Source organism: Diadema antillarum, unplaced genomic scaffold (assembly GCF_040938485.1).
Source record: "Diadema antillarum isolate AM-2024a unplaced genomic scaffold, OU_Dant_1.0 seq00000893_RagTag, whole genome shotgun sequence".
Lineage (NCBI taxonomy): Eukaryota > Metazoa > Echinodermata > Echinoidea > Diadematoida > Diadematidae > Diadema > Diadema antillarum.
The window spans coordinates 814,673-873,882 of record NW_027271756.1 but is presented as its reverse complement, the minus strand read 5'-3'; the positions used below and the strand labels follow the sequence as shown (position 1 = coordinate 873,882).

At 38.9% G+C, this 59,210-nt stretch overlaps 3 protein-coding genes across 3 annotated transcripts; 2 read left to right on the top strand and 1 right to left on the bottom strand.

Annotated features, from left to right (window-relative positions):
- The first annotated feature begins 2,879 nt into the window (after positions 1-2,879).
- On the top strand, positions 2,880-9,720 carry LOC139740981 (uncharacterized). Its single transcript, XM_071651565.1, has 3 exons — positions 2,880-2,980; positions 6,873-7,135; positions 8,865-9,720. The coding sequence occupies exons 1-3, from the start codon at positions 2,893-2,895 to the stop codon at positions 8,952-8,954; spliced, it is 441 nt and encodes a 146-aa protein (XP_071507666.1). The 5' UTR covers positions 2,880-2,892; the 3' UTR covers positions 8,955-9,720.
- A 14,211-nt stretch (positions 9,721-23,931) lies between these two features.
- On the top strand, positions 23,932-48,946 carry LOC139740972 (gamma-aminobutyric acid type B receptor subunit 2-like). Its single transcript, XM_071651557.1, has 17 exons — positions 23,932-24,264; positions 24,982-25,119; positions 27,441-27,608; positions 29,184-29,291; positions 32,347-32,412; positions 33,140-33,337; positions 34,220-34,489; positions 38,734-38,797; positions 40,092-40,175; positions 41,187-41,337; positions 41,893-42,025; positions 43,243-43,356; positions 45,520-45,642; positions 46,459-46,636; positions 47,442-47,605; positions 48,132-48,305; positions 48,881-48,946. Exons 1-17 carry the CDS (start codon positions 23,932-23,934, stop codon positions 48,944-48,946), a joined length of 2,532 nt encoding a protein of 843 aa, XP_071507658.1.
- Positions 48,947-50,908: 1,962 nt separating this feature from the next.
- LOC139740971 (peroxiredoxin-like 2A) lies at positions 50,909-55,451 on the bottom strand. Its single transcript, XM_071651555.1, has 4 exons — positions 54,821-55,451; positions 54,004-54,138; positions 52,528-52,642; positions 50,909-51,066 (listed from the first exon to the last, which is right to left on the bottom strand). The coding sequence occupies exons 1-4, from the start codon at positions 55,082-55,084 to the stop codon at positions 50,909-50,911; spliced, it is 672 nt and encodes a 223-aa protein (XP_071507656.1). The 5' UTR covers positions 55,085-55,451.
- Positions 55,452-59,210: the final 3,759 nt, after the last annotated feature.

The following is a 59,210-nucleotide window of genomic DNA, read 5'->3' as shown; positions in this document are numbered from 1 at the left end:
ATGGGCATCAGCAGTCATCAGACGGCACAAGACACCCACCCACCCACCCCCCCCACACACACACACACACACACGGGGGGGGGGGGGGTTGAAGGCCACAGCTAAACTTTTAACATGAATTTGGTTTTCTCCAATTCTGATTCTGCAGCAATACCGCAATACTACGTGTCTCTCAAAATTATCAGAAGCGTTGCTTTCATTCACGTTTGTTTCGTTTTTTTTAACATCTCTTCCAATGCTACGTGTGACATGGCGAATCATCAAATTCGTGGAAACAAAGTGTGCCTTCAGTTTTTAAAGTGCAACAAATTATTAGGGCGCGTATTGATCACATAATAGGTCACCGTCAGGAAGATGGTATATCGATTAGCCAGCAGCCGCGGTTGGAGGCATGCAGTATACTCTCGACAGTTTTGTCGGGACTTGGTCGTGTCGTTGAACTTAGTTGAAAGATAGAAAAGAAAACCTACGAGTTTCCTGTAAGAGTGCAAGATTGGTCGTCCACTTTAAATGGGATTTTTGGCTGTCAAAACACCATAGCAAGTAGGAAGAAAAACATATATAAAAAAAGAACGAACATTTTGTAAAATGTGAACAGTAAAAGTAATCGTGTGAGTAATGAGGGAACAGTAATCGAACAACATTACTAGTCAGGCGTGGGGGTGGGGGAGGATTAGATTCATGTCCTAGTTCTACGGAAGCACATTATTGTCGTTTCTGAATCTGTCATTGTGGCGTCCTTCATGCATTTTTTTTTCTCTCTGATTTATTACTCCATTGTTATTCACTTTCAGGAAGAAGGTATATTTCTGATTTACTAGTTAATTATCTTCTCGAGATTCTAATCTTTGTAATGACACATGATCTGTCCCACTTTGCGTCAAACAACCTCCCGCAGAAGCGGGAAGATTTGTCCCCCAGCCACCGCCAGCTGTACGACGCAACTTTAAAACCGACGTCGAGGTCAAGCGTATCAAAAGAAAAAAAAAAGAACAATAGTAGACGAAAGCATTTAACCAGAGTGAGATGATTCAAGTCATGAGATATTTCATACAACCCGAGGTACAAGGTATTTCAACAACAACAACAACCAAAAAAAAAAAAATCCTAGACGTAAGATTCAGAAAGGAAAGGGTTAAGGTAATTGAAACTGTGTGTATCAGAGTTTGGTCGTACTAAAACGAGTTAACTCCATAAATGTGTCGTTTTGCGATATTTGCAATTAAAGCTGGTAAAGAAAACAATAAGAAAATGGAATATCTTACGTATGGGGTGGATCCAGGAATTCCATAAAGGGGAGGCGCCTTTACAAAATTAAAGGGGGGGGGGCGCACGCCCCACCCCCACTCCATTTGTTCTTTTTATTTCTGTCGTTTTAACAAAAAATAAAGAGGGAGCGCGTACCCGGTGCGCCACCCTCTGGATCCGCCACTGCAAGTGAGGTATCACTGGAAAGGTTTTATTTTGCTTTATTTAATGATGGACTTCAAAATGGCGCTTTACCCGTTCTATGATCAAAGCCTTTATAATAATGCATCAAATATATATATATATATATATATATATATATATATATATATATATATATATATATTATATATTTGTGTGTGTGTGTGTGTGGTTGTGAATGTGTGTATGTATGTATGTATGTATGTGTATGAATGTATGTATATATTGGTAGGATTTGATATTTAGGATAGATGTAGATTTGTTTTGGTCGGGAGGAGAAGGGTTGGTTGGTTTTTTTTTAATGAATGATATCATTCCAGATTTGTATACTAGTAATGTATTTGTTTGTTGTTGTTGTTGTTTTTTTTAAATGTATATGCCCTTGTGAATGAGAATGAGTTACATGATTCTATATATTCAAGGGATATGTTTTGGTATACATGTCAATACTTTCTTGTGAAGAAATTGTCAGTAGGGTTGAATTATAATCGAGTTATCTATGTTGAAGAGAGATTATTTGCAGTATAAATTGACAAGTGGATTTGTTTGTGTTTTGCGTTGCATTTGAACCGTTTTTGTTCACGTTACACCCAGAATGAGTTGATTTATTACTGATTTGACTGAAATCAATAGATATCAAGAAAAAAAAATGTATCGTGTTACATTATTGAAATTCTCTTAAAGTAAAATGAAAATCGGTCTATTTGTCTTAGTTTCACTCGATATATGTGACGCAAGTTTACAATTTCAGGCGGCTAGTGCCATCCTCAAGGATCGAGAGAGAAAGAGAGAGAAGAAGAAAATATCAAGTTTTTCTGAACTGGAAAAGATTTACACCTATAATGTGGTTAACGCATTTGGGTAGCAACCTATTGTTATCAAAACTGGATGTCCGGCTTTTTTATTTCCGTTCATTTCCCTTTACTCTTCCGTGTGGGAGGGAAATCTGGACATGCATGGGTATAAAGAGCATTCCACTCCCTAAACCCTCAGCCACACTAGACCATTCGTTCTCTCAATTCGGTTCTTCCACTTCGCGTTTGTTTCACCTTAAGAACTGTTAAGTTCAGTTTCCAGAAGTTTTGAAAGAGTTATCTCTCAGACTTCTATAGTACCTCCAAGAGAAAAGCTAACTGATTTCGGGATTAGTTCAATATCACTAAACCACGCCGTTTCCGGACATTAACTACCTCTATTTAATCGACTGCTATCGTAGAAAATCAGAGAATACTCTACACTGAGTAACGGACAAGACCGCTGACAGAGTGCGACCCCAAACATCATTTTCTTCCAACAAGCAGCGCTGGAATTGATTGTTACTGACAAATTTACCAACCATACAAGCTGAAGTCCAACAGAGATCAGACAGCCTTTGATATTCGATCGTGTATAGAGTTCTGCGTTTTGAAATAATATTCTCGTGGTTTCACAAACACAGTCGCCATGGATCTCGCGTCCTACCTGTGCTATTCGCTTGTCATTCTCCTCGGGTGTCTCTCGGCTGTTCAATCCTACGTCATGCCGATAGTGGGTACGTCAGTGATCGAAATATCAATTTCGTTCATCTCGATATTATTTTGTGAATCTAAGTTATTTTTCTCATTTTCCTTTATGACTTCATACCATTTTAACATCTTTTACGTACTCTAATTTCCTCCCACTTCTACCTGACAGTCGTATTGTTGACATGGAATGCATGAAGGCGAATTTTATCACGCAAATAACTTGTGTTTGACCTTGGAAACATAATCATCCATTATCCAAGTGTCAGAAGATTGATTCAGGTGCTTTTGAACGTATCTTTGCAATGATAACGGCTGGCAATGAATGTAATATTTTGGATGTTTGTAATGTGCGTCACTTGTTACCAAAATTCTTACAATCCACTACAGACCAGTAAAGAGTTCTGCTTGTGGAAAGAAGAAGAAGAAGAAGAAGAAGAAGAAGAAGAAGAAGAAGAAGAAGAAGAAGAAGAAGAAGAAGAAGTGAAAATTACTTCCCGAAGCTCAAAATCATCAAGAGAGTTGTTTTTAGATTTGAAATAAACAGAATCCAAAGTCCGTACGAATGACCGTGATAGGTTCAGTGCCATTCAATGCGTTTTATATTGTCTTTGCCGGTGAGTGTTATCTCCCTCTAGATAGTGAACAGGGAAGACGGATGCTCACGCGGAACAAGAGGTTACAGATAAACAACAATTCGGCCAATCACATTTCCCTGAACATTCAGTTTTCCTACTTTTTTTTTATTTAAAAATTTCCAAATATTCAACCCAAAGTGTGCACCAAATCGTTCAAATTCAGTTCTTGAAATGCAGATGGTCAACCCAAAAGAAGTGGTTGACATCTTTACCGACACAAATCCAAGAAAGATGACACTAAACTTGTATAGATATAATAAGATAAAACAATGCATTACATGGTTCAAAGACAAGAAAAATTGATTGATTTTTATGTTTAGAAGATACCCCTCCGTGTTCTTGAACCAACCACCCCCTAAACAATTCTAGTTAGGGGTCTGCACTAACTCGCCGTTTTAACGCAGTGATATTTCTTCCCAGACATAATTGTAAACTGTATTATCTTTTGGCACTGAGTCTACACCTATAAGATTCCATTGTTGAGAAGGAAACAACAACAACAACAACAACAAAACGCTTGATGCAATGCTTAGATCAATATTATGATAGCAACTCTTTCCCTCCTTTTTTTTTTAATTGCCTGTATAAAGAAAAAATGACGAGAACAAAGTTGTGTTCTCCATTCTCCATTGTATTGAGGGCACCTCAGTATCATAGTATCGACTTACTTCATCCTTACTATATCGACACCCCTTTAAGATCTCTACGCTTATCTAACTCTGGCTCTCTTGTAATTCCAAACATCGCTGCATCTTGGGACACACGAGCTATTTTCCTTCGCCTGTCCCACCCTATGGAATAACTTAGCTTCAGTTTATATAAAAAAATGTTCTTCATTAGATTCATATAGAACGGTTTTAAAGTCTATTTATTTAATGTCTGCTGTTGATTACTCTATTGTTTGTATTTGCAATTTTCCTAACTTCATATAACCTCTTCTCTTATTCTATTTGCGCCTAGAGCACTCCACGGAGTGGAACATTACAAATCATATGAATAATCATTATCATTATTATCATGCATAATGAAAAGTAGGCCTATATATATATATATATATACACTCAACAAAAAAAGTAAGTTCCCCCTGGCATTTTTGGATATATCTTAAAAAGTATTCAACCGATTTTCATAATTCAAACGGAAATGGAGAAGGAATTTTATTACTCATAACATGAGTGGCAAATCATTGCCACCAGATATCATTATTGGTGTGAAAAAATGCATTTTATGTGAAAATGCACGGAAACAAAAGTTGCATTTTAGTGATTTGCAATGACTTTTACACAAATAATCAAACAATCACTCATGATTCTGAACATTTAAGCATGGTTTATTGCAAATTTCTCTATCTCTCTCTTTTCATGAGCATACAGTGAAGTATTTGATAATTATGTCCACCATCCGCTTCAATGATCAGCCGGCGTCTCTTCCTCATACTGTTAACTAAAGTTTGTACTTGGCGCTGCTCAATGTTGGCCCATGCTCTCTGTAAGATGCGCTGAAATTCTTGCAGTGAAGTGTCATCTTTCACCTTCTTGCTCGCTTTCCGCTTAATGATATCCCAAAGATTCTCTACTGGAATTACAGTCGGGGGATCTTGCAGGCCACTCCATACGTTCGATGCCATTTCCCTCAACAAACCGATCTACAACTTGAGCGCATGATGCAAAATGGCCATAGGCACATTAATGTGATCAACCCAAATTGGAATTACAAATCACATGGCTTCTACCAACATTTTCGTATTGAAAAGGCCTATTGCTTAAAAAGTATGCATAACATCTGTTTAATAGGTAAGCACATTGTACCTGAAGAAATTCCTGAGAATTACACAATCTAAAAAGGTGATTTGCTAACTTACATAGGAAATGTATGCAATAGGCTTCATATAGCCTGAAGTGCAACTTTTTTTCCCATGCATTTTGACATAAAATGCTTTTTTTAACACCAATAATGATATCTGGTGGCAATGATATGCCATTCATGTTATGAGCAATGAAATTCCCTATCCATTCCCGTTTGAATTATGAAAATTCGTAAAATACTTTTTGAGATATATCCAAAAATGTTAGGGGGATGTTTCTTTTTTTGCTGAGTATATATATATATATATATATATATATATATATATGCATATATTCTTACGGGATAGGGATTGCCTTCCAGCTGCATTACCAAACGAGACGAAAGTAACCTACTATATATCTTCGATATTATCATTTCTAGTTTTAAGATAGCGAACACGTTTCTCGTTATTGTTCCGTGTTATCCGTTTACAAACGAATCTGTGGGTGTCGTTACGCAAAGAAAAGAACACATACACACACAATCACAAAGAAATACAACAAAAACCCTTTGTCGGTTGAAATCAGAACTTATTGGCTGTAGTCAGCAAAACGCTTATATGAGCCATCAGCACTTCCTTCATTTCAAGAATCGGCGATAACCCATCTAATAAGGACGATACCCTATCAAATAATATTATCTGTCATGGACCATCCTTCCCTGTAAAGTACGTTGGCATCGCTCTCGCATTTCTATCACACGTCCGGCTTCGGTCGTATCAGCAAGCTGCCAAACAAAACAGAACACAGCAATTTTAAAAGAATAGTAATAATATTACTAGGACCAATTTCTCTCTGCCTTGACTGTTTCCATGCCTTATCATTAGGCACTCTTGTATTTCTGGTTGACAATCAATTGACTATCTCGAGCAATTTCTGGACCCTGACTGAAAACATTATGTCTGTTGTGCCCCAGTTGTACATACATTCTTCACTTTACATTCAATGTATATCGCAATTTTGTACAATGCGTTGTAATTCATTATGTGCTCTAAAATGCATTTTACTAAGAGCACTCGATGAGACGAAGGATGGAACAACTGTTCACGGGACAATTGGTACAAATGAAAAAAAAAAAGATGAAGAAGGAGCTGCTGAGATCATGTCCAGGGAAAGTTTTGAATTCTGCATAATAGTTTTACATGTATTTGGAAAGTTTTGAATTCTGCATAGTTTTATTTGGAAAGTTTTGAATTCTGCATAGATTCATTTGGAAAGTTTTGAATTCTGCATAGATTTATTTGGAAAGTTTTGAATTCTGCATAGTTTTATTTGAAAAGTTTTGAATTCTGCATAGATTTATTTGGAAAGTTTTGAATTCTGCAAAGTTTTATTTGGAAAGTTTTGAATTCTGCATAGTTTTATTTGGAAAGTTTTGAATTCTGCATGGTTTTATTTGGTTTGTTACACTCTTTTCCCAAAAATCTGTCTATCCGCAGGCCGGACCCGTCCCCCTCACTCCTGTCCTACCAACAACGACCTGACATACCAGCGCCGCATGTCCCCCTGCCACTCGTTCGCCTGTGAGGACGTGAGGAACGAACCGCCATCCGGCTCGTGGCCCTGCGTGCGCATGTGGGTCAGCGGGTGGGCGTGTCCTCGCGGCCACGCCCTCCTCGATGGGTACTCCGACGTGTGCGTGGAGAGGAATGTGTGCGCGCTGAGAGAGACGAGTTGTGTCTACCAGAATGAGGTCATGCAGGTAAGTCGATGTGCTCATTATAGTCATGATGCAGAAAATTGTCACCATGGCGATAGAGATTGAGGTGAAAATAATACTGATGAGGTGAGATTGGGGTGATACATGTAGATTGCGTCGTTTCATGGAAGGAAATACATCAAATATATAAACCGTATTCTATTAACTTGAACTTGCAAATTGAAGACTTCATTTAGAATTTGAAAAATATGAATGAGATGGATAGTTTCTAGCTATGTTTTTTTTTCTTATGGGACTTTGTCTCTCGCAAACTGTGTGCAAGCTATTAACCAGCATCTCCCAACAACAACAACAACAATAAAAAAGAAGATTTAGTCTAATGCATTAGGTTCGAGGCGTAAAAAACGACTTAATTAGTGCAGAACCTTGAAATTAGATAACCAACACAGTGCACTAACCATTGTTCTGTGACAATGAAGCCAAAAACTTTCTTTGACTATAATGAACTTTACTGGTCTGTCTGCCATATGGGAATTTCGTTGATATGAATGTTTCCGATATCATTGAGTCCTATATAAGGAAATACGCAATGTAAAACAATGGATGGGTAATATGTGTCGCGCACTTCTTGCGAGGAAATGATTAAAAAAGGCATAACCTAGTTGACATTTTTTTTTTCATATCAGTATTGACTTGGCAATGCCAATCTGTGATCCAACGACATGTTATTATACAACTTTCACAGTGCATAAAACCTCCGCAGAATAATGCCCTTTTTTGATCAACTTTACTTGTAGATAAGTTGGCATTATTGAAACAATAGATATAAATACACCAAGGCAAAATAAAAACAAACAAACAAACAAATGAATCAAGGCAACAAAGGAAAAACTACCCATGTGGATCGACAGAAATAATCCTTCACCCAAATTTGTAACGGAGTAGATAGGAGCGACGGCCCAGTTCCAACTAGGGACGTTATCATGATTTTGGCGTAAACAGCTGCGGGTCTGTTGATATGGAGATGCAGCTTCAATCCGTCCATTTCCGCCGCTAGTGGCAGTGCTAATCGATTACGAATCGGTTTCCATTTCCTTTGCAAGCCAGTAAATCAATTTCCTCCCCCCTGGTTACAAGGGTATGTTGGCCTTGCGTCTATAGTCTAGTTATCACTGATCTGTGTGGAGACTGGCTTATCGCTGGCAGGTTTACGTCATAGTTAAAAGAGATTCAACCAATCGCTGAACAGGTCCTTTACAGGAAAGTCAAACAAGCACACCTCTTTTTGTTATCATTGCTTTACACTTGATAACTCTGACCTTTACTGCTGTAACGGGACACACGTACATGTACTTACCATTAGGTTACTGGTTCAGTTCTCTACAAGACGGAAACTCGTCTTGTTTATAGTTGAAGATACTAATTGTACGTTATAAATTGCACAAGAAGTGTGAAAGCAACACACACACACACACACAAAACAAGATTATGTATTTTTTTCATACCTCCATTACAAACGATTATTGCACGTGTCCCGCAGTTTCAATCTCGAAATTATTCTGTTTAGACACTGAACGAAGTTATTTGGTTCTCTCAGAATATTCTCTTCTTTTTTTTTTTTTTGCCTCCTTACTGTGCATGCAACCACAACATTATACTCAGATGGGATAAATATACTCGTGTTCTCCTTATATTATACAATTATATATCTTTTCTACCTGGTCCTCTGAAGCATCATAATCTTTTTCAACATGTTTTACTATTTTCGTAGGTCAACACAAGCATTCTGGATGGTGACTTAACATGCCGGTGTTTCGCTGACGGAGTGGTACGGTGCCGAAATCCGTTCCCGACAGCTTGAAGGCAAGACACGGCTTCGATTTAATAGGCACGACCAACCACGACCAACTTTTGACCCACGTGCGATAGCGAATCGCTCACATGATGGCGTCACGTGATAGCATCACGTGATAGCAATAAGGACATTGTGATGATGGCGTCGTCGAGTCGCATATTGGCGCGCGGTGTGGACAGCACTGAAGCTAGTGTTTGCTTGCTTGTTCATGCCCCGAGAGAACCCGTTGTTCTGTAGGCAGTCTCGACGCATTATGCTGACTGAAGTATGATGCGGAAATCGACTGAACCTCGGAAGCTGAGCATGAGCTCTGTCCCGTTCAATACCACCACAGTACCTGCTGCTGCTGCTGCCCCCTTTGAAGAGAAGAGACAGTAAGAAAGGAAAAGAAAAAACTGTTGACGCTCAGACGTGACGAGTTCATGAATATCACCTGTCAGTGCGGTGCAACATCATTATGCTTTTTACTTGAAATTGCACAAAACCAATATCAGGGGGTAGAGATCTTGTTAAATTTCAGAAACTTTCTCCCGTATCCGTTTTATGTTGCTAATATTATCACGTTGTAACGTTTAAAAAACTTATTATATTCACTATAATGTAAATAAGATATATACATTTTTGCCTGTTTATAACTTACTTGCTCTTTTGAAACTGTGTGGGTGTGGGTGTGTGTGTAGGTGAGTATATTGAATATACTTGCATATATAAAATCCTTGTAGTTTGTGAGAAGAGAATTATCAAGCAAAGTATTTTGTTAAAATGGCAGCTGAAACTGTTTTTTTTTATTGTGTTCCAATACTTTTTCAATATTCAATATAAATATCTCATATCGAATGGATTTTTCATTTTGATAGAGAACAAAGTACGTGTGGAGACTTGAACAGTTACATTTGTAATTCGAACAAGTATAGATATATATTCAATTACTACAGTAACTTTTATTTTGTAAATTGCATAAAGTGCTGTAATAACATTTAAAATGATATGAGTTTTATCATTATCCAAGTCAATATTTTGTTCTCGTTTAATAAAGAACTAGATTCGAATTGTTGTGCACATTAGATATTCATTATTCGCCTTGAGACCATGGTTAAACACAAGCTAATGGCGAGAGTATATATATATATATATATATATATATATATATATACTCACTCACGTGCGTGTGTGCGTATTTGGGTGTCCTTTAATACATACTAGTAGTTTTACCTTGTCAGCCATATTGTAACGATACGAGCGACAAAGGTGTATACCGCAGATTAGTGTGTCAAGGGTGGGTGTGTGTGTACATTAATTTGTGTCATAGAAGATGCAGCTGCATGTAGCTGTACATGAAATTGTATGCTTATATAATATGTATATATAACATGTATATAATATATATATATATATATATATATATATATATATATATATACATACATATTTGAATTTTCCACGTGTTGAACTTCGAATGTTATTATATAAAAGAGAAGAAAGAGTCTCGAATGCGCCATTTGTAGTTCCAACAAGAAGGTTTTTGATTTTAAAAAAACCTTCTTGTGTGGAAATACACGCTAAAAGGCGCGTATATAAAAACTAAAACTCAAGTAATAACATGAACAGCAAATCGATGCAGGATGTTTAACATAATGCAATAATTTTGACACCTGCACTGTTTTAGTTAATTACGCCGAACACTCTCCTAAGCTAAGTCCGTGTTATCGTTTGCCAATTTATCACTCCAGATCTACGAAGGTTGCACACATAGCTTTAATCAAATGTTGCTGGAGAGGCACAAGAGTAGCGATGGGTGGAGCTCTCCGAATCGGCTCTTGATTGGTTCAGTTATGACACTTCAGAATTCATCAACGTGGGAGACAAAATCTCAATCCCTCCCCCCCCCCCCCTCTCTCTCTCTCTCTCTCCAACACACACACACACATGTACTCATGCACGTACACACGCACGCACGCACACACACATATAGAGGTCCTACACACACACTCACTCTCTCTCACACACACAATTGTTTAATATATAGTTGTATGTATGTACATATACATTGTATAAATATGATATATTTGACTGCAGTCTATCGTAATCTGGCAGGTGCCTGCGATGTCATGCCTCTATGGCAAGCCGGTTTACGTATGGCACATTATTCTCTGCAACGAGTTCTCATTTCGGCTCATCTCATTAATGAGTGTTTATCGACTGATAGGCATTTTCTAAAAGTCATTGTGATAAGAATCATCTCTCTGAGCGTTGCCCGAAGTGTAATCATCCGACGTACTGAACACGGCTCGTTTCAATAGCATCCCTTCAGTTGATTGGTAAGTAGAGCCGTTGGTGACAGTAATTTGACAATCTCCGTTTTTTGAGGAGGCATTTTTCCCCTCTTATTACTTTCCCTTCTTCTACATGAATTGTCGTTCTGATGCCAAGTTAATAAAAAAAAATATGAGTGAGATTTTCATGACTCGGCATCTCGGCGCGCGAATGTGCGCACGAGGGAGGGTGGGATGGGTTTTCTACCCCTCCCACGATAGGGAGCTTTTTTCAATTTTTAGCTCTTATGGTGCGATCAGGTGCATTCTTAAGTGACTATTTTTACTTATTTTGAAAGACAAAAGGAAAATATACCTTCAATCGCAACAATTACTTTAATCCTTTGGGCTATGCCCATTATTATAGGCCCAAGTTGCAGACTTTGTCCAATGCGTGAGAAAAATGGGTGCCATGCGTGAGATCGTGAGATGGCCCCTAAATGCTTGAGTCTCACTCAGAATGCGTGAGACTTGGTAGCTCTGTCATCATCATCACCAAATTATAATTACTTCTGTGAAGACACGATCGCCTTCATTATCTTTCCTGTTTGAAGCTACAGCACACAGTTGTCGTCTTATAGGGTGCATCAAGCTCAAGCATGCCATTGTCTGCGAGATACTGCAGTTCTCACGTGGTTATCACATGGTACACTTGGTTCCAGTAAGAAGTGGGTAAACGAATGGAAAAAAAATCTAAATAGACACTGTTATTTAACTACGGATTGTTCCCTATCGTTACAAATAAATTTCACATCACAGCAAGTTTGACGCACAATTTTTAACATATCCAATTAGCTGTTGTTAGTCATGGGATGATCAGATATGTTTCCAACTTAAAAAACAAGGGCTCCACATGCCAATGACAGATATGTAGGTTCAACTTACTGCAATATCTGCCAGCGCCGTTCTGACACAACTATCGATGAGGTTTCCAAATATGGAACCTAAAACTTCAGCAGCGAGTGATTTTCATAATTATATCATAAAGACTTGCCAGGGATTTCACGGTGGTGACAAAAAAAAAATGCACGTACTGTTCACCGACTGACATGACTGAATTCATAACAAACGTGTATAGCTGTGTGAGGCGGTATGACAGCCCAACTACGAAGTATGGAAATCAGCAATATGATATTATAGAAAAATGTTGGATTTCTCTGTGTTTAGGAAAGTATTTCTAATGAAATTGACTTTTGCCTTAAATAAGCTTTTAGCTGAAAATTCCAGTTGGTACTAAAATTTTCAAGCTCCGTTGCGGAAGTCGTAGAATAATGTTGACCACATAAATGGTAGGCCTACATGTTGATACATGTTGAATAACATGATATAATATCATTTATGATGAAATATTCTGTCATAAAATGGGACATGTGATTGATTAGAATATATATACGTTTTTATTCTTTCCTTGCTAAAAGTCTTATGGGATGACAAAATTGGAAACGAAATCGTTTAGATTATCATGTCCAACTTGATTTTTTCTTTCGTCTTCTCCTGAATATTTATTGAAACTCTCCTTGCTCTCGAATTGGTAATGATGATGATAACATGGGTATATTCTATCTAGGGTACTGTATATCCTCTTCAGTGTTAGCACTGCCATACTAAAGGGACCTGCTATCATTGTTATCATTAGTTCGGCATTGGTACCAAATTGGAAATGTAAATACAATTAGAACACAGTGTCAACTAATGCCACAGACATAATAACATCATGTACATATCATTGTGCACTATCCCGGAGAGGCAGCTACGGGTGAGCAACAAGCGATTACCGTGAACACACACAAAAAAGGGAAGAGACTCAAACTCACGTTTTCTCTTCATCTACGTCGAAGCTTTGCAAATTGGCAAATCATGAAATATTAAATTTCATTTGTGTGTGTGTGTGTGTGTGTGTGTGTGTGTGTGCGTGTGTGTGTGTGTGTGTATGTGTGTGCGGTACCACTTTGCAGCATGCATACATGTCGAATGCAAATTAAAGGGACTACGCAATGCAAATACATATTGACTTGTATTGATTTATAATACCCCGATCATCACTAATGTGGCTAAAAGAAAATCTAGATATGTGCAATAATATTTTTGTAATAATTTTCCTATTTTTCCAGATTAGGGAAACTTTAATAGGATTTTTAAAAGAGACATTGGAATGCATCTTAACCTAGACTAAGCACAACTGGAATGTTTCTCTTGCGTTGTCTTTCGTTAATCACACTAGGACATGGAAACTTGCAAATTATGCTCAGTCAAGTTGTTCAAGTTCAAGTTGATTTTATTTCATCTCTAACAAATTAGGGAAACAATGAAATGTTCGCGTATACAAATAATATCACGAAATCAGTACAACAATGTGATGAACATGATAACATGTAATAAAGACACAGGTAAAAGTAATAATTAACAGAGATACAAACAAATGCTATATCATTATGGTAAACTCAGAAACAAAATTGTTGGAAATGGAGTCTATCTCTATAATTGTCTATGGAACGGTGCATTCCCATGTCTTTTGCTACTCATATAAGTACTCAAGCAATGATTGACAAATGATGTCATTGACAGAATCTATGGTTTGGAAGGGTTTTTTACGGGCGTGTCCAAGTAATCTTCAACTTCTGTTAAAAACATAATATATGTTTCTGATGAAAGGGAAAATGAATGAATGAAATCTGAAGAAAAAGAATGGCAAAAATATGATAAAACTATAATATGACCAGTGTTTTGAGATATTTAGAGTATTATGAATCACCATAAGTCAACATGCGAGTGTATTGCAATATGTCCTCTCTATCTCTATTTTTTCCAGGAATTTGTAAATGCATCTCGTCTTGAAAAACTTTCCTTACTTTAAGATGCTCTCCATGTGTTGGATGCATGGCGGATGTGACAGAGGCAGGTTCGTTATAGCCTCAACTTGTCACCAGATAACATTGCATGCATGCATGGATGTGTGTGTGTGTGTGTGTGTGTGTGTGTGTTGGTGTGTGTTTTGGATGTGTGCGTATAATGTTCTGCGTATGTATAACATAAATGGTGAGACAGACTGACATAGATAGGGAGATAGATTCTGGAGTGCAAACGATCGTGACGAGATGAAATTATGTTATTCATAAGTCATTTATATTGGAGAGAATGGCCATGGGCCACTTTCCACTTACACTTTCATAATCATATGCAGCACAATTTTGTACATCCTTTGATCGATACCGCTGATAAATTATCCGTTAACCGTCGTATAACCCAACTGTGGTATAATTTAAAACTGCGAGGATTACTGGCATTTGGAAGCAGTGGATTAATTTTCACGACTGTCGAGAGTCTGTCGACAGTGATGACGAATACTTTGCCTTGTGAATTTGATTTTCGTGGTTGATGTTCATTTTTATATCATGATACCATCTTGTGACAGGCATGTGCTTTGCACGTCCGACATCCATTATAGGTCATTTTAACAAGCTTGGTTTAGAACTCACAAGCATTTGTAGATCAAGTATCCTGCACCGAAGGGAGGTATACAGTGTAGTTAATTGAATCAAATTCAGTCACTTTCGAGTTCACGATGTATGTATAAGCACCAAATCTATTTCCTTAAAGGGATCGTATAGTTTTGGTTGAGACCTAACTTCAGGTTTCTAACATTTTTGGAGAGATAATGAGAAACCTCTTATAAGATATGAAAGAGCATGTAATTCCAAGAGGAATTCAACGTTTATTTGATGAAAATTGGTTTTGAAATGGCCGAGATATCCAAACAGAGCAATCATAATAAAATGTGGGACCCACCTTCTATTCCGATCGCTTTGTTTTACTTTGTTTTTTTGATGTCTCTGCCATTCCAAAACCGATTTTCATCAAATAAACTTTAAATACCTCTTAGAATGGTATGCCCTGTACTAATATTTTACACGTGATTTCTTGGTATCTCGCAAAAAGTTAGAAGCCCAATCCCCATTTCCACCAATACTATACAATCCCTTTAACCTTTTGACACATCTGGTGTAAAAAAAAGCCACAATTTGATACCAATTGTTTTCAGACATTGATGTTTAATGCAGTGCGTCCTGCATTACATTGCGACTCCATAAGAAAGTCAGAAAGCTTTGTTACTTAGTCCCGTCTGTACAACTACATGTCGATTCGCACAACACACGAGCGAGAAATGATAATGGCCTGAGAGTCAGAATGTTACAGCCTTTCTCCTATTTCTTAAATATTTGCTAGAACATTCAGACTATGTAGAAATGACATCACGCTTATTGACGCAATGTACAGAGGATGGTGATGCTGATACCAGATGATGCTTTAGTGGCGACAGTGACAGACATCTCGATTTCATTCACTCTTCTATCAATACGTCGTGTTTTCAAAACGAGAACATTACATCAAAACCGTCTCAAGGAAGTCTGTTCAACACTTAGATCAGGAAACCATGCGTATGATTTAAAAGCCACAACGATTCTTCGTTTGTCATTTTGTGGAATTCGATAAGCGAGACACTTCGTTCGAAACCAACAGAGTAACCCGTGGGTTTATTCGTTCCCACTTCAATTAACCATTATCTTTTTCATGATAAGGGCTTTTTACACTTGTAAAATTTTGCTTAGCCCCGGACCAACGGTGGGGCTAAGGGGGGGCCTTAGCCCCACCGTTGGTACGGGACTATCCTTAGCCCACTTTCTGTTTACACTCGTTTTTGCCAAAGTGGGCTAGCCCCACCGATAGTACGGTACTATCTGGCCCTGCAAAATAGCAGGGGTTAGCACCGCAATTGCGGTGCCAAGCAAGTGAGTGTAAACAGAACGAAAAAATAATCCTGGGCTAAGCGACGGAGACGAAGTCCGACCCTCACTGACCAATCAGAAACGAGGTAATCAAGTGCTGCCGGTGCGTGCGTGTACGTGTACAGTACACAGCGTAATTATGAATATTCATGTGGTTTGGAAAGTCCGGGGCTAAGAAATACGAGTGTAAAAAGGTCAGTTTTCTCCTTAGCCCCGGACAAGAGATAGTACGGGACTAATTGGCGAGTGTAAAAAGCTGAAAAAATTGGTACGGGACTAACGATAGTCTGTCACGTGAGTGACTTTTTTTTTTTCTCTCTCTCTGCTACTCTGACACCAAAGTAATGAAAATTCAAACTGTTCGTATACAGTTATGTTCGAGTTTAATCTTTCAAATCTTTGCAGCTTTCTCGTTCATAACAATACATTGAGCATAAAATATAATATGAAACAAATCACAAATACATAACTTAGGTTATCTTGGATGACCTGAACTGGTGATCCCCTCAGCTTGGCTCAGTCGTCATCGATGTCCGATACCCTCGTCGTCGACCTCGGCACAGTCGCTTGGCTTGTCTCTTGGAAGCACCCCTTGACTTGGCCACTCAAGCTAGACGCTACCCTATCGGCGGTCCTCTCAGCTCCTCGGCCTTCACTAGTCCCTGCTACCATGCAGACTCATGCCTTGACCTGCGATGCCCGAGCTCAAACGACGGCGAGCAGGCAAATGGAGATTGAGCTCCGTTCCAAAGTTCGGATCATAATTGTCCGAGTTCAGTTTTATCGGCAGCTGGAGCTCGCATCTCACCGACGTGGAAAACCCCCAGAAGAACGACTGCTGCCTAAGCGGAGATCTATGCTGGATGTCTGATTAAAGTGTTTCTCCCCGATCCTCTACATTACTGAGCTTTTTATTAGCTTCCCTAACCATAGAGATTAACACTAAAGTCCCTTACACTCCCATACACTTGCTTTTTCATGCCTTTTCTACACAAAAAGGATCATCCAATCATCATGCTTAAATATAGCCCTATTGAAACTCTACACAATATGTCTAGCCATCGTCTAGACTGCTGTTACATAACATCTTTACTCATGAACTTGTGAACAATAAACTACAACCAACACCCTAGTGACACTGACATAGCTGAGTCTCGACTGAGCTAGAGAACATTCCTAGCCACCACCTGGATGGGAGCTATTACATAACACCTCTATTCACTCAATTTCTATAGTCTGAGTTAATACATAATATTGCAAACCGGGGATGCTGTTGCCATGCTATTTCTTTAACTTTTGCTTTGTCTCATTTCATATGAATTTCCAGACAGTCACTTTCTTGTAGCTTGACCTAGTGGCTTTCTAGGACAAGTTCAATTTCACTTCACTGACAAAATCAAAGATAAATTTCTCTCCTGACATAGTCCTGGGTCAGAGAAAGTCCGGGGTTAAGAAACACAAGTGTAAAAAGCCCTAAAGACACATTTCGTGCCATTCTCGCTCTGCATCCATTAGAATATTGAATACAGCGCTTTATAACAATAGGGACAGTACTCTGTCAGTTGTCCCTTCATAAAACGCTTCTATACATGCGATCTCAATACGACTTTCACATTGCATGTGGACTGGAACTTGAAGTCAAAGGCTTAAATTCATCACAGCACAAATTGATTGACAAGACTGTCGACTGTCTAAACATCTATATACCACGAGAAGAAAGGGAGACAAAAGGTTGAGGGGATATGCCGTGACAATAAATGGAGGTAATTTCGTAAAGAAAAGCTGCACAAAGAGATATATTTCTTCTCATTAACATTATTTTGTTCGTGTGTGGAAAGGCTTGCAGTCTTCCATCAATATATATTGTTTTCATGTATTTCTGCTTGACTGGGGCAGCTGACATGTGAATATAAGAGGGATCTCATATCATTGTAGCATATTGCCATATCGTTTACAGTATCCAACAAGATATCAAAACCTCAACTCCCATCGTTTGAGTGACATTTCCTATTTTGTTGTTGTTTCTAAAGATTATATTTGCTTCGAATCCATCACACCGTCCTTTGTTTAAAAAGTTTAAAATGATAATGATAATGATGACTATGAGAGTAATTACATGTATGATGATGAAATTTATCAACAATGCATAAAGGCAATGTGTATAACAGAGAGAGAGAGAGGGAGAGAGAGAGAGAGAGGGAGAGAGAGAGAGAGAGAGAGAACTAGATGTATTATAAGAGATGGAAAAAAAAAGACTGGTCCATGTCAACAAATTGCCTGTTAAATGGGACCTTGTCGGTATCAATTGTGCACAATAATTTGGGATTTCAGCATCACGCAGGGAACGGTCACGTACTCGGGTATGGGTGTTCTCCGAAGGACAGTATGTTATGGGTAATTGCACAACATTTGCCATCAACAGATAAGTGCACGATCTCATCTATTCATTTTCCAACCGCTTGTACAGTCAAATTTCAAGGTAAACCCAATAAGTAAATCTTGCAAATGGAAGTTATCACGCCAGTTGATTGTTCTTCATTTTAAAATAAAACCTTGAAGCTTGTGGCTATGTGGCTGTTATTCAGGGCTTCCGTTTCATAGTAAACCTAGGAAACGATTTCATTGAGCTATTTACTCCGGTTTTTAGGTTGACAACAAAGTGAACTATAAACAACAAAACATATAAAATGTATATTTCATTTTGGTTACTTGTTTTGTATTTCACAGTATTGTTAGCAGGGGCGGGTCCAGGAATTCCGTAAAGGGGAGGCGCCTTTGCAAAATTAAAGGGGGGGGGGCACACGCACCCCCTTCCCATTTTTTGTCTTTTTATTTCTTTTGTTTAAACCAAAAATAAAGAGGGGCGCGCGCCCGGTGCGCCCCCCTCTGGATCCTCCACTGCTTATTTTTTAGGTTTCCGGATAAACAAGAGCCATATCTTTGTTCAATTCAATTCGATTACTTTATTTCCATCGAACAAAAGACGATAAATAAGAAGTATTTAAATAAAGAAGCAAAGAAGTGCAAGTTGTAAAGTCTAGTATAGAATATATGTACGAATGAATGTTATATAGTCTGAGAAAAACAATGCATTCTTTGCAAGAATGACATTAGGAAGTAAATAAAGCGATTTGTTTTCTTCATGACAACTGAAACGCAAGGAAGCTCACAGGGTTTTTCATCCGTAATGCTAGAGCTTGATATTTTGCAAATAAACATGCAAAATGTACTAACAGAGTAAGATAATGCCTCCCGCGTTACTATAACTATTAACTAATCTCAGTTACTCAGCATATCTAAAAGCCGTGTCACACCTTTGCGCAAGTCGCAAGCCTTGCATGCGACTTGCGAAGAACAATTTTTACTGCCCGGAGGTCCCCGCAGATGACTCGAACATGACAGTACCTAGCACATATCTTACCCGTAGTCGCCCGGAGGTGCGCAAGCAAATCCTATTTACTCGCAACCATGTTTAGGCCCTGTCACACCTTTCCGGGCAAGCTACGCGGGCTTGTTGCGTGTGGGGGATTTTCCAGCATACCGGACAATTTCTGAGGACGGACAAGGAAATAAACATGCAAAATGTACTAACAGAGTAAGATAATGCCTCCCGCGTTACTATAACTATTAACTAATCTCAGTTACTCAGCATATCTAAAAGCCGTGTCACACCTTTGCGCAAGTCGCAAGCCTTGCGTGCGACTTGCGAAGAACAATTTTTACTGCCCGGAGGTCCCCGCAGATGACTCGAACATGACAGTACCTAGCACATATCTTACCCGTAGTCGCCCGGAGGTGCGCAAGCAAATCCTATTTACTCGCAACCATGTTTAGGCCCTGTCACACCTTTCCGGGCAAGCTACGCGGGCTTGTTGCGTGTGGGGGATTTTCCAGCATACCGGACAATTTCTGAGGACGGACAAGGATTTGCGCTAGTTTTGCAAGTGTCTTACTTGCTGGACGCGTTCTACTTAAGTTCTACTTGCGGGTATTCTGTGTGACCTGCGTGCCAGGCACGTGGGGGCTGACAACTCAGTAAAGGAATTCGTCTGAAGGAATGGCAGAAGTCCCAGAGAATGTCATTATCTTGGCCGCATACGGGGACTGCGAAGTACCTGCGTGGTATTGAGTTGCCTGCGAGGTGCTGCCGCTGAAGGCCTCCTACTGGCGTTCTGCGTGGACCTCTGCGGGCAATCCCCGCGACTCACCCGGAAAAAGTTTTGGTCATGCTCAAAACTTGGCTGCGGGTAAATCGGACTTGCGTGCACACTTCCGGGCAACTACGGGCGAGATACGCGCTAGGTACTGTCAGGTGCTGACCAACTGCGGAGAGCTCCGGGTAGCAAATTTGTTTCAACGCAAGCAACCCGTAAAACTTCCTCAGATACGGTATGACAAGGCCCTGAGCATGCTCAAAACTTGTTCCGAGTGAGTCGCGGGGGTTCGCCCGCAGAGGTACACGCAGAACCCCAGTAGGAGACCATTACCGGCAGCACGTCGCAGGCAACTCCAACGCAGGTACTTCTACCCGTAAGTCTCTCCTAACAGAAAGCGGATCGGTTTCAAAGCTCTCACGCAGGTCACACGGAATACACGCAAGTAGAAGTTAAGTAGCACTCGTCTAGCAGGTAAGACACAAGTGCGAAACTCGTAAACATTCTTGTCCGCCCGCAGAAAATTCTCCTCTGTGCTGGAAAATCCCTACTCTGAACAAGCCCGCGTAGCTTGCCCGGAAAGGTGTGACACGGCCTTTAGGATGGAACTCATCTGTGACCAATGTCTTCTCCATATGTATAATCCAATTTGTGAAAACAGAACAGTTTGCAGGGTACACTATTTTTAAGGGTATTGTAGGGGAATTGCTTGTTTACAAAAATATCCCCTCCCCCAAATTCCTCTGTTTATACACTTGTAATATCAGATGACTAGATATTGATTTATTGAATCATTCCTGGACTGATTAACTTGGGGTATGCATTTTATGACCTTCCAGAACTCAGTAACTTGAGCCATCTTCTTTGCCATTTTGATAAGCTACTACTGCACGAGAGATCACTAAACTTCCTTAATTTGTAATCTTAAAAGAATGAATAGTTTGAACTTCACTGAACTATGAAATTGCTCCATAAATGCATGTCTTGTGATTACTCATCACACATGAAAGATCGCCAATTTGTTTTCCCAAAAATGGATAACGTGAATTGTTTTCTTTGACATTTAGGCAATTATTACTGCATGTGAAATTACAACATTTCCTTTACTTGCATTTTCAAAGAAACAAACAAAATTGAACTGAATTGAATTATCAAATCATTTTATTAATGATCATCGTGCCATGACGCAATAACAGATTATAGCAATTATTTTCCCAAAACTGAGCAACGAAAGCCTAGACTATTTAATTGCCATTGAGGCAACCGCTTTATGGGAAAATGTCGTTCCCAAACCTAATTCTCATTCCTTTTGTGGCTACCAGCTGAATGAGTATTGAATATTGACTGATGAGATGATGAGTTCGACTTCACTAGATGGATTCTACAAAAGATGCTATTAAGGAACAATTTGAAGTGGAATTGCCAAAGTATAAAATATTTTGTATAAAACATTTTATATCTCTTAACTTTTAGCCCGATGTGCTCTTCCATTGGAAGTCTGGAGATAACCTAGTTTGACTATTAGTGACCCCACATAGGGGTATTCCTTCCATCATATAGATAAAAGAGGAGCAAGCTGGTGAAAAGGGACAACTTCATAGCCTCATTGCTGGTTATAGCTAGCACAATTAGAGGCAGCAGCATCGATTGCCCACGAAAATATCTCCCAAGTAATTGTGTGGGTGTTTTTTTTTCTTGCTGCTTTGTTTGATCTTTAACCTGCCGATCTCAATGCTATCTCTACAATTTTCAAACCATTCGGAGGTTGTGTATCTCCCCGTATTCACTTTTGGGTTAAGCAAAGCAAGGACAACATTAGCGTCAAAAGAAGGGTCTGCCTGGAAATCTTAAAAGGGTACTTGTGAATTTTAATTCAATTGATCAGTAAAAGAAGATTCAGAAACACAGTGTGGCGTCTTCAAAATTTCACCGCTGAAATTGATTTGTATTTTCTTGCGCAGACCTTTGAGCATACTCCGGGTACACTCATTCTTCTCATTCAACAAAGGAAAATATTTTGTGAGAAGGCAAGGTTATTTGGGATGATTGAACTAGAATTCTCTTTCAAAGAGATTCAAAGGTAGAACATGGAGAAAAAATGATCGAGGGATGGTAAGCAAAAACGGCTTGCTTTTAGCATAACAGTTGTACATCTATAATATGATTCATGAAATACAAGTCAAGATAGATTTGCCAAGAATGGATAAATGAAAACCTTTTTATAAAGATAAGAACGAGCCCCTTTCGAGACCTCTCAAGGAGGCTGTTGATAATTGTTCGTAAATTGAGATCAAAATTAACTCCAGAAGTTTGAATAGATGCATGCGTTATGTCTCGAACCAATCAATTTGATATCTTTTTTTTCATCGCCACTTATCTAAAAGAATTATTTTCCGCAATACTTTTCTGCAAGAAAATGAATAAGGCACGCTGAGTTTATAGGAAGGCGATTGGTTCAATACACAGTATCAAAAAACAAAAAGGTAATGAAAACGTCAATCGTCAAAACGTCAATCACATACATAATCAACAACTGACAACTGTATGCTATATATATGTATTACATATGTTTTATATATTTATGATTTTCTTACACTTGTATACGTAATAAAATTGTACCATATATGAATATGTATATTACATATAATTCAACTTCATTTAGAAAACAATCTATCATGACAATAATTCTTATTCACTTGCTCTGTGATGTTTACATTAGGTGAGAAAGTTGACAAAATCGGAGTTTAAAGTAACAGACCTTGCACCTTCTATTTCCTACTCTTCCCACTGTAGTGATAGTTCAGGTGAAACTCCGGGCCAATTATTCAAATAGCAAACAAAATGTTTTCTGAAATGCGCGTTGCTAATTAAAGAATTAGAAATGGTACATTTGGCAATTTAGTTGTTATAGAAAGATTTACAACTGAAATATACAACCATACATCAGAAATTAATCGCTCCAATGAAAGAGAATTCTCTACTCTATGTCTAATACACACACACACACACACACACACACACACACACACAAAGAAGCATGAAGCATGGCTTTGAGGACTTAATGCCGTGTAACCCATGATGGTATGAACGAAGAAAGAAACACACGCAAAAAATGACAAATGTTTCAGTTTATTTCATACGTCACATATCAGGTTAAACAGTGATTAGTACTTTGTCAAAAGTAAACAAGGAGTACACACATATACATTTATGTATTTAATTTATATATATTATATGTATATATATATGTTTATATATATATATATATATATATATATATATATATATATATATATATATACTATACATTAATCATGACGATAACTGGTCGAAATCCAAATTACTGTTTGAGTTGTACAAAGAGAAGTATGACGAGACCTACATAGAAGCAAACTTGTTGGCTGTAAGGCCCGAATAATCAGTGTGTGTGAGTGAAAAACGGAGTTCGGATAAGAAATTCTATGACTCATAATTCATCAAACAAAGAAACAAAACAAAACCGTAAGAACAGGACTAGAATGAAGAGGTTCTTCGGGTTGAAAGAATATTATAATTATCATTATCATTATTGTCATAATTATCATAGTGACTAATAATTTCTTTATCTTTATAGAATTTCAAGTAGGCCTATTACTGGTACCCTGATTGGTATTATGGCTACTCGGTATCCGCTTTAATCTATGCGATAAACAACTTCTTTCTCACAGCACTGTTCTAGTCTAGCGGAACCAAGATGTTTGTATCTGTGCTAAAAAAGGCTACCCGTCTTTCACTGCTTCTATGCGTCCACTGCATCGCAACCTCTAACTGGACGACCACCGAGGTCCATTCTTCAACAGAAGCACAGTTGCCGTCACCGACCTCGACATCCTTTTCGTCGAGCGTGTCGTCAACGACTGGCAGTTACAGAAAGACGCCGATCTACATCGGGGCTTTCTTCCCCTTTGAGGGAGAGGAGGCGTTTGCTGATTTACCCGATACGGTACAAACGGCCATCGATCACGTGAACGAATTGCCCGGATTTCTCGACAACTATCAACTGCGCATGCGCTGGAATTGGACCAACGTGAGTCTCTATGAATTAAACGCACACACACACTCTCTCTCTCTCTCTCTCTCTCTCTGTCCGTCTTACTCTTGTCATATGTAAACATCCATAATACACGAATTTGTTATAACACACACAATCACTACCATGTTTTATTGCTTGTTTTTCAAACAATTTGTTTGAATCACAATCATAGATATGTGGAATTGATTTTCTTTTTTTTCTGTTTTTTACAAACTCAGAGGGGTTTATATTCATGATGCTCTCGGTCACTTCGAGAAAACGTATTGTCTTCATGTTGTCATATAGTCAAGAGACTGACACCCAAACAGAAAATCCTCATTTCATGTGAAATGTTTCGATGCACAATCGAGCTTTAAGATCATGATATTTCATCTGACAATAATGTAGAAGCATTAAGTAGGCGTATTTGAACAAGATTTGGTCCAAGTTGGCACTTGTGAAATGACTTGAAATGAAATCAAATTACAGTATGAGGTTATTGAACGGCAATATGTGTATTATAGGAAAAAAAATCCCCGTCACTTCCCTTCCGATTTCATCGATATTTTGTTGCGACGTTTTGTGGCTACAACGATATCTATCGGAGTGTTATTGAACACAACGTACACAGGAACTTATTTTACTTTTAACAATGATAATGTTTCATAATCATATAGAAATATCTATGTAAAAAGATGAAATATGGTCTTTTTCGTTCCTTCTTTTATATAGGGGAGCCCCGCTGCTGCTTTACAAATTCTTAATGACTTTATAACCACTGGGCCGCCGATAGTAATGGCCTGGGGGCCATTCTTGTCTGGAGTGGCTACAGTTCTAAACGAAGTGGTGCCCCAATACAATCTTGTGCAGGTAAGGGCTCGGTCACACAGCCCAAAAGTCGCGTAAACGCATGAATCACGCATGTAATTTGGTTGTGCGTGCTTGTCCGTCGAGAATTTTCGCTGATTTACGAGATGAAAATCACCAATGAATTGCGCAAGAACTACTGAAAGATCACGAAAAAAATCACTAACAAACCACGCACTTTCAGCGCATAGGCACGCAAGGGCCCCAAATAGGGCGCATACGTGGTTGTGCGCGACGACTGAGGTCCACGGAAAACCACCCATAATCTGCGCATTATCATTAATGAACTGCGTATCAATCGCGCATGATTCACGCATGAACGCGATAGCGGCGACATTTTCGCGAACAATCACTGGTATTCCACGCATATTTCGCGCATTGTCCGCGTAAGAACTACGCAAACTACGCAAAAATTACGTAAAACAGCGCAATACTGCGTAAACTCTTACGCGAAGCCGAGTTTTGAGCTGCTCAAAACCTGGAATCGCGTAAAGCGCCGATCCGGCGCACATTATTCGGCGGACAACTACGACGTTGTCCAAAGGTTCCATGTCAGATGAACTCATGAAATGCGCAAATCGCGCATGTATCGCGTAAGGCTCAAATTTCTTGCGTGATCCATGCGTTTACGCGACTTCTGGGCTGACAATGCTGCGTCTCCCCAAATTCCTAAATTTAACAAAGATTTGTACGCTTTGCGAGGGTGCAAGTGTACGTCAGTTCCCATAGTGTAGGCTCTCTAAGGTGAAAAACAGAATTTTACGCGCTGTCACTCATCGAGATCACTGATATTGAGTTATAATTTCTATAACACTCAAGGTGCGCGTCAGTTTCCGTTGATATGTATGTACGATACTTGTAACATTAGTTTCCTCTACCATGTCTACTCTACTTCTAAAAATCTCTGATATAAAGATGATTCCCGAATAATGTAGAAGTAAAATGACTGTGTAAGAAATTCCATTAAAGTTAAGATAATGGCAGTTTGTTCAAGGACATAAACTTACGATTACCTATGTATTTCAGAAAGGTAATTGATCATGTAAACTTGGAAATGAAAAGCTGAATACATCATGATGAACTGAAACACTGAACGCGAAAATCCAAGGAAAATATTCTTAGAAATGGTCAGTGCTATCGTCTGCACGGAGAAAATATATTTCAGACATCAAGAAAAATTTTATTATGCCTGTTCCATATTGACTAAGGGTTAAAGACCGTATAGTTGAGAGATGCTGAAGTCTATGCTTAGTCTTATTGTGAGTTTGTAAATTTGATTTCAAAATTATGTTACTTGCTGCAGAATTTCTAATTACCTGCGTTCAAGTTCAAGTAATTATGTAGTATAAGACTATATTTGTACAGCTATACCCCACCCGTCCCCCGTACCGCTTTGATCGTCTCTTTCAACAATCATGAACTTACATCGTAAGTGGACAATGCTGTTGAAATGTAATGACACGAATTTTCAAAAATCAGTTGATGTAGATAATAAAAACGCTCCTTTCCATTTAGAATAATGACAAAATATTATGTACAGTTTCCATTCGCAGGGTACATCGATGCATTTCTTTTCAATTCGTATCATTGTCGAACTAAGAATATATATATATATATATATATATATATATGTATGTATATGTTTTTTTCTGAGGGCTGCAATTCCATTCCTCAAAAGTAAACCTGAATGAAACATTTGAGGCCAAAAATCAGTGACATGCCGAATGAAAATGAACCATTAAATGTGTCCGCTCTACTTGCTCAACTTTGACGGCAACCATAATGATTAATGTACATTCTCCAAGTATGCCCGCAAATCAAGAAGGTTACTCCTGATAGAGGCTTGCAATTGTGTTAGTAACCCGGAAAAATATTTCGGAGTTAATTTCATACGAGTCAGAATGATTAAAATTTCATGAAATTGGGTCATATTCTTTGTTACGACTGAAAAGAGAACAGCCAGGTAACTGTATATTTCGGTTAATGGCTCTGTTTTTTGGATCTGGTTTCAAGTGTGGGGTGAGCACACAAAAAAGAAACATCAAGATTTTGTTGTTGGCAAGTCAAACGACTGCCCTAAAATATTTTTAGTCCGTCGATCTTTATTTGACTTCCTCCTCTTTTTCACCTTTTTATCGCTTCGTCATTTGCTCTCACTTTTACAGAGTAAAGAGAAAAAAATAATATTCATTCAAAATTTGATCCGTAAATAAGCAATATCTAATTATGTGAGTATAATCAAATGGGTGTATGTGGGTGTGTTTGTATGTTTACATTCTTGTTACGCATGTATTGTTACATCAAGTGCACATATCCTTTTGAAGGTAACAATGGCGTCATCGAGCACACTCAAGGACCGCGCCCACTACCCTCTAACAGTGCAGACGACAGTGGACGAAGACGTTTACAATCCCGCCAGGGTTGCATTTGTCAGAGCCATGGGATGGAAACGTGTCGCTGCTATCTTCGAAGACACGGAATATTTCAGAGAGGTGAGAGAAGCGTACTATGTTTCATGTTGTTTATAAAGGGATGTGTGTGTGTGTGTGTGTGTGTGTGTGTGTGTGTGTGTGTGTGTGTGTGTGTGTGTGTGTGCTTGCTTCAGAAACGGTTTTTAAAGTTTGATATAGATATGGCATCCATGGTCGCTGATGAAGAATGCGATCACGAACGTGTTTTTTTTTTCTTTAGCAAACGCTTTCCCGTCGAGATGGAGCGTTTAAAACTATTTTGTAGGTTTTTATATCACACACATAAACACACATACACACACACGCGCGCCCCCACACACACATACAATTATCATAACATTATGTCTAAGGTAATTTACTGTCTACGATTATTGTCCTTTGCCATGTTTACTGGACACCCCATTTGCACATGCGCTTATTCAAATATGAATTAATAATGATTATTCAAATTGTGCCGTTGTTCAACTAATCATTATAAGTAATGGACCATAGAAAGTGATTAAATTTACATCAATAGGACAAAATAATTACGTAGATGAATATCAAGAAAGTAGGCCTCCCTATAAAAGGAGTTATTTTACTACATGATCTCTATTCAAGTCTATAGTTATTTAACAAAATGACAATGTTCACAGACCCAAAAGGAACTTCTCAGCACAATATGGACAATAGAGACGTGAGATTATTGTTTTATAGGTAAGGTTAGATTTCAAAGAGAGCTGTTATCCGCATTAGAATCATAGCTCATCAGAACTAGATGTTCGTGCCAACACGACCAAACTAAATGATAGGAAATTCAGCACATGGCAATGCCATTTCTGCATAGAATTACTATGGTCCACTGCAACGCTCTGTCTTGTCTTTACACACAGAGGGATTTAACAACTCGACAACAAACTCTGTGAGAGGGTCGCTCTGAAAGTAATTGTCTTGTCTAACAATAGAGAACATTCCATCATTGGCAATGCAAACGTATCACTGCTACTGATAACTTTTGTGAAAAAGTTTTTTTTAAGAGGTTTTCATGAACAGTTTAGTGTGTTTCTCATAAGCAGAGAATAGGGAAGAAAAGACGGATAGAATGATGGTAAACGAAAAAAGTAAGAAACATTGATTTCTATGCTTCGATACCAGTGGCGGATCCAGGAGGAGCGCACCGGGCGCGCCCCCTTAATATTTTTTTTTTTTGGTTAAAACAAAAGAAATAAAAGGAAAGAAATGGAGGGGGCGTGCGCCCCCCCCCCTTACGAAATTCGTGGATCCGTCTCATCAAATATCAATAGAGGGATAAGTCCTTCAGAAAAACACAACACATCGACAGTCAATGTTCTTAACGTATCAAAGCCAAGATGTTAATTTGTAATGGTTTGAAATAATTTAGGTATAACTCATGCTTACAAACAATACCCATGTAAACAAGATGTATTTGGATATCTCTTGTATTCTGTTCATACTTTTCCGACTCTAAAAAGCTTTAACTGAAATCGCACGATAAAAAATCCCGAGTGATGAGACTAGGCGATAGATAACATCACGCAGAAGCTGAACGTACAAGACGGCTGTTATCAAAGGCTATGCCCTCATATCTGTCCTTAGAACACGAAACAGTTGACGTTACTGCTGCATCAGGCCGACATCACCGTACTCGCCACTGAGGCCGTGACTGAGCTCGACGGCGTCGATGTCCAAATCGAGAGCCTGAAGGTAACAAATCAGACGATAAAGCCCGCCATGTAGATATATTCTGAAGGATAGAGGAATCACTACATCAGTGTTATGACCGTAATAAGCCAGTTCGGGGTTAGCTCATGGGCACATGGGTACAAATGACCTTTCTTCTTTCTTAGTTGATTAGGCACTCCACTAGTTTCAAGCGACAGAAGACATAAGCTTGCCCAACGTAACAATTCATGGAATTCATCAGGGTCATGTTCAAACAAAGGATGAACTTGCATGGACCAGGTGACCAGAATGATCCTTCCATTGGCATTTTGGAAAGCATCCATTTCATTATTTTGCATTGAATGTATTAGCAATCTCTTTCCATTGATATTGTCAGATACTACTTTTGCTGTCAGGTGGATGTGCTGGCAAGCACCACTTACAAGGATCACTTGAATAATCATTACATCACAGATGCTTATCTTAGTGAATTTAAAAACCAACATGCTCTGCTGGTACAGATGACCTTTTTCTGCTCATGCTCAAAGTGGAACCCCGAACTGGCTTATACAGATGAGTTTTGGAACATTAGTAGAGTAACAGTAGCACTATATGAACCAGTGTTACATTTTAGTCAATGGGTCATGAAACCAGGTGGAGAGGGATAGAGACTGCATTCCCCCCCCCCCCGCATTTTTGCCATAAAAAAGGGGTCATCCCGACACCCATGAGTTATATTGCCCACGAGCTCGAAACTGAAAGAAGGTCCATGAGTCATACAGCCCATGGGCTCGACAATATACGTAAATGATATATCCTACGAGTCCGACACTAGGCAAACAAGGTCCATTAGTCCGACACCAGGCAAAAAGGTCCACGAGACAGATACAGCGTACATCAAGCCCCGTGATGTAATGAGTATCGGGCTCGTGGGCCTTGTTTACCTATAGTGTCGGACTCGTGGGCTTTATTTGCATAGTGTCGAGTTCGTGGACTGCTGTATGACTCTTGGGTGTCTGACCCGCGACGTGCACCCATTAAAAAATGGTTACAAAACATTTAAGTCGATAGAAACCTCGATTTTCCTGGGATTCTTCGAAAGATTCCACCTTCCCGGGCCCCCGGCGGCGTTACTCCTGTATCCCACGTTCAACTTGGGTAAAAAAAAACCCCATCATTATTATCATTATAAAGATGACAATAATACTCATACTACTACTACTACTACTACTTCTACTACTACTACTACTATTGCTATTACTACTACTACTACCAATAATAATAATAATGATAATAATGATAATAATAATAATAATAATAATAATAATAATAATAATAATAAATAATAATAATAATATAGATGATAATAATAATAATAATAATATCGATGATGATGATAATAATAATGATAATAATAACAACAATAAATTATTATCATCACCATATTCAGAAGCACGAGCTCCGAGCTCTCAGCTGTGATTGATTGTTAGGATACCAAGATACACGCCACGTCTAAATAAACAAATAAATAAATCACAATTTCGAACGTGATTGCAATCAGCTTTAAGCTGCCCTTCAGAGCAATCAGAGAGACCTATAACTTGCGCAGATGCTGCAACGCAGCTTGTGAAACCGTTTGTCCAGTGTCACAGAGCCGATGATTGCAACAGAATGTCATGGAACTGCCCTCGACGAATACCACAATTCTAAAGAACATTCGATGTGGTTCACCTAAGTTCAATTCCAAAATGAAGTTACGTATCCGGCTAACCGCAAAACCATCGTTATATCTAAGCATCCCTTCAGGAAGGAAGAGAGTCCAGATTAGAATATAAAACAAACAATATAAACTATCACTTACATGTGCACGTGCATGAATTCTGAGAGGATGGTAATTGCAGATTGACCGATTTCCTAACCTAAGCTAACATAATCGCGGGGCACAGGACTTGGACATTTTCCAGGTATGTAAACAAACTTCCTTCTTTCAGTTTTTTTGGTTACAGGTCTCTCTCTCCCCCCCCCCTTCTCTCCTATATTTCTCTTTCAATACAACTATGCCGTATCAGTTCAATTGAATAAGGAGATATCCGGAGAATGAAAAGATCAGATGATGTTCGTTATTCCGAAACACACAAATTCCGTTTACCTAGATCTTCGTTATTCCGAAATATTGTTATTATAAAACAGGGTTCGTTAGTCCAGACTATTGTGGTGTTATTCCGAAGGTTTAGTCCGAATATGAACTCTGAAATAAGGTTCGTTGCTCCAAAGGATCGTTAATCTGAAAATGAATAAGGTTCGTTATTCCAATTTAAAAAATCGTTAATCTGAAAATGAGAAAAAAGAAAGAAGAAGAAAGAATCGGAATTATACGAATCTCATCTCGTTGTCGGATTGACGAACCTTCGGAATAAAGAACTGTCAGGTGACTGCAACTAAAATATCGCGTCCTACTTTGTGGGCGCATCCAATCTTCATTCAGAAGAAAGAACAAAAGGACAATTGTCTGCTTCCCCTTTGCTTTGTGTCGGACGGTCCTGTCGTCACGTGATGTCACGTCGTAACCATGACAACGGGTGGCCGTGACGAGACAAGGATGTTTAAAAAACTGAAGTTCCAAAGACAGCTGTCACCGAGGGGTCGTTTAATAGTTTAAAAATGTTTTTCTGGAGACATAGGCAGCAATTAATCCAACATAGTTCCTCCACTTGAAATTGAATTAAGTTCAATTCAATATTATGTTCATTTCTAGTTTTTTTTTTCGCATACATACATAGAGCACATGTGGTATAGACCCATACATACGTACATAGAATGCATACATGTAAGACATGGCCATGATATAGATACATAGACACACAAGAGTCATACAATACAATGTCAATGTTGATGTGAGAGATACATTATATTAGAGAAAATGATAAACTGTATACAGTTAGGTCGTGTTGGATATGATGTACTGTACATGTTCGCAAGTGTGTTTCGAAATAGATGACTAGAGTTTCAAAAGATATGAGTGAGTGTATCCGTTGTGTATAAGTGAGTGACCGTATAGATCACTCGTTTTTCTTGTTTCTCGCATAACTATTCCCAGAGACACGATGCCCGAATCATTTTTGCCGGTTTCTTGCCGAACGAGGCCGCGGTTATTTTCTGCAAGGTAAATCAGAAGTGATTCAAAGTAATTTTCACGCGAACCTGAGACACACGTCACAAAGGATCTATTTGACACTTTCGTTTTCGTAATCACATACCAACTCTTCAAATTGTGTGTGGTCATTTCCCCTCAATCAAAGTCATCATACTGTATTCCCTGCGTTTCATCGCAATGCGCAATGTCTGAATCTACGAGTGGTGAGTCAACTAAATCACGCAATAAATCAGATAAGCGAAGGGGAAAAGAAAGAAAGAAGTAAAACTTTAATGGTCAAAAGAACAAAAAATGCAAAGGGTGAAACTCAATCACCAGGTTGTCAGAGAAAAGGAGAAGCAAAGGATAAACAGACAGATAGATTAGAATATATGAACTGTTAGTATAGTAGATTGATAGATAAATGTAACAATTATTATCACGTTTTGACGTGAGAGAGAACGCTGCTGCTACCGTACTGCATCATCACTTTACTGCCGTTGGTAATGTTACTTAAAAACAACAGCAGCAACAACAACAGATTACTCAGAACTAACAGAGTTTGAGAGTGCAGAAGGGAAACATTTTTATCGGTAAAAGTCACAGATTTGGCATCTAACTTTAAAAGTATCTCATTGGTTCGACTTGGAGGACAGGTGTCCCCCAGTAATCAAGAGTTCCTTCTGCTGTGACGCAAACCTTGTTGTGTGTAAGCAAAAAATTCTTCACGTATTCTGTTATACCTTCCTCTCTCAAGGCATTTCGACTTAATCTGTACGGACCCAAAATTGTCTGGATTGTTCCCGGTTGGTACCATGAAGACTGGTGGAAGGTCACCGATCCGGAAGTGATACCTTGTTCCAGCGAAGACTTGAAGGAAGTGCTGCAATATCATATCGGCTTTGATGGTGACCAACTCGTCCCTGCGGTCGATCTCATCAACTTCAATGGCCTCGTAAGTCAATTCGTCAGCGCCTTAGATTATAGTGCAATGAAATTATTCTTTTTTAGGTTATCAGTGCATTAAGGGGGAAAAAATGAAGGAATCTCCCTAAAGTATGATACTATGTGCATTCTATTTGAAAATGTATTTGTTTATTTTTCTGTATGTATGTATGCTTGTTTGTATGCTTGTTTGTTCGACATGAGTACCGCTCGCTCATGCACGATATTAACGTAGGGGAGCATGGTGATAACACACAAATAATATGAGAGGGGCATTGAATGAAAGATTGTTCGCTATCATATCAGCAGGAAATATGATTATACTACAAGGTGCTATGCTCCGCCCCATCCCGCTCATTCGATGTGAACCTTTGAAATTCACGGTGTTTTGTGCTTTTTTTTTTCATGTTTTGTTTGAATAAACATGAGCTAATAAAAGTGGCTGCAGCCCAACCTTACTTTCCCCCGTTCCGCGAGTCCCTGTGCCAGCTTTTCTCGATCAGCCTCTGACGTATCAAAATATTAAATGTGGTCAGATAATGAATGGCTACGAGTATACGTCCCCACAAGGGGAAAGTGCTTATCGATCTATGATAATGTTGCAATTCCTTCTTCGGACACATCTGCATGCTATAGTATCCATCATCGTGATACATTTTCGAATTTATACTCTGTAACTCATTAGCAGTGGAATGGATATCAATTCAATGACACCTGAAGTCATATACAATGTAGTTACATGCGACCGTCCTCGGGCGCGAATACACACACACACCATCACACACTAACACACGCAGCCGGAAATTAATAGCGGTACCCCAGTCTATATCTACCAAGCACACAGGTCAGTTTTGATTTCCTTCCTTTTATAACCACTCATCCAACCCGTCAGAAACCACTTCCTCATCACCTGGAGTATCTGCAAACCGTCCGAGCAATGAAAGACAATGGCCGCGTCATCTACGCCTACGATAGTCTCGTCACCTTAGCCCTCATCCTGAATGCGTCCGTGGTCGAGCTCGAGCAGCGAGACGCCAGGCGCCCTGGTGATGACGAAGGCCTCGGATCGCGGAACCTCCTCGAAGGCTTTTCGTACGATGACGCGGCAATGTCGGAAATTTTGCTGAAAAATGCCCACAAGGTCTCCTTCACCGGATTAACGGTACATCACTTGAATATTTTCGTACTTTACCAAAATTCAATAGCTTTTCTGCGGGATACAGCGGAATCCAAAATCAATGCCAAACGTCAATTTTGATACAACGTGCACTCGGATGTGTTCAGAATTTATACCACAAATAAACTGTGACGATGACATACACTACAGTCCACCATACAAGCAAATCTTACGTTCTCGTTCGCTATTATTCCACAGGTCTTATAGGTGGTATAGCTTAACATTAAATTTTCAGTACCATTAACTATTTCAAGAATACCGTGAACTATTTCAAAACTTCCTTCACGAAGTGGTGTAAGGTATCGGAAACAGGTGTCTAACTAAAGTTAAATACCTCCAGTTTAGTCCACTGGAAACGAACTTCCTCCTCGGATATTATCTTTAAGTTGATATGAGCTATCGTCCTGGTCATCGAAGACAAGATGTAACAAAGTACGGAAGATGTTAATCATCGTGGTGAGTAGAAAGAAAGTCAAGTTATTAATCAGTTGTCTCACTCACGATGTGTGGTTAACCAGAGTATTTATAAGGTACGACGTTTTGGCTGCAAATGTACAATGTGAACTAAGTGTTGCTGTTAGCATAATTATGGTTTTTATGCATTGCAAGCGCTACAACGCACGAGACTACAAGACTGCGCCGGCATACAACATATGATTATGATGCCTTGTAAATTCAAGGTGACTTCTTGTGATATGACAATAATTCATCATGAAATCAGCCAGTCCGGCAGCCAAAAGCCATTTTTCGGCCGAAGTACTTTTTCTCTGATAAAGTTTTTTTCTCTGTTGATTATTCATCTTTGGGGTCTCTTCAATGATATTCAGGTGGGTGTGGAGCTCTCACCCATGGGCAATTTTAATTATTCAAAATGGCGTCCAACATGGCCGCCACACAGCCCTCAAACTAGGAAAATGTATGTAATCATGTGTTTTAAGTGCTACTATACCAATGTTTGGATTGGAGCATTTGTCCAAAGGTCCAACAACTTGAATAAGACATTTTTTACATTTGTTGCAAGACAGTTGCTATGGTAAACATTGAATAATTAGCTTAAAACCCCTAAAATGCACATAATAAATACAAAATGATATGGAATCGGGTTTATGTGTGTGATTGTTGCATGAGGGACATGGTGACCTGAATGTTTGGCAGAAAATCATAGAAACTATTTTACTTAAAGGACCTGAGTAGATGGTTGCCATGGATACTTGCTCTTTGGCTGGTTGCAGACATGATATTTAACATACGAATGTATAGTCCTGGGATGTCTCAGAATGTATATGAGTAACCTGTGTATATAGGAAGCTTATCAATCCGTAAACGAAACTGACTACATCGTTGCCATGGGAACTTGCCTTTTTCTTGGTGTTATACATGTTACCATGAGAGTATCATCTGAAGAGATAATTGCCTACGATGTCTTGAAACATCATAAAATTCATACATTAAAGAAAATCTTATGATATCAAGTAGAGGAGATGCAGGAGAATTGAGCCACTTTTTCTATTTTTGGATATGTTTCCTAATCAATCCTTGCTCACAACAAGTGTCTGTTACCAAATTGAAGTACAACTATAAACCTGTCTTGTAGCTATGAAAATTTCTTATGCTGTTCTAGGTCATTGCCAAAGTTAAAAAACTTTCTGCAGAAAAATAAATGTTAACACTCTGCAGTGTAAGGAGAGTTGAGCCATGTCTTGAGGAGAGTTGGGCCACCTTTTGAAGACATGTGCTACTTGTTTGAGACTTAAACCACGATGTCAAACCATAAAGATTAGATTAAAAATCGGCTTACAAGTAGCCAGAAATAAATCTTAGCTACAAAATCGGTTTTATCCTAAATTCAAGCATAGAAAGATATGAAAATTTAAGAAGTTAAAACACTCATAATGCACTTTATTCTTAAACATCCCTTATAAGAACCACTCATATCGGGGCTGGCGCTATGTTTTAAAAGTGAGGCGGCCCAGTTTATATTTCTGGTGCCACTTCTTGGTTTTACTGACAAGCAAAGGGGGAAGAGGGCTTAACTATTATTTTCTGGTGCTACTTCCGGGGTTAATAGACTGAATCAGCTGACAAGAAAAAAAAAAAGGAGAGGGGGGCCTATCCCACTTTTCTTGTGCCTCTTAAATATAAAAAAGTGTAGGGATCCTAGTGGTAAGACCCTACATATTCCTATGTATTATGCCCCCCCCCCCAAGCCCTCACCCCTTGTTTGCGTCGGCTCTGTGTATTACAGTGAAAAGTAAAGTTTTGCGAAATGATATTTTGCAATGGAACTTCTTCATGTTTGAGGGAGAAAGGTTTGCGGTGACAACATGTGTACGTAACCACATCGTTGCTTGGCAGAAGAGACTAGAAAGAGGAGAATTGAAGAGGCAAGCGACACATGGGAATAGTAAGGAGGGCAAAAGTGAAGAGCGGAGGATAGAAATGGGTTGGAAGTTGAAGTTGTACAAGTGGAGACGGTAGAGAAGGGAACAGAGAGAGAGAGTGGTAAGGAAGAATAGGGTGAGAATCAAGTAAGATATTTAAGATTCTTTAAGTTTGCTCATCCCCTCCCTATGTCTTAGATACTATAATCCCTCGCATGATCAAGCAAAGTAAGAATAAGCTACTGGAACCTGAATCTTAAAAACTAACATGACCTAATTTAGAAACCTACATGTACTACAGAAATGAAACAACAAAAGTAAGTCATAATATGTTTTTTTTTTTTTTACAGAAAATTATAACAAACACACATTTTCTTTTTTCAGAGTGTTTTTGCCTTCTACACTTGTATAATATCAACTTCGGTTAAATTAATATGCATGACTCATGAATAAAAACTACAGGCAAGTACAGTAAGATAATTAACAAAAATCATGAAACAAACCGGATTATTTCATTCTCAAGGATTGTAGTTTATTACGAACAATGTATGTATCGATGTCAATGTCATGAATGAGAAAGTTATTTCATTATAGCCTTCACCTTGTACCAAATAGGAAGTCTCATTTTGAAATGTTGTTTTCACATAACACTTAATGAACGATTTTGAGGACATTTATGCAGGTTGTAATATTGCAATGTATGTTCCAATAATTTGACAAAACCATGAAATTATTTCACATTGTAATGGTTTTATTTACATTACAACTTGGAAACAAATGAAACCATGCACATCCCTGCTAACAGTCGGTTTATCCACCAATAAGTATTACACAAAGATGTTAGTCTCTTGCCATCTAACTTTAATAGTGTCAAACAATTTTGTTGCAATGTATGCATGTTATGGGATTGTCCTTGAAAGTGACATTGAGCAGTTACCATGGCAACCAGGGCATATCAACTTCATATAACAGAGGGAGGTACCGGTATGTGTAACCAATATAGGCATGTGTGGAGTAAAGACCTGAAATATGATAATATGTTACATTTTCACATCATTGCTATACTGCAGTTCAATCCTTCGGCACTTATTCACAATTAAATTCAATTCTAGGTTGCTATGTCAACTATAAATATAAATAAAGGCTAGGTTAATAGTTACTTCATTAAGACTTTCTTTGTAAGGGGTATGCAGGTAATTGATGTTTTGTGCACGTCGCACAAATAACAAACATTTTTGTGTATTTTGCATACTTTTCTAACTTTGTTTTGAGGTTTGTTCCAATTATTTGATGGTTACCATGGCAACCACATTCTGCTCAACTAAAGACATTATACTAATATTAATATTTTAGATAAGTGTTCTAATTGAAATACTAGTGTTTCAGTGACATTTTTCTGGCTTTACGGCTTCATGGCGGCCATTTTGGACGCCATTTTGAATAATTAAAATTGCCCAAGGGTGAGAGCTCCACACCCACCTGAATATCATTGTTGAGACCCAAAAGATGAATAATCAACAAAGAAAAAAAATATATCAGAGAAAAAGTACTTAGCCCCCTCTGCTGCCGGACTACTACGATAGTTGGTGAAGAAGGTCTCCCGTCTCTGAGTGTCAAATACTCAGTAACTCTAATTTAATGACTCGTGTCTCAAGCTTGCGTGAATTAAATTACTTTCCTATGTGACTCCTGCACCTCACTGCAGAAAAGTGATCAGCAGATGCATAATTTTAACACATCACCTCTTAAAAAGAGAAAGAAGATACCAAGGTTATCACCCAAAATGTATCGCGATTTTTCCCGATACAAAGGTAGCTTTACCGCATTGTATTCCCGCTTCCCTTGCAGGACAAGGTCGAGATTGCCGAAGAGGGCGTTAGAAACAGCTTGATATACGTGGAACAGTTTGTCGGTGAGCCAAAAACCTCTCTGACTATCAAATGAATCATTTTGAGTACGTGACTGTCATGATGAAAGCAGTGATGGGCGGCTTTAACGAAATTACATGCATGCGTACATTTTCCAGACTCAGATGGCAATTCCACCTCTATCGACACTTGGTAGTATACTGGAATTATTCACGTTGTTATACCTAACTCTTTCAAGGAAGGGGTGACAAACAACGGTTACTCTATAAGAGGAGCGATGATCACTTAGTCTAGTAAATAATTGTGTTCTTGCTTCGAATGAAATGGTGTACCAGTAGATCTTTTGAATCGTAATTTTTGGTGTATTGTTCTGTCAAATCACAAAAGCAACTGTATAAGTGGTGAGAGGGCAGTGTACTATATTGAAAAGGGGATTTTCGACGCAAACCTTAACAAACCAAACCAGGATGAGAAAGTCTGCTTTCTTCATCAGATTCCCCTCTCCGAAGGATTTTGTCGCCATTTCGGGTCGATTTTCGACACAGGCAGCATCTCGCTGCATGCATTTGATAAAACTCAAATCGAAAGTGAAATTAATGGTGGTACCAAAGAAATCATAGCTTAATGATGATTATCGTAAGGAAGTGAATACCAAAAATAGACAGAATTCTAGGGCATGCTTGAAGTTATACCACAAAGGCGGTAATGAGCGAGCTCTCCTTCGTAATGCCCACAATGACATTGCAGGTAAGTCCGGGTATCGTGGTGGCAGGTGAACAGGTTATTCATGGGTGGGCAGGATTTCCTCAAGATAAGGTTGCAAAAGGGTTGCAATGTGACACCATAAGGGAGAAACATGCGGTCACGAGCTACTCCCTCGTCTCACTTCTTCGACAGGTTTTTCTTTGTCTCTTGGTTACTCTTTTCATCATTTATCTCTCATAACAGCTCATCACAAGAAGTAATTTAATGTATGATACCATTATTACAACCTCGAGGAAAATTCGATGACACACAAAAAAGAAGAGGCTGTATCACCACCAGACTTTGAGAAACAGCAACTGATAACTCAGATGATCAATAAGATCTCAAAAATAACAACAAACGATAATCTGTATTATATCCGATATTGTGTCAACATAAGAAAGAAAGACAAAGGAAACTGCAATTTGAGACAGATACAGTTTGTCCTTTTGTAATATCTTAAACAGTCGAAAGTGTATAGTTTGTTGTGCTTAATTGTGTTTTGTTGTTGTTGTTGTTGTTGCTGTTGTTGTTTTTGTTGTTGTTGCTGTTGTTGTTCATTAATTTGCTCTTTTTTTTATCAATCACGTACAGGGAACACAACGATGAGGGTGAAGGCGTACTCTCACTGGGAAGGGTCACTGACCCCGTTGGAGAATCGCTCACTGAGATGGGCTGGTAAGTGTCGAGAGCTATAACAGTTCGTAATTCCGAAGGCACGTTTAAACGAAATAAGGTTCGTAATTCCGAAGGTATACGTTTAAACGAAATAAGGTTCGTAATTCCGAAGGTTCGTCAGTATGCACCTTCTTTTCACTTTCAGATTAACGAACCATATTCTATTTCCGGATCAACTAACCATAGGCCTATTTCATTTTCGGATTAGCGAACTTTCGGAATCACCCAGTGTTGAGATTGCAGACCGATTGCTCGTCACCATCAATATGACGAAACTGTTCACATCATTCACCAAATTTGAGTTAATAGCCAGTAAGATGGTAATGGTGGATAAGGGTCTTAAATAGTAGATACCTATCTTTAAGAAAAAAAAAATCTTGAAAGAAGAGAAAAAAGTGAATAGGAAAACATACAAACAAATAAACCAAACTGTGAAAAATTCAAATCATATCACGATTGTATTTTCACTATCAATATACGGTAAAAAAAAAAAAAAAAAAAAACCTCGAACTTTGTTTTTTTAACCTTGATCTAATCTGCCTTTCTTTAGCATTATTATTATTATCACAAACACAATTTACAGGAATTCAGAGATAGACTAGCTACATTCTTTCTTAGTTAGAAGTTTTGTTTTATGACGCTCCGCCTAAATGAAGAAACTGTCCCCTCTGAATATGAAAGTGAGCGTTCTCAGCGTTAAGTTAGGGATTTGTCCGCGTCAGTTGCGGGCAACTGGTTTTGATTGTTTCTTTAGCAGGTCGACGTTCTATCAATTTTCAAGTTCATTTTATCATCTCTTGTATCATTGAGGAATTATGTAAAACACCTACGTGAGATTACTTTGAGGCGAACATTTTGACATCTATACGCAATGTGCTTAATAGAGATGGAAGTATTTAGAAACACATAAAACCAGCTTTTCCCTCACCCAATGGTTATTCACGATGAATATAACTTAATCTCGGTCTGTTTTTTATGGTTATCATGTTTTTTTTTTTCAATGACTCATAGGTGGATACACACCAGTGGATGGTGTAACGGTCCGCATGGTACCGGAGACCGTGTCAACTACAGTCCGATACGTCTTCTACGCACTGTCGGGTTGCGGGGCTGTGCTAGCATTGCTGTTTTTATCTCTAAATATTCACTTTCGAGAATACAGGTAGGCCTACTGCGTCAATAAGATCTATCTGTCGGACTCTCAGCTTCAAGCATGAATTGTCATGACTGACGGATCGACAATTGTAATTTGTGTAAAAAACCAAACGCAAACATTGATTATTATATTTTTTCTAAATAGTGAGATGTTGTTGAAGTTTATCCCGTTACAGCGTAAGTTTAGTAATCTATTGTTATATATTAAAACAATGAAAAGAAGTGAATGATAATGCTGTTTGATATTAATTTAAAGTACTCGTCAAATAGGTTACTAATGAATAGACCTACAGCATAAATGGAGTAATTTATATTTGGAGGACTGTATATCTAACAATAAAGCATGTGATAATGATAATGACAATAATAGTGATGATAACGATAAAAATGATACGTCATGGTCTTTTAAACCAGGATGCCCTATTTGGGGCTATCACCACACTTCCAAAGGGCCTTGCTATTTTTGTTACCCCAACATTGCTGGATTCCCTGCCAGCAAAAGGATGCTTTGATACAGCACTTAATGTCATAACTATACATCATCGATTTTCCTCGAGTGTAGATCGATCAAGATATCGAGTCCCACACTGAATAACCTCATCATCATCGGGTGCCTGATACTTTACTCGTCCGTCATCATCCCCGGCTTGGACTCGACATCGTTCGATGACCGCCGTCTCATCGTGCTCTGTAACGTATGTATCCCATATTTATGGGGACAAAATAATAGCCTCCTACACGCAGCTCTTTAGAGCTCATTTCGTCCCATAATCTCCCAGGGGCATTTTCCTGCAGATATTATAATGATTATTGCCTTTTTTTTTAATTGGAAACTCTACATTTTGCTGCACATCGATCTAACATGAGAGACAAGATCAAATAAAACTGGTTAAATCTGTTAAATCTACTAGAAGAATGAAACAAAATGTCAATTTTAGATATAAACATGAACTTTAATCTTCTTAACGATGTGCCAACTAACAATAAGTAATAGATTTATAAAGTCAGAGGTTTTGATCATTAATCAAAATGAATGGCGATGCAAGACTAATATAAGGCCCAAAGGAAAGACAGGATTTGTTCTACCTTATGATCTACTTGTCAATGAACGATAAAAATTATGATAAAAATGTATTGTTACTCTAATAAAAAATCATTATCTCACGAATGCGACAAGGCCTTTCGGTTCAGGAACTACTGTCAAGATGAGAAAACAATTCGTTTCTAGTTGCTGAACATAATTCCAGCTTACAGGATATAAAGTGTGACGTTCCGCAAGGGCGGGTTTTAGTTCCTCTGCTCTTTATTACATATCATTATTTGTAATTTTCCACAAATCATCCGACGTCCTTCCGTTAATACTCTTTGCCAATTATATTCAAATGTATTCTTCTCTCGTGACAACGCAAATGCAATACACAACATTTACTGAGGACATCATTATTTTTGTATCAAGAAAAAAGTGAACTGACATCGGGGAAATGTGTGTGTGTGTGTGTGTGTGTGTGTGTGTGTGTGTGTGTTTGTTTGTTTGTTTTTACTTTTTGCTATTGGTTGTTGGTTGTTTTGTCTTTTTGTTGTTGTTTTTATTTAGTTTTGCAGTTACGTAACTTTCTGATATGGATCCTTTTTGTTCGTTTGTTCTTTGTTTTGTTTTTTTACTTTGCTTTCTGTTGGATCCTTTCAATTTCCCAAAGCATTTATGCGTCATTCCAGTTCCAATAAATTCCAGTTCCAATAAATTCCAGTTGATTCCTAATGCAGGTCCTTACTGATTATGTTTTTGTTTTCGGCGTTGAACTGAAAATGCCGCACTCCGCTCTGCTTGGGACTCTTCCATTTCTCCATTCCGATGATTATTGTGAGCTCCACCTCTTTTGTTTTGTTTTGTTTTGTTTTTTTCCTTATCAAGGTGCATACTGGTCTCATAAGCATTGGCATTTCGTTGGCGCTTGGCGCCCTCTTCGGCAAAACATACAGAATCCACGCTATCTTCACCAAGGCTGTCAAAAAGCTGCAGAAAATAGTACGTTGTTCTGAACTTGCAAACATTGCATTCAGTGACTGGCTGTATTATGATACAATGATTACAGTACGCGTCAATTCGAGAAATCGAGCATTAATATGACCACAATAATATACTCACAAAGAATGGACATCGTCTCTCACAGGTTCTTTATCTGTGATTTATGGAGGATTTTTCGAACACGTGCCGGCAGCAAAGAGATGCCCATCATGACTCTGCAAATTTCTATTGCAATGTATTTAGTAACGCTAATAAACCCAATCTCTAAGTTTATTGGGATGCCCCATAGTGACTATGCAGATTAAAATGGCGTTATCAAAAGGAATTAAACCCCAAATAATAATACATGAACATCGAGAGAATGCAGCAATAATGAGAACACATCAGCGAAGTTTGACGAATAGGATGTTAAGGCCCTGTCACACCTTTCCGGGTAAGCTACGCGGGCTTGTTGCGAGTAGGGATTTTCCAGCACGCAGGAGAATTTTCTGCGGTCGGACAAGAATGTTGGCGAGTTCCGTACTTGCGTCTTACTGCTTGCTAGACGCGTGCCATCTACCGGCTACTTGCGTGTATTCCGTGTGACCTGCGTGAGAGCTTTGAAACCTATCCATTTTCAGCTACGAGCAACATAATGGGACTGCGAAGTACCTGCGTGGGAGTTGCCTGCGAAGTGCTGCCGCTAAGGGCCTCCTACTGGTGTTCTGCGTGAACCTCTGCGGGCAAACCCCCGCGACTCACCCGGAACAAGTTTTGAGCATGTTCAAGGCCTTGTCACACCGTGTTTGGGGAAGCCTTGCGGGTTGACTTGCGGGGACAAATTTTTGCTACCCGGACCTCCCAGCAGTTGGTCCGCACCTGACAGTACCTAGCGCGTATCTCGCCCGTAGTTGCCCGGAGGTGCGCACGCAAGTCCGATTTACCCGCATCCAAGTTTTGAACATGACAAAAACTTTTTCCGGGTGAGTCACGGGGATTGCCCGCAGAGGTCCACGCAGAACGCCAGTAGGAGGCCCTTAGCGGCAGCACCTCGAAGGTAACTCCCATGCAGGTACTTCGCAGCTGTAACGCAGGTACTTCGCAGTCCCCGTATGCGGCCAAGATAATGACATTCTTTGGGACTTCTGCCATTCCTTTACAGGGATTCCTTCACCGAGTTGTCAGCCCTCACTCGACACCCATGCGCCTAACACGCAGGTCACACGGAAGTAGAATGTAAGTAGCACGGGTCCAGCAGGTAAGACGCATGCGAAGCTTGCCAAATCCTTTTCCGCCTGCAAAAATTGTTCTGGGTGCTGGAAAATCCCCACACGCAACAAGCCCGCCTAGCTTGCCCGGAAAGGTGTGACAGGGCCTAAACTTGGCTGCGGGTGAATAGGACTTGCGTGAGCAACTCCGGGTAACTACGGGTGAGATACGTGCTAGGTACTGTCATGTGCGGGTCATCTGCGGGGACCTCCGGGTAGTTAAAATTGTTCTTCGCAAGTCGCACGCAAGGCTTGCCCGGAAAGGTGTGACACGGCCTGTACGTCGAAAAGTCATGAAATTCGCTGAAGCCATAATAAATGAGAAGATTAGCACTATAGAGTTCGTGACGTCACGTGTGAACATTGATGCAAACAAGTGTAAAGAGAATTCGTCAAAGTATTCTTTTTTTATGGATAGTACACATTCCCTCGACTTGTCATTGATGTAATTACATATGCATGTGTAGAGTAGTATCATTCCCCCTGCTTTCTGAAAGAAATAAGTCAAGTGCTCTTTGATTATGCTATAGAAAAGTGAAGATATGCTGAACATAATGCAGTATATTGTAGTCTTCTCATCCAGAGTTGGCACTAAAATAAAAAAAGAATAACTTTAGAACAGACTGTCCGATTTTCCGCAAGCTTTCACTGATGTGCTCTGCTAATGTTGCTGCATTCACTCAATGCACATGTATATTTGGGTTTCACTCTCCTTCGAAGGTTTAACATAATATTACAAAACAACTTCTTCCTTTTGAAGGATTTTTCCCTCCTTTTTCAAACAAACTTGTAATAATAAAGTCAAGTGTTATTAATCGTGTCTCTCCGGGTTTAGTAGCATACGGAAGCAGCCGTTGTCGTGGCAACCAATTATCATCGTTACTATCTCAACTTATGCTCACATTGTGGTTCGTAGGACCTTCCAGATTCCAAGCTCATCACGTGTGTCTGCGCTCTCGTTCTCGCTGACCTGGCCATACTTATCATGCGTGTCTTTCTGGATGAATTCTACGTCAGCTCTCATGCTCTAGAACCAAAGGTTAGTCACCGCAGGAGTTAAGCACCGTTACAAGATTAACCCATTTTCCACGATATTCCAAAAACATCACAGACTATGTAACACAGACATGGGACCAATCAATTTCTTGCAAGCAGTGGGTTCAGATTCGTTACTAATAATGTTCCGAGGAGATGGGCAAGTACCCTAGTATGTACTTCGTCGCACACTTATATCACTGATTAATAACTTCATTGTGCGTTTCAGTAAATTAGATTAGTACTCAACAATTGACATGCCTAAGCGACGTGTCGTAATGTACCCATAAGGAGTGTGTTGTCGAAGGGGAGGCGTAGATGGCTTATGGATCTCGATCATCAGTAGTATCACCCCCCCCCCCCCGCCCCTGCATGAGAAAAAAAGGCTTAATTAATGTCTCGTTGTTTCCTTCTCCTTCACTTGTGCCATTTTCTACTCTGCCTGCGTCATTCTCTTCTACATCATTGCCATTATCCTGATCTCCTCACAATCTCGCATTCATTATACTTATCATCATCATCATCGTCGTCATCGTCATCATCATCGTCAGCGTCTTCGTCGGATATTTTCCAGCGCTTCTAATCAGCATCCTCTCTTTTCTCCTCCTCTCCATCCGTACTCCACTAGCACCTTATTTCTCTTCCTCCGCCCCTCCTCCTACTCATCGTCACCACCACCACCATCATCATCCCCATCATCATCATCCACACTGTACATTATCAGAGTATTCACATTTACCATACCCGTCACAGTCGTCCCCAACATTTATCTCTTTCTCCTCATCCCCTGATTTTCTCTCTCTCCTCCCGTTTTCTCAAGCTCGATGAAACCGACCCGGAGAAGGAGATCTACAACGTTGCCACCGTCAGGCGGTGCGCGTCCACCAGTCACATCTACTTCCGGGTTGTCCTCTACGGCATTAAAGGTATCCTACTGATGTTCGGCATCTTCTTGGCCTGGGAGACCCGCAACGTCACGGTGGCTGATCTCAATGACAGTGAGTTCAGTCGCGAGAAGAAAACCTGTTATACCCATTAGATCAGGGAATATCCTATCTTATCATTTCTGTGGTTTGGAACTGTGCAACTCTCAACGTTCATTCCTAGTACAGTGTATCTCTTTGAGTCCTATTTTAGTCTCACAAGAGTGTTCATGTCAGTTGTAGAATCATCAAAAGCCCATGAATTACATGTACTAAATTCATAACCGAATCTTAAACTGGCAAACACAGTTTAGAAGATTGAAGGCAACAGATTCTGCCTCACATTGGCATATGTTTCTCTTATTTCTAATTCTGTGCAAATGTAGTTACCTGTTGCATTTACTCTTTTTCCAATATAGGATACGAAGTAAACGTTGTCGAGATGATGATTTTTTGCCTACGGTATTCTAAAATCTAGAATGGGTTAAAGTCATTGATGAAGCATTAGGTAGGTGGTGTTTGCATTTTCTCGTTCAAGATCTATCCCTTTTCCGACGCCTTTAAATCAGAATCCCAATAAGCTAAACTAGTTGTTGTTCTTCATTACCTAAACCCAATAAGACCAAGATATTTTAAAATAAAGCAGGGAATACAATACAATAGTAGTCACAACACAACGTCACCCACTGTAAATTCCAACCTACCTAACCTGTTTCTCAAGAAAGTGAATATACACATGGCATCTCGGAAACTCCGTTATTCTTTTCCGCTGTTAAGATTATCCTTTTGCCATGTTTCTGTTTAAATAGCCACTCAACAAACCTTTCGCACAGACGAGTATGCGATGGATTTTTAGTTTTAATTGTCGGAATCCTCTCAGGTCACTACATCGCACTCTCCGTGTACACGGTGGCCGTGACGATGGCCGTTGCGGTGCCCACCCTAACCATGTTCGTCTACCGAGTGGATCTCAGCTTCATCATCTTCAGCTGCGCCATTCTGGTAGCCAACACCGTCGTTCTGTGTCTGGTCTTCGTACCAAAGGTATCGGCCTTCCCCTCATTTAGAATTTTCCGCCATTATTTCAATTTTATCAATTCATTCAGTACTTGTGATACACGTACAGTACATGAACCGCCTATTCTATACGTTTACTTTATGATGTACGATTGTACAGTGTATACTCTTTGCATTCGATTATACCGCGCTGACTACTAGTAGTCTAAAGTTCATAGATTTTATCACATCAATCATCTGGCATGCTATTTTATCAGCAAATGTGTTCCTCCAGTCATTACAGATGATTCGATTGCAGTGCACGTGCATTATGATGCGCCAGTCTCAATCCCTGTTAATGAATGACATCGCATGTTTTTAAACTGTTTATGTATCCATAATCACGTTTTTATTTCTTTTTATGATTTTACAAATATTTTTGAGATCTTGTGTTACGCTTTAAAATGGAGAATCCATGGCTACAGTTACATTGAAGGGGACTGCACAGAAAATGTCATCACAGTATAGAGCGGATCTACCGAATGACATGCCCAATATAATGTCTCGTTTACAGGTCTGGCCACTTCTAAGAAACGTCAGTGTAGACAGGACAGCGTCGGTCCCAATGTCACACCGCCGTTCGTCCACTGTGCGGCTGGACAGGGGTGGCACCGCTCGTGACACAAACACTTTCCACTTTCAATCTGCAGACGAGGGAATCCGAAAGTTGTCCCTGGAACTTGAACAGGTGATAAGTCATCTTTAGGTGATTAATGATAAGAGGCGCCAATTGCAAAAGGGACTTTTGACAGAGGGGAAAACGCCAGGAAATGCATGGTCATAATTATACCCAGTCATAACTGACGTGGCTTATTCAGATTCCGGATCAAATCGTGCTTCCCATAGTGTTTGAAGTTCATGACAGACAAATACAGTGTAATTGTCACACTTCTTATCAAAATAAAATGTTCCCTGGTGTTTGCAAACTGCAATCAAAAAAAAAAAAAAAAAGTATTTTCCACTCATTGTGAGGACGGGCTGATTTTGCTATACAGTAACATGGTACAGTACATGTATTTCCCATTGACACTTGACCGAGTGTACTCGGGACTCATCCTCAACAGGTAAAACCGCAATTCATTGAGCTCTATAATCGTGCAGTTGACTAATGTGAACTGAAGTTCCTGTTGGACGTCTGAAATAGACCGCGAAAATCAGTGACGCAATGACATGTTAAGACTAAACATAAATACATGTACATCTATATACGTGTATTACAGTGTATATCACAGTCGCTAGTTATTCTCCCGTATTTCGTTACAGAAACGTCGACTCCTGAAAAGTCTCTCCGAAGAGCTCCAGAGGCTTGATTCTGCCGTGTCTGCTTAGAGAAGTAGATGTATCTACACCGCGTACCTTGGCCCACCTTGTGTCACCGACAAACACTGTCAAAAGTTCCTTGCACTCATCGATCAGCGTAGCATCAAATGTTCATGCAACATGATTTTTACAAGTGTATATCTGGCCATGCTCACAAAGAAATATATAGTGAGGTTACCCAAAGACACAGTGTTATGAATATACTTGTAGTATTGTCCGTTTTGTTCCCTCATCATTCTAGAAAAAAAAAAAAGTGTCATAAACTTTGATTCTAAGACACCATAAAGTAACACATTTTCTGATATTTGACTTTAACACGTCATTATAAAAGCAGCACCTTTATGTTTCCCTCTGATACATTTGTACACATGAACAGAAAATCGTATTTTCCTTGTCAGTAAACTGTGCCCGGACAATCCGTGTCTGATGATTTTTGACAGGTAAAGTTTAATACATGTAGCGAAGTTTACAGACTAGGTCAAAGTGTCATGAATTCTGTGATGATCTCTTGTGGGATATGGAAGGGAGCCATATGTTGTCCTCGAAATTTTTACAAATTTCTTGGCCATAACTGCTCAGTTTCACATGATGGATCGTGGCATCGTCCTACATTACAATACCGGAATCAGGCATCACTAAATATTTGCACAAAATCCATCACCACAGAAAATACATGTTACAGAGTTGCCAGGGCTTTCAATTTTGAATACATGCCCACTAGGTAATGTGTTCTCTGATAGCAGTCCTACGCATTAGCATTTCGCTAAAGAAACTTCATTATATCATTTATCATGCTACATACAAAATCAAAACTCGTAACAACAACAATTTCAGTTAGTCTTGTTTGCATTTTATTGATGACTGTGCAGGCATTTCCACTGGAAGTTAGACACTTGCTAAGAACGGACAATAGCACAGAAAAAGGAATGTGCACACATGATGTCTTCACTTTCCTCTTCCATGGAGAAAAGAGATTGTGCGGCAACATTATCATATCCTATCAAACCCCATCTCTCACTCAGGAAGTGTTTAGACACGAGGTTGTCATCTTGATAATAGGCCACACCCCTTGACCACAGAAGATGAATATAAAAATCATCATATGGTGCCATCAATAACGTTATATGTATAGTATACTATACGTATATATTCATGTAACTCCTAGGTAGTATCCTGTACACTCTCTCACATAAAGAGTGTAAAGCTATTCGCAATAAGGAGAGCATACTATTTTAAAGTTCTGATCACATACAGTCATATGATTGCATTTCTCTTTGCACCTTTTCTTGCTTCAAGTTCTGTCAAATGAGAAAATACATTTCAATATCTGGCACAAAACTGAATAACTGAATTACTGAATGCTATTCAGTAAATGCAATTGAATAAAAGTTAAATCACTGCACATTAAAACATACTTTCTGGCCAACAAACATTTGTTACAGTGCTATACCTGAATATCATAGTACAATAAATTTGTACACATACAGTACTTTGTCTGCTTAAGCACATTATACACGTCCATCTTCTCGAGCTTATTCAAAATAAATCAGGGTATTGCTGAAATCCAATTTTTGTCCATCACTGTATATCTAATGTTACATTGATCCATCCCATCTCTCACTTAAATTATCCCATATTTTCTTATGGATAATATAAGTGTACATGATGCTGTACTTATATAGATTTCTGTTCTCCAATAATGCTGTAGAGAATGCTCTCCCATTTTTTTTTACAATCACTGATCACAAACTGTCAAGCAAGAAAAGTGGCTGTATGTGCATAAGAAATCATAAGTGATTATTAAATACAAATGCATTTTTTTTCTTTTGCTGTAGCTTAACTGGGAACAATGAGAAACTGGATCTTAAATCCTGACTCCTGGCATAAACACAAATTGTATACAATTGATTGATGACTCTCTTCCTTTTACAATGTAGCAGAAAAATTATGTAAATATTGAGTACCATGTCTTTAGAGCTTTGGTGGAGATGACTGAGGGATCTTGTTGACAGCTGCCATGACTTCATCATTGGTGACGTGATCACTGAAGTCCTTGTTGCGGTACTCCAACAGGACTCCCTGCTGGGCTGGTCCGATGACGAACACTCCACCCAGAGTCAGACCATTTCCTATCAGTCAGAAAAATTGAGAGCAATCAGTTCATTATTCTTCAACCCATCCAAGTCTTAGGGTAATTTTGCTGTAGATATGATCGGCTTATCCTCATCAACACGACAACTCTGCATTTTACTGCTTATCTCAAGAGAGAAATTTGATTACATCTGCACAAAATAATACCATTCCAGACCAGCTAAAATTTACCTGGTAATCTGGAAAAGTAAGAGTGAAGAAACAGTAAAAATTTGATAAAACTGGGTGAAAACTATGGATGTTATGAAATAATGGAGCTTTGATTATTTTTGCCAAGCAGTCCCAAAACAGCTGATATAAATAATAAATTATGTGACCGCCCAGCTAGAAACCCACAAAAAGTTGCAGATTAGGATTCTTTGTAATAGACTAAAATACTAAATATGGGTGACCACCTAACATTTCTTAAGTAAATGTATGCCTTACCTGGGAGAGTTACCTTTTTTTCTACTTCCTGTTAAAATTTGGTGGCTTAGAACAAAACCGAAATTGAGATATTACGCCGTTTTTCTGGGCAATAATATGGCCCAGAAAAATCATTATTATAGATTATTTTCTCTGACAGGTGCTACGTATAGAATGTACTGACAGCAGGCCCGAGTGAACCTACTCTTTTAATCCTCTTTTCTCCCTTTTCTATGAAACTGCACCTCCTAAGTCTCTCTTGCATCAATCACTTTTTGAATGGGTTAGGGTGGTCTCATTTTAACACAAAATACATATCACTTCAAAGCTTAGAGCCTACTCTTTCATACCATGTAGATAGGGGAAATTCATTTTGGTCTACTTTTTGTGGGCTTTGAGATAGGTGGTCACATATACAAAGGAGTGAGCTCATGATGTCATAACCTCACAATTTTCCATTAATTGTGTCCACAAAAAAAGAAGAAAAAATAATTCTACTGCTATTAAAGTGAGAAACATAAATGTTATTCCTCACCAAATAACTTCAAAATATTGATTGGTCAGAATTGAGAATTGGGCACAATTATGTTTGGAAAAAAAAAAGAGAGGAAATTTCAAGATCTTAAATACACACAATATGACAAGTTGTGATGCAAACACATTATCAACTCACTCATTTGCAAATTCACATGGACAATTCAAGAACTGCTTTGTGAAAATTAATGAAACTTCACAATTCTGTAACTACCTTCATTGTTATCCCATTTTGATCAAATTTTCACTACTGTGCTTTAGTATCAGATTATACTCTGTCTCTTTCTTTTCAGACTCACTTTCAACTAGTCCGGAATTGCCCTTTAACTTAAAGTGTCTGGTATGTTTTGCCAAGTAAAGGATCAGTTGTGAATTCAGCAATGTAGAGGTTTAATCACTCTCTGCAAACTATTAAACAATGGTTCATGACCAAAATAAGGCTCAAATGAAACACTTGTAAGCTGCTGGAATGTGGAATTGCACAGTTGCTTTGTCCTTACCTTTGAGATTCATTGGAATTCCTTTGTTCTTGTTTTCCCTAATTTTCAACCACGAATCAAATCTGAGTAGTGCGGCAAGACTTATGTTCCTTTTCTGCTCACCGTAGAATCTCATCTTGACAGAAAAAGAAAAGGAGAGAAAAAACAAAAAGAGGAATATGAAAATGAATCATTTTGTTTTTGCAATGGACACTATCATCCAAACATCCATTTAAATACAAGTTGGTTGGCTGTTTTGCTCATTCTGGGAGAGTTGAAGGTCAATTCCACGGAAAGGTTGCATTTTATAAAAATCAAACTATTGAGTATAGATGATTAATGAAGCTTAATTAGATGATCTGGTATTGTTTACTCAAAGCAGCCTTTCACAACGGATATTCTGATACCTCATTTGTGAACATCGGTGAACGTGGAGTGGAGTTATGTCCAAAAAACCTTCATTTTTCATGAAAATTGCCAATTTTTGCAGAATTTATGTATCATTTCTGATACACTATTATGACCATAATACAGCCTGTGTAATTCTCAGATGGCTTATTTTCTGAATGTTCTTTGGTCATAGATTGGTTTTATGATGTTCTAGAACTTGTTCCGGCATCAGTAAATATTATTCTCTCAATCTCAAAATGTGGTAGTTGATAGCGTCCCATAAGTCACATTTTTGTGTCCCATCAGTCACACTGGTTTTCCCTATCCTGCTACTGTACCAATGAGTAGATATTCATACCACTTGGCTCAGGGTAAGCACCAACCCTTTGCTACATTCAGGAAAGAAAATATCTTTCCAGAGACTCTGTGTGTAAGAATATTTCAGAACTTACTTTCCCATGTGAAAAACGGTGGTCCTCAAATGTCCCATAAGTCACGACAGCAATTTTTCGTTGCTGTACGTAATGCAATGATACTTTTCAAGCTAAGTATGGTGTTTTCATAAACTGTGATATGATGGATCTAACCATGAACTGAGAAAAATGCATTTGATGCAACTATTTTCTCAAAATACTGGTTTGAAATTGCCAAAAATTGTCACTTTGTCCCATAAGTCACAATGGAATTGACCTGAAAAGAATTCAATAATCAAAACACCATCTTGTGAATGTTACAAATGGGAGGATCTGCGTTATTATGACTTTGCAACATTTAACCTGATGAGGACGAGTCCGGAGTATACACGGGTAGGGGTCTATGGGATATGCGTGTTGTAGCAAAATAATCCCGTCCTCAGTGGGTTAAGTGCAATAGAAACCCATTGAGGATGAGTCCCCAGCATACTCGGGCAAGTGTCTACAGGAAATGCATGTTATAGCAAAATCAGCCCATCCTCAACGGGTCAAATTAAGTGGAAACTTCAAAAAATGATAAACGGTTTGGCTGCACAAGCATCAGCCTTCAGTAAATTCACCCTTTGGTAGGGATATTCGCACAATACCACTGAGTGATGACATGAGTCTAGAGGCGAGTTGCTATGTACTGCACCTCTTTGTCGAGGAAGACTTCTCCAGCAAAGAATGGCAGAAACTCCTTGTAGCCACCCGACTCCAAGAGGACTGCATACAACTGGATGCCTCTTGCATCCAGCTGTGGCTTCAGAGAGGACAGCGACTGGGCCTCCTGCAGGAACAACCACAACATCAACCACTGCTAATTACAAATACAATTTACTTTTCACAATAAAAATTTAAAGAAAAAAAGCCCAAAAACAAAACAGGAAATGAAGAAGTCAGGGGGATCAAAATTTACAGGTGATAAAATCTTTTGTATGTCTTGAAAATATCATTACTGACCTCATCTGTCAATACATTGTACTGCCTCTACCCTTGCTCTACAATATCTCATCACCAAATTAGCATGCATAGACAAGTATACATGTCCATATCATTAATACCTCTTGACGCAGTAGATCAATCATTTTCATGGATTTTTCACTACCTATCAATTTTCTGGATGAAAACTACATGTTTTGAAAGAAAAGAGAAGTTTAATAGTAAAGAAGAAAATATGGACATGTTTATTGGGGGTTCCATCATGTTAGCATTGATTACAGTCAGTCATCAACACGCTATCCCCATCTCTCCCAGCATATCTTTCAGTTGCCCCAAGACTTGCGATTACAATGTGTGATACATGTACTTCATTCACCAAAAATGATAATGGTACTGTGTGATGTTTACAAAATGAGTCTAAAGTTCAAGGCACTATAATAGACTCAACAGTTCTTTCACCCTTCAATGTTTCTAAATGGCAATAGTTTTTAAGGACTTTGATATCTGATGAGATCAGACAAGCACCACACCTCTCTGCACAAGGATCATCCTGGTCGGCGGACGGCTAGGACAACTGCCCCTGTCTCCTTCCACAAGTCACCCGCCTTAAACGTTCTAAGGGCCTCGTCCACCAGAGTGAGCTGCTTCAGCTGGGTCTCACCCAGAAGCTGGAGCGGGGCACCTGCCAGGAAAGGCTCTGTGGTGGGAGCCCCGCCCTTGGGAAGCCAGAAGTCCATGTTGGCCAGGATGACCCCACCAACAGCGGCTGCGGCAGCTCCCCACAGCAGCGCCATCTTGAGTGGAAAGTGTATGCACTGGTTGGCAAAAACTCTGGAGTTTGCCTCTGGCCTGGTTACATCCACTTTTTGAAAGGAGTGGCCTGTAAAACCAATGAAGATAATAACTTACCCTCTAAGAGTGGCTGTAATACAAGTGGATCTGGCAAAACACGAGCATACATTTCATGAACACAGAATCCTCTACCCAAAGATCTTAACCCGTTGAGGATGGTTTGATTTTGCTACAACACACATTTCCCATAGACACCTGTCCGAGTATACTCAGGACTCGTCCTCAATGGGTTAATCAAAGACCTCAAACACGATTCGATTGAACAACCGAGCATGAAACTTCATCTGGAAAAGTCTTGGAAATTTACTCAGTTTTGAGCTTCCTGTGCCCCATCTCAGGGGATCCTTCAGGGCCAAACTTATCATTTCAGAGTTTCGCACCTAGCTCCTACCATCAAATTTAGGTATATTAAATTTCACCATGTTCTTTAAAAAGGGGCTGTCTAGCCATCCTAGTAGTAGTAGTAGTACATGCTTGTATGTCTATACATTTTTTAAAACTTTTGTAAGCCCTATTATTAGTATACTTTAATATTGCAATTCTGGTTTTTTTTTCACACGTTAATTCATTATAGGTCTATTACACAAACAGTCAACAGTATAATCATGCATCATTGTCTTTAGGAAATCTTTATCTAAATATCGACCCATGGTATCGTTACCTCAGGCTCACTAAATCAAAGTCAACGAAGTGAACCATTGAGCAAGAACAAAGGTATGGTAAAGACCTTCAAGTTACTCGTAGCAAATTCATACGTCATTGTCATCGATAACAATTTATGTGCCTTTTAAAAAGGGCAACTAGTGAACTAGCGTAGGCCTACCCTGGCCAATCTTGCCAGCTGCATTCTGCATAGATGGGACTAATTCAATTAATTTACTGTACGTAGGTTTTTATTTGTTATGTAATCTCTATCATGGTCTGGCACGAGTAACCACATTAGAAGGAAATGACACAGAAAAAACTTGCTACTACATAATCTCTCACATATATGGCTTAAATGTAAATCAAGGCACACTTTAGCAGATAAGAAATGTATCAGTCCGCGGTACTCACCCTCCTAGCTCTCACCTCTCATTCACTCGCTGCGTGCAGCCCACAATCTGCTATGCTGCCGTAGCCGCGCGCCGCGCCGCCCCGCGCCTCGACGCTAGTAGCTAGGCTCCCCAGGCCAGCGGCACTAGCACCGAGATACCGCTACTAGCTGCTTACTTGCTCTGACGTTACACATCACCGTAGAGCCCGCAACCTCACATCCAGAAGATGTCCAGTACCCAAGGCCCCGTTTCATAAAGCTGTTCGTAAAGTTACGAACAACTTACGAGCGACTGGTGATCAGTTCTGATGTTCTGATGTGCTTGTAGTTATCAGAATTTCCATAATTCAGCACAAGAACTGATCACCAGTCGCTCGTAAGTCGTTCGTAACTTTACGAACAGCTTTATGAAACACCCCCCCCCCGGATCATTTTTAACACAGTCCCCATCTAGGTTATTTATTCCCAATAAATATCAATTGTTTACCTGACTGTTACGAGAAGCTGAGGAGAACTTTCATTGAATTCCACTCCAGTAGTAAGTTTGTACTAGTCTGATAAGAAAGAGGAAAGTACAACAACTTAAATTAATCGATCAATGAAAATTAGAGAAGTTATTATAAAATTGTGAAGTTTCACTAATTTCTGCAGAACACGATACGCGGTCCTCATACAGTTGATATATGCAAATTAGTGAGCTGTGATGTCATCACCTCACAATTTTCTATTGATAGTGTACCCCCCCCCCCCAAAAAAAAAAGGAAATTCAATTTTTCTGTTATTAAAGTTTGAAACATATGATGTAATTGCTGGTTGAATAACTTCAGAATAGTGATCAATTAGGTATATAGGCCTATCAGGATTTGGGACTTGAGTATAATTGCTGCATTACAATTAAAAACTGAACTTGCCAAAATCTTATGTATACATGCTAAACTATACAGCAAGTTGTGTGGGGGAACTTCAAAATGTCATAAGTTCCTCATTTTTCATCCAGTTCAGATAAACTTTTTATTGTGCTACAAAAATTGTATTCCTTTTTCTTAGACCAACTTTCAACTGCATTGCATGGGATTCCCCTTTAACAATTACTTGTTATCAGACACATCTCTTTCATTGTCCAGATGACTCAAAAGGGAGAGAAAATATATCCTTATGCTATTCCGAAGTTGTCATATTCTATATCATGTTTGCTAGGCATGATTTCTATGTACTTGGTATTTTTTCTAATGAAATGAATTGAATTGAACTGAATACAGCAATGCCAATTTAAAGGAGATATTGATGCCAAGTCACTGATTGTTATGCTTATAATCAATGATGGGCAATTGAAGGACTTCCATATTTTGTGTTCAAGCAAATGGTCAAGTGTAACCAAAATAGTCATCAGTTCCCTATACAAATTGTAGGACAACATGTCAGAAGGCTCATAACCTTTGACCTGTATATTAGTGACATAATCAAAACACTTTGCAGATCCCTTTCAATCAATGTTTATTTTTCAGATCAATTTTGCATGGAATCGAACCTTTCGTCTGAAGAAAAACACAAGCAATTCAGGATCCTGCATGCTATACTAGTATGGCCTACCGCCTGCCACCTCCCCTTATTTTCACTTACCACATTCCATATAGGCCTACCAGAAGTCAATGTCACTTTATAATTTATGAGGACTGTCTTATATGTGTTGTGACTTTCTTGGCTACACTTACAGCATGCAGTGAATAATATTACAACATATATACATGCTCCTTTGCAATATTCAATTGATGTTGTTTAACTGAGACTAAACATATTACTTGCAAGAAATGTAATGGGTCCTGTATGAAAGTCTGTGGAGATTTTTAGAGTCTTGTAGGGACAGGCATAATTAATGCAAAGAAATCACAAACATCAACACACAACACATTGCTAAGGAGACATTATCCTGCTTGCAATGCTTTATAATTTATTCATCCATTTGAAGTGCAACAGACGCTGTAACTTGATGATTTCTTCAGTGCCATTTATCCATCACCCTCACCTATGTGTATCATAAATCGTTATTGATCTTGAATCCTCTATATTCATGTGATATTCACAACTTATTTCTAAATTTGCAAATGTAGTTATATACACATATAATATGTATTCCTGTCATTATTTTCTATCTGCACTTTTTACAGAGTGAGCTTCCTTATGTTTCAACAAAGGGACATGTTGATATTATGTTGGCAATCAAATATTGAAGAGCTTAGTTGCAAAAGGTACTACATCCATTTTCCATCAAAATCCACTTTTTGGTCTTGATGTACTCATTTTTAGGACCTCTCTACACCTATACTAAGGAAAAGCTGAATTTCCAACCAGAAAGTGTTAAAAAATTACATTTAAAAATCAGTTCGGTTGCAAAAGGTACTACATCCATTTAAGTTGGGTTGCAAAAGGTACTACATCCACTCCAATGACATCATTGGGAAATTGACCAATCAAAAAACAGCATTGGCTTGACCCTCTACCATTGTCTACTGACTTAATCTGTAAACAAAAGAAGTTGGCTTTTGGCTTTTTGGCGTTCTGTTAAAATCACCACGCAAAGCTGACCATAATCTTGAAAATTCATCACATTTCTATCAAGCAATGTAGGAAAATGAAGGAGAACTCATTGACAAAACAAACCATCCCAGGAGATGGATCGTGAATTAAAAGTAGTCGACAAGAGCAAAGGAGAAACTGGAGAAATTACGCGACTCTCATGTAGTCCCATGTACTGCATCTACTGTTAGTTACCGGTAACGTGCGTTACTGCTAGGGTGTTGAGTTTGAGCCATAAATTGTCCCCAGAATAAAGTACAGACACTTTTGTAGGTATGGTCTATTTTTTACATACATAGCTTAACAGATGATCAGTGTTTGACAACTAGTCTGAAAGCAAAGTTACTTTGTTTATAGATGTATACAATGGCATAAAATTCTGACATCCCTACCAACAGTGCTTTACCTGTGGGTATGCTGTGCTATTCTATACGAGCATGATGTCAAGTACGGTACCA

Excerpts from the sequence above, each read along its gene's own strand:
- LOC139740981 (XM_071651565.1), top strand. The coding sequence starts at position 2,893 with ATGGATCTCGCGTCCTACCTGTGCTATTCGCTTGTCATTCTCCTCGGG. Across the intron at positions 2,981-6,872 it reads CTACGTCATGCCGATAGTGG|GCCGGACCCGTCCCCCTCAC; the intron begins GTACGTCAGTGA and ends GTCTATCCGCAG. Across the intron at positions 7,136-8,864 it reads ACCAGAATGAGGTCATGCAG|GTCAACACAAGCATTCTGGA; the intron begins GTAAGTCGATGT and ends CTATTTTCGTAG.
- LOC139740972 (XM_071651557.1), top strand. The coding sequence starts at position 23,932 with ATGTTTGTATCTGTGCTAAAAAAGGCTACCCGTCTTTCACTGCTTCTA. Across the intron at positions 45,643-46,458 it reads CTCATGCTCTAGAACCAAAG|CTCGATGAAACCGACCCGGA; the intron begins GTTAGTCACCGC and ends CGTTTTCTCAAG. Across the intron at positions 46,637-47,441 it reads GGTGGCTGATCTCAATGACA|GTCACTACATCGCACTCTCC; the intron begins GTGAGTTCAGTC and ends GAATCCTCTCAG.